Source organism: Armigeres subalbatus, unplaced genomic scaffold, assembly GCF_024139115.2.
Source record: "Armigeres subalbatus isolate Guangzhou_Male unplaced genomic scaffold, GZ_Asu_2 Contig223, whole genome shotgun sequence".
NCBI classification, from domain to species: Eukaryota; Metazoa; Arthropoda; class Insecta; order Diptera; family Culicidae; genus Armigeres; species Armigeres subalbatus.
The window spans coordinates 1,410-73,498 of NW_026942958.1; the positions used below are offsets into that span (position 1 = coordinate 1,410).

The window sequence follows — 72,089 nt, forward strand, 5'->3', positions numbered from 1 at the left end:
TAACGCAGATCATGATGTCGCTGCAGAGAAAATGGCGTTAAGACCGGACCAGGTATCTGGAAGCGATCATAATAGCACGGTCGGTTACGGGGAAGCTTCCGTCGTCGGGGAACTTCCCGTTGGGGTAGGATAGATCCGCCGCCGGGGACTATATGAGTAAACCGCGATCGAGCTGAGAGCTTAATGGCTCAAGAATACAGAAGATTGCTGTATTCTTGAGCCATTAAGCTCCCATTGAAAATTATGCTGGTAGCCAAACGGCTCAATGTTAAGAAAAGTTCCGTTCGTGGGAGCTTCCGCTATCGGGAAGCTTCTAGTCGGAGTAGGCTAGATCTACCGCCGGGGACTATGCCCAGTAGTTCGTAACGCGTTGAATAATCGGCTTTGGGTAGTCGAAGCGCCAGTGAACCGGACGCTATGCTCCACCCGGAATCTCTGGACCGACTTTGGCATCCAACCGGTTTCCTGTTGAGGTGAGAAAGTGCCTCGGACTATCTAGGTGAGGCATTAGTGTTGGACACGCAATAAACTTCCACGGGTCGTCGGTTTTCGGGGAAGCTCTCGCCGCCGGGGGACTTCCCGTCGGAGAAGGATAGATTCGCCGCTGGGGACTATCTGAGTTGCGAGCGAGCACGTCGAGAGCTAAATTGCTCAAAGATGCAGTGGTGCTGAATGGCATGAGGAAGAGAGTCAGTGAGCGAGAGAAGCGCAAACCGAATAAAAAATGCTTCAATGAGAAAAATGTAGCGAACTAGCTGTGCTTGCTAGAGGCTGCACACGTGAAGTGCATGAGCACAGCCCCCCTTCGAAGTATTGATATCCAGTAAGTCCCGGGGGGAACAAGGTATGAGAAGAGAAGGTAACTCAAGTAACCTTCTGTTATTTGGGTGGGTTTAGTGGGTCCGGCATTACGCGTCAACCCCACTCCCTGAGTGATAATTTCATCCCTCTAAAAAAAAAAAACAGACACACACCCTCGACCTCGCCCGAGTGTTCGGTATGCGCAGGTTTCGAGGAAAACGTGTTGCTCGTGTGCCCACGTTTTCGCACAATGCGTGACCACATGCTTGCCACATGCGGTCTGGACACTACCCCAGACAACCTAGTTCAGAGGATGTGTAAAGATGAAGTTGGCTGGAACGCCGCTTTATCAGCTATCGTCCAAATCGTCTCGGAGCTACACAGAAGGTGGCGCGTGGACTCAAGGATGGCTAGTTCAGGGTTCGGAGTCGGCTTCATGGGTCATACTGGTGTCTTGTTATCGAACTCGATCCTTTTATCGAACAAGTGGCCGCGCGAAGAACAACATGGTATCGTCGCTTTCGCGGCATCGGTTCACCGGGCGGGTTCCGAGCCCGAGAACGGAAAGGGGTCCTCGTCAAGGCTGGGGCAGGCGTAGGCACCGCGTCGGCAAGTCCCTCTGTGTGTTGGCAAATAGACCCTATCGCAGAGAGGTCAATTTGGGGTGCACGCGGCATCATCATTCTTGATGCCAGTCGTGCAGAGGGAAGCAGGCGCGAAGTCGACCCTTCCCACCTTCTGAGGACAAAGGGCGTGGAGCTGGCAATGCGCTGGCACGATACCATGGTGTTCTTCTAAAAAAGCGAGTCACGATGTTCGGTGCTGCAAGGACACGCAGCTAACCTCGAGGGTGCGTTGTGCACTGGCCCCCCTTTGAAGCATTACTTTATGGTTGTACCGAAGGCACGATGGGCTTGGCGGCAATGGAAACGGTTTGCAGTGTTAAGCTAAATGCCATAACACCGAGTAGGACAGAAAAACAAATCAATACAGACCCACTATTGAGAAACTAAACACAGTGTACACACTGAGTTGCATCTATGTATTGATATACCTTTTGTCAATTTTTCTACTAATGTGCAGAACCAAACCTGCAATAAGACATTTGAATTGCATAATTTACTTTTCAATCCCGAGCAGAATTCAAAGACCACTTTTTAGGTTTAAAAAGACTTCCTGAAATACTTATCAAGTCGTTTCAGAAAAAATACCCCTAAAAATCCCACAAATATTTACAATTTCCATTCGAATCGCTGTTTGACTTCGAAATCCCCAGATCTCAGTTCAATAGCAATTTACAGAATTTGAAATCGAAATATCTGTAAGCCAAGTATCTGTAAGTAAGTAACATCAAGTCAATCAGTGGGAATAAATGGGGTAATACGATCATGCCTTCTTTATCCGTAAATCAGAGCTTGTTTATTTGAAAACCGCTCCAACTTAATCGTACAAAAGTCGATGTATTAACAGTTAAACACTCCAGCAAATCCATTCCACAGTTCTTCCCGCTTTTACGGAGCCACAAAAACAGCAAGCAAGGTGCATTTAAGTGCCTAGCGCAAAATCTCCAAATTATACACCCGACTATAGTTTCCATTAGCATGCTGTTTTAACCTATTCTCGGCATATTTTGCGCTAATCACAAAACAAAGCGAAGAGAATCATTGGAATAACAAAGCTGAAAACCTTCCGTTCGGCGAAGAGAAAACGGTTCGATTAAGTGCTGCGGCGCGGGCCTCTAATGGCTTCATTCGACCACCATCCATCCGTTCCATGATCTCGAGCTGGCGGGCAAAGCGCGCGCGCGCGAATATCGGCTTGGTATTAACACGCTTTGGCCTCTCTGGCGAAATACGCCACGGTTAATGCAGAAGCTTGCAACACCCTCTGATCAGCATCACGCTCTGGTCGGGCGGAACGTGGAATTCGGTTTTTAATCGATTCTTAGTTTGTTTTATTTGTGCAACAATCGGGGTCAATTTGAAAAATAAAACCTTCTCGCCAGATCACCATCACACACTCCGATAGCACCAACTTGAAGGTTTTTTTTTACTCAGCTCATGCTTACGAGGTGTCTTGCCGTAAAAAAATGATGCAACGGCTCAGAAGCCTACGTAAAAATAAATACTGTAAAATGGAGTAGGAAATGCAAGAGTGGTGGCGCATGTGCTACGTCATGATAGATACAATCTAAATAACTGAATCAACTAATGGTATATGAATAACTATTAATTATCGTTTATCAGATAAATGCCGATACGAAATCTCACTTAAGCCCCTCGTAGTCAAATCAAATACGCTAGCTTAATCAACAACCGATTGAGCTGAAACTTTCAGATTGATTTTCTCACCCAAAGCCAAAGTTCTTGAGGATTGCGGGCTTGGTAGTCATATGGCTACTGCTTCTGCCTCATACGCAGGAGGTCGTGGGTTCAATCCCAGGTCCGTTCCATTCTCCTACTTTGTATCTTTCTCTTTATTTCTCATGTTCTAGCAATAGCTAGAACGGGAAATGGACTTCCATACCGTTTCCATTACTATTCCTATACCTTCAACTTGAGTATTCTAACAGTAATCTGCTAGAATTGGAAATGAACTTATAGAGCTCGTTTCCTACATCCAATTAAAAATTCCATCAGTTACCTTCTCCTATCTATCACATTGGCAGCTCGTTAACCAAGACGGACCTCTGCCTCTCCAACCTAACCCAGAAATTCCAACAAATTCCGCATGAACTCGTGGCAAGTGCAGAGGTATATTCGGCTTGCAGTGGGCGAATGATTGCATCATCATTTCCTCCCCCTTCCCTATATTGACTTGCATTCTGACGTGGCAGGCGCCAGTATGACCTAACAAATGAGATCACCAGTACTTGTACATTGAAGATGTGTGCTAGTCCCAAGCAAACATCTGTTGGTTCCCTGTGCAAGAACAGCTGATCTGGTCATAATGGAGTAGCAACTACGAGCAGTCAATCAAGCTCAAGCTCAAGCTCAAGCTCAAAGCCAAAGTTCTTGAGGATCCCCGGTAGAATTCGACCGCATATTTTTTCTTCCGAAACTGGGTTACAAACAAACACACACACCATTAGCCTCGAGGACAGTGGAACTGTTTTCCAGTGAACCCAGCAACTTTCAGGAACTCTCATAACCGGGTAAATTAAACTTTCATTCTGGGTTTCTTTGTTAATGCGGCCAGAACAATAATAATAAGATACTTTATTCACAAATCACGAAATAATTTCGATTCCAGACTCTGTTTCTTTGAGATAAGATCGACCTTAACCCTTTTTCCCATGATAGCTGTAGAGCTCCATCAAATTCTGCACCTTCTAATTTTTATCGAATTGTTTCAAAAACAGCTTTATGGTCTCCTTGGATAGCTTATATAATCAATTTTGTGTAAAAATAGTGAAAGTATTGAAAACAATCATGTAACTATTGATTTACAATCAAAAACTTTTTCTTTTCGTTTTCCACTAATTTCATGTACCTATGCCAAATAGCTTTTGTTCTAGTATTTTTCTTAAAAGAGGGAAGGAAAAGGTTAAGAATTAGTTTATGATGGGTTTTACCTGGTTTACCTACAATCGCTGACTTAGCCTGAAATTTTTCGAATTTGTTTGAAGGCTATGGCTTAATGCCACTAGGCAGGTGACCAACCAAGTGTGGAAAGTTATTAAATTTCGTCGTCTCACTGAAGCAGTTTCCTCGATATATATGCTTCTAGACTTTCATTTGAGGCAACTTCAAGTTGGTATGTAGCTGTGAAGATATGGTTATGCAAACCTAAATTAGCAACTATTGGTTTTTAACGAAATTATACAAGACGTTTGGAGCCGGTTCATTTAAATGGTGTGATGTAAAGAGGATTGCCACTGTGACGTCTCATTAGTCTGTTGTGGTAATGAGTGAAAACGAACGATTGGCTTGGTTTGGGCAGCTTATTAGATAAATTGACTGAAGGTAACCTTTATTAGCATTGGGTTATTTTGAGGCTTCAGCTGATGTAATAATTTTAATATCTAGACTGTAATTCCTTAGAATTACGAGGTTAGATCAGTGCTCCTGCAATCAAATGGTTCACGATGAACTAAAATCTCTAGGAGTAAAAATGCAAAAATGTACGTTTACCGATACTAATTTCCATACAAAAATCAAACGCGATGCGGAAAGCAAGGAAGCAACCAATCCAGTCCAAATTGTGCACAGTTTTTTTAGACCGCAAATGGTTTCGAAAAACCATAGATTTGAAAAAAAGGACCACGATGCCCTGCCTCACCGGTTATAGAATTTGAAAGCTTCAGAAGTGAACACTACTGTGAAGTCACTTGGAGGGTTGAACAAAAATTCAAGTTCCCCAAAATAACATCATGATTATCAGTTGATTATCATTCAGAACCAGTGTAAGCAGATCCTCTTTGCGTAACTTTACAATCAGGAACTTTGGTGTAAGCTGTTGAAGAACGCGGAAAATAACTCGGGAAATTCGGAAAAACTCACGGAAGAAAAACACGAACGTAACAAACACAAGTATCTATTATCGTATATTAAAAAATGGTTTCTATATACACTACTGCAATGTTTAGAATGCACTCAACGAGCTGCTTTTTGGCCGGGCGGAATTGGTTTACGGTCTACCTTAGCGGATTTCTATAGAGTATTCTCGTATAGATGTTGTGAAGGCATTTTCATCAAGTTAACAATCAATCGATTATGTTCATCATTCGGAGCCACGTGTTTGTTAGAATCAACCAGCCATATGCGGATCCTTTCGAAGGTGTGGGTGGGGTGAATAAACTAATTTGTGGAAATCAATATCAAGGGAAATATTCGAAGGATTTAGATTGGCCGGTATTCACAGCGAACATCTCCAGTTAAACGAGAAAACTAAAATTACACCTTCGTAACATAAGGTCTGATTCATATTTAAATTAGGGCAGCTATGTGCCGCTGTCATTATTTGTTGTCAGTCAGTCAAAGAAATAATAAATAATAAATTATCGCTAGACTGGATAACGCCTTCAATTATAATTTTTACTACTGACGCCAAATTATAAATGAAGCAATTACGCCAAAAATGCTGGTGCCCCAACTTTACCTAAAGTGACCAGACGTCCCGGATTATGCGGGACAGTCCCGGATTCAGTCTACACATGTCCCGCGTTTCCAGGCGTCCTGGAAAACGTCCCGCATTCCATGATGAATCTGTAAAGTCTGGATAATGTATGGAAATCTAGAAAATCTAGATCCGAATAATCAGAAGAAAAAGAATGCTTCAATGAAGATTTGAATAATTGTAATAATCTAGAAATTTTCCGTAAGTAGTAGAAAATCTAGGCATTCTGAAGGAACAACAAAAGTTGAGTCTGAAGCATTATATTAATTTGGAGGGTCTGCTTTCAACTCAAACTGGATAGTTGCAACAGTTTTGCAGTTATAGATCAATAAACTTCAATAAAAGCTGCATTACACTGCATAATCAAATGCACTTTTATTGCTTCTTACGTCGAATGACAACCGTTTAGCACCTAAAATACGTTGAAGTTTTTCTAACGGCATGTTGTTGTGTTGAACGACATGCAAAATATTTAACATATTTGAAGTATCCTCAAATCAGCGAAGATTTAACGACCTGCAAAACGGAAATACCTAGTAGACCAGTGGAGAATGTTTCGCTTTTCGAAGAGATTTTATGACTAGAGCAAGAATCGAACCTAAGCCTCAAAATACACAACACGAGGTTTTGATTGTAAAACATTTCTTATTTCTTCAAATACAGGGGTTAGGCAAAATTAGAGGCCTGAATAAGAGAAACGCGGATAGGAAATATAACTCTGCCAACACTGCATCCAATCTTCTTCATCAAAGAACAACACATGAAAAGAAAGAAATGGTTTATGTAGATAAAATCTCACAATCCGCTATTTCATATGTCCACATTACATAACAATAGAATCCAATAAACAATGTAATTTCATTTCATAATCTATAAATGACTTGCATATATTATATCAAAATACATTCAATTTAGTTTATTTAAAAATGGCATTAAATCGAATTTGGCCGTTTTCAGTATTTGAGCCAACATTTTGGCTGCTTGACAGGTCTCCTGCTCGATTGGCTGCTGTTTTTTGACGGTTCGATTGGCGGCACATACCTATCCGCGTTTCTCTTATTCAGGCCTCTAAGCAAAATGATTGAGATAGGCAAAATTTGACCCAAATTCAAATCCTTATAACTTTTTGAAAAATTGATGAAATTGGACAAAACCGGAAGCATTCGACGGCAAATTTAGTCAAGATTTAGGAACATGTGCGGTCACGAATACTGGCCACCGGACACCGGAGATGTTTCGGATTTTCGGAGGCCATGTCAAAAACACATTTTTTCTGCCGCTCGTATTTTTGTGTGGTTTGAAGTTACATCGATAAACACTATTTTCCTAGAAACTAGATCTTATTGAAAATTGAATGCGGGCGGTTGCGCTAAGATCCGTTGAAAAACATCCGAGATATGGCCATTTCAGTAAACCTGGTTCCGGATACTATGGTCAATTATGTATATCCTTCCAATCACGTATATATTATCCGGTACCATATCAATATTGGTATCAAACTTCAAGATTTTTCATGGAGATGCTTCAGGAAGCATATGCAGGACGATCAGTTGCCCTGACCACTCTGTAGTAGGTTCCAGGTGCCCCGGGGGAAGTGGCCAATTTGAAAAACATTCAGAACCCTATCAATATGGGTATCAAACTTCAAGATTTTTCATGGAGATGCTTCAGGAAGCATATTCAGGACGATCAGTTGCCCTGACCACTCTGTGGTAGGTTCCAGGTGCCCTGGGGAAGTGGCCAATTTGAAAAAACGTTCAGAACCCTAACAATATGGGTATCAAACTTCAAGATTTTACATGGAGATGCTTCAGGAAGCATATTCAGGACGATCAGTTGCCCTGACCACTTTGTGGTAGGTTCCAAGTGCCCCGGGGGAAGTGGCCAATTTGAAAAACGTTCAGAACCCAATCAATATGGGTATCAAACTTCAAGATTTTTCGAGGTGATACTTTTAAATGCATTTTAGAACCAGCAGCTGTCATGACCACTCTGTAGTAGGTTCCAGGTGTCCTGAGGAAGTGGCCAATTTGCAAAATGTTCGAAACCATATAAAAATGAGTATCAAAGGTCAAGATTTTTCATGGAGATGCTTCAGGAAGCATATTCAGGACGATCAGTTGCCCTGACCACTCTGTAGTAGGTTCCAGGTGCCCCGGGGGAAGTGGCCAATTTGAAAAACGTTCAGAACCCAATCAATATGGGTATCAAACTTCAAGATTTGTTGAGGTGATACCTTTAAATGAATTTTAGAACCAGCAGCTGTCATGACCACTCTGTAGTAGGTTCCAGGTGTCCTGGGGAAGTGGGCAATTTGCAAAATGTTCGAAACTATATCAAAATGAGTATCAAAGTTCAAGGTTTTTCATGGAGATGCTTCAGGAAGCATATTCAGGACGATCAGTTTCCCTGGCCACTCTGTACAGTCAAACCTCCATGAGTCGATATTGAAGGGACCATCGACTCATAGAAACATCGAGATGTGGAATGGGAAATCTTTGAAAAACTGTTTGGAGGGACCATCGCAGTAACCCAGAAAATATTTTTTAATATGGCATAATTTGCTTCCATGAGTCGATATCGAGTCATAGAACATCGACTCATGGAGGTTTGACTGTAGTAGGTTCCAGGTGCCCCGGGGGAAGTGGGCAATTTGAAAAACGTTCAGAACCATACCAATATGGGTATCAAACCTCAAGATTTTTCGAGGTGATACTTTTAAATTTTAGAACCAGCAGCTGTCATGACTACTCTGTAGTAGGTTTCAGGTGTCCTTGGGAAGTGGCCAATTTGCAAAATGTTCGAAACCATATCAAAATGAGCATCAAAGTTCAAGGTCTTTCATGGAGATGCTTTTGGACTCTCCTGTCGAATAGAGTTCGCCGCAGCACGAAGTTGACCATCTACAAAACGCTCATTAGACTGGTCTGCCTCTATGGCCACGAAAGTTGGATGTTGCTGGCGAAGGACCAACGCGCCCTTGGAGTTTCCGAATGGAAGGTGTTGCGGACCATCTATGGTGGGGTGCAGATGGAAGACAATGGAGGTGGTGGTGGAGGTCAATGAACCACGAGTCGTGACCGCATCGCGCCTCTTCTTCTTGTACCGGTCGGATCATTATCGAGCACCATCTCAATCGGGTTGTCGTCTGACATTCTGGCTACATGCCCGGCTCACCGTAACCGCCAAAATTGTACCAGTTACAACTCGTGGTTCATTTGCCTCCACCACCACCTCCATTGGCTTCCATCTGCACCCCACCATAAATAGTCCGCAACACCTTCCATTCGGAAACTCCAAGGGCGCGTTGGTCCTTCGCTAGCAACATCTAACTTTCGTGGCCATAGAGGCCGACCAGTCTAATGAGCGTTTTATAGATGGTCAACTTCGTGCGGCGGCGAACTCTATTCGACAGGAGAGTCCAAAAGCATCTCCATGAAAAACCTTGAACTTTGATAATGAGTGTTAAGTATTTGATATGGTTTCGAACATTTTGCAAATTGGTCACTTCCCCGAAACACCTGGAACCTACTACAGAGTGGTCATGTCAGCTGCTGGTTCTAAAATGCATTTAAAAGTATCACCTCGAAAAATCTTGAAGTTTGGTACCCATATTGATATGGTTCTGAACGTTTTTCAAATTGGCCACTTCCTCCGGGGCACCTGGAACCTACTACGGAGTGGTCAGAGCAACTGATCGTCCTGAATATGCTTCCTGAAGCATCTCCATGAAAAATCTTGAAGTTTGATACCCATATTGATAGGGTTCTGAACGTTTTTCAAATTGCCCACTTCCCCCGGGGCACCTTGAACCCACTACAGAGTGGTCAGAGCAACTGATCATCCTGAATATGCTTCCTGAAGCATCTTCATGAAAAATCTTGAAGTTTGATACCCATATTGATAGGGTTTTGAAGGTTTTTCAAATTGGCCACTTCCCCCGGGGCACCTGGAACCTACTACAGAGTGGTCAGGGCAACTGATCATCCTGAATATGCTTCCTGAAGCACCTTCATGAAAAATCTTGAAGTTTGATACCCATATTGATAGGGTTCTGAGCGTTTTTCAAATTGGCCACTTCCCCCGGGGCACCTGGAACCTACTACAGAGTGGTCAGAGCAACTGATCACCCTGAATATGCTTCTGAAGCATTTTCATGAAAAATCTTGAAGTTTGATACCCATATTGTTAGGGTTCTGAACGTTTTTCAAATTGGCCACTTCCCCCGGGGCACCTGGAACCTACTACAGAGTGGTCAGAGCAACTGATCATCCTGAATATGCTTCCTGAAGCATCTTCATGAAAAATCTTGAAGTTTGATACCCATATTGATAGGGTTTTGAAGGTTTTTCAAATTGGCCACTTCCCCCGGGGCACCTGGAACCTACTACAGAGTGGTCAGAGCAACTGATCATCCTGAATATGCTTCCTGAAGCATGTTCATGAAAAATCTTGAAGTTTGATACCCATATTGATAGGGTTCTGAAGGTTTTTCAAATTGGCCACTTCCCCCGGGGCACCTGGAACCTGCTACAGAGTGGTCAGAGCAACTGATCACCCTGAATATGCTTCCTGAAGCATTTTCATGAAAAATCTTGAAGTTTGATACCCATATTGTTAGGGTTCTGAACGTTTTTCAAATTGGCCACTTCCCCCGGGGCACCTGGAACCTACTACAGAGTGGTCAGGGCAACTGATCATCCTGAATATGCTTCCTGAAGCATTTTCATGAAAAATCTTGAAGTTTGATACCCATATTGATAGGGTTCTGAAGGTTTTTCAAATTGGCCACTTCCCCCGGGGCACCTGGAACCTACTACAGAGCAACTGATCACCCTGAATATGCTTCCTGAAGCATTTTCATGAAAAATCTTGAAGTTTGATACCCATATTGATAGGGTTCTGAACGTTTTTTAAATTGGCCACTTCCCCCGGGGCACCTGGAACCTACTACAGAGTGGTCAGAGCAACTGATCATCCTGAATATGCTTCCTGAAGCATCTTCATGAAAAATCTTGAAGTTTGATACCCATATTGATAGGGTTCTGAAGGTTTTTCAAATTGGCCACTTCCCCCGGGGCACCTGGAACCTACTACAGAGCAACTGATCACCCTGAATATGCTTCCTGAAGCATTTTCATGAAAAATCTTGAAGTTTGATACCCATATTGTTAGGGTTCTGAACGTTTTTTCAAATTGGCCACTTCCCCCGGGGCACCTGGAACCTACTACAGAGTGGTCAGGGCAACTGATCATCCTGAATATGCTTCCTGAAGCATCTTCATGAAAAATCTTGAAGTTTGATACCCATATTGATAGGGTTCTGAGCGTTTTTCAAATTGGCCACTTCCCCCGGGGCACCTGGAACCTACTACAGAGTGGTCAGAGCAACTGATTACCCTGAATATGCTTCTGAAGCATTTTCATGAAAAATCTTGAAGTTTGATACCCATATTGTTAGGGTTCTGAACGTTTTTCAAATTGGCCACTTCCCCCGGGGCACCTGGAACCTACTACAGAGTGGTCAGGGCAACTGATCATCCTGAATATGCTTCCTGAAGCATCTTCATGAAAAATCTTGAAGTTTGATACCCATATTGATAGGGTTCTGAACGTTTTTCAAATTGGCCACTTCCCCCGGGGCATCTGGAACCTACTACAGAGCAACTGATCACCCTGAATATGCTTCCTGAAGCATTTTCATGAAAAATCTTGAAGTTTGATACCCATATTGTTAAGGTTCTGAACGTTTTTTCAAATTGGCCACTTCCCCCGGGGCACCTGGAACCTACTACAGAGTGGTCAGGGCAACTGATCATCCTGAATATGCTTCCTGAAGCATCTTCATGAAAAATCTTGAAGTTTGATACCCATATTGATAGGGTTCTGAGCGTTTTTCAAATTGGCCACTTCCCCCGGGGCACCTGGAACCTACTACAGAGTGGTCAGAGCAACTGATCACCCTGAATATGCTTCTGAAGCATTTTCATGAAAAATCTTGAAGTTTGATACCCATATTGTTAGGGTTCTGAACGTTTTTCAAATTGGCCACTTACCCCGGGGCACCTGGAACCTACTACAGAGTGGTCGAGCAACTGATCATCCTGAATATGCTTCCTGAAGCATCCTCATGAAAAATCTTGAAGTTTGATACCCATATTGATAAGGTTCTGAACGGTTTTTAAATTGGCCACTTTCCCCGGGGCACCTGGAACCTACCACAGAGTGGTCAGGGCAACTGATCGTCCTGAATATGCTTCCTGAAGCATCTCCATGAAAAATCTTGAAGTTTGATACCCATATTGATAGGGTTCTGAACGTTTTTCAAATTGGCCACTTCCCCGGGGCACCTGGAACCTACTACAGAGTGGTCAGGGCAACTGATCGTCCTGAATATGCTTCCTGAAGCATCTCCATGAAAAATCTTGAAGTTTGATACCAATATTGATATGGTACCGGATAATATATACGTGATTGGAAGGATATACATAATTGACCATAGTATCCGGAACCAGGTTTACTGAAATGGCCCGCATTCAATTTTCAATAAGATCTAGTTTCTAGGAAAATAGTGTTTATCGATGTAACTTCAAACCACACAAAAATACGAGCGGCAGAAAAAATGTGTTTTTGACATGGCCTCCGAAAATCCGAAACATCTCCGGTGTCCGGTGGCCAGTATTCGTGACCGCACATGTTCACATGTTAAATCTTGACTAAATTTGCCGTCGAATGCTTCCGGTTTTGTCCAATTTCATCAATTTTTCAAAAAGTTATAAGGATTTGAATTTAGGCCAAATTTTGCCTATCTCAATCATTTTGCCTAACCCCTGTATATTAGCGTATTTGTTTCTGTGAAATCGAGTAGTTGCCATTATACCGATTGTACAGACACAGAGTGTTGTATTGTAGGTTAATCAATCATTCATGTGGCCAACGAGGGCTAACATAAAATATCTCCATCCTGGGCGGCTGCTCGCTTTAGCCTTGAACTGGGCCCAGATCAGATTCCTGTTGACTTCCTTTATTTGATGAGGCTACGTCGTCACAAGCCGCTTACTTGCAGATTTCGTCTCCTGTCTTTTGTAATGTGTGGCTAGAGGTCGCAAATTATTCGATTACTTCGATTAATCGATTCATCGTTGTGATAATCGATTAATTTTGAATCGATTACTACTCAACGATGAATTGATTCAATAATCGTCAAGAATCGAGAGTAATCGATTATCTAAGACGAGTTAAGTAACCTCCGTAGACTGCGTGGTTGGCGACGTGTAGCCATGGATTTTTTTTTTTGCGGAGGGTCCGCAAATCGTCCTCCACCTGATCGATCCACCTTGCCCGCTGTGCACCTCGCCTTCTTGTTCCCGTCGGATCGTTGTCGAGAACCATTTTCATCGGATTACTGTCCAACATTCGAGCTACGTGCCCGGCCCACCGCAGTCTTCCGATTTTCGCGGTGTGAACGATGGATGGTTCTCCCAACAGCTGATGCAACTCGTGGTTCCTTCGCCTCCTAGATGGTACGCAGCACTTTCCTTTCGAAAACTCCCAGTGCGCGTTGGTCCTCCACAAGCATCATCCAGGTCTCATGTCCGTAGAGAACTACCGGTCTAATAAGCGTTTTGTAGATAGTCAGTTTGGTACGGCGGCGAACTCTTCTCGATTGCAGCGTTTTGCGGAGTCCAAAGTACGTACGATTTCCTGCCATGATGCGTCTCCGAATTTCTCCGCTGGTATCGTTATCGGACGTCACCAGTGAGCCCAAGTACACGAATTCTTCAACCACACAACCGGTAGAAACTCGTGATGGGTGACTTACATTGACCTCTCTTGAGCCTCTTCCTATCATGTACTTCGACGTGTTGATGACTAGTCCAATCCGTTTAGCTTCGCTTTTCAGTCTGATGTAGGCTTCCTCCATCCTCTCAATGTCGCCGGCGAAGTCAAATAGCTGGACGGACTTATTGAAAATTGTACCACTCGTGTTAATCCCTGCTCTTTGTATTACCTTTTCCAAAGCGATGTTCAATAGCAGACACGAAAGATCATCACCTTTCCGTAACCCTCTGCGTATTTTGACGCACATCACCCGATCCATCGTCGCCTTAATCAATCGTATCAGTTTATCCGGAAATCAATTTTTGTGCATAAGCTGCCATAGCTGGTCCCGATCGATTGTATCATATGCGGCTTTGAAGTCGATAAATAGATGATGTGTGGGCACGTTGTATTCGCGGCATTTCTGCAATACCTGACGTACGGCGAACACCTGGTATGTGGTAGAGCGTTCACCCATAAATCCCACCTGGCACTGGTGGTACAATTGGTGTTAGTCGGCAGCATAAAATTTAGGAGAGTACCTTGTAGGCGGCGTTCAGCAATGTGATTGCGCGTTAGTTGCTACAATCTAGCTTATCGCCCTTTTTGTAGATGGGACACACAACACCTTCCATCCACTCCTGCGGCAGAACCTCATCCTCCCAAACCCTGGTAATTACCCAGTGCAGCGCTCTAGCCAGTGCCTCACCAACGTGTTTAAACAGTTCTCCTGGTAGTTGGTCAAATGCAGCGCGTTTGTCTACGTGCCGGACGTCAAGCGAAGAAAATTGCGAAGCAGAGCGGAAAAGTTGATCTTCGTCGGCTATGCCTGCGGAACCAAGGCATACAGGTTCCTTAACAAGCGGACTGGGAAAATAACCATCAGTAGAGACGTTAAATTTCTTGAGCTTGCAGGAGGAGCCTAGCGGTAGCCCAATGAAGAGTGCAAAAGCAAGAGGAAATGCTTCAACCGAGCAGAAGGGAGCTGTCTGTTCGGAAGACCTGATGGAGTTTCAGTGCAGCGGTGCAGAAGGAGGAAGCGAAGATAGTGAACAAGTGAGTGTTGATAGTGCGGATGTAGTGAGTAATTGCGATACAGAGCCGCACTTCCATGGATTCTCGGAACTTGACACCACTGTTGAAGAATTCCACGAAGCGGAAAACTCAACAGATAAAGAAGATTTGTATCACGGTGAAGACAACGGCGAATGTGAACAGCCGCCACGTAGATCACAGCGGGAAAATGCAGGTACAATTCCGAAGAGATACAACTACGTCGTGGGCGTAGCTAAGATCGAGGCGCCCAAGCAGCTTCAATGCGGCAATGAAAAGTGTAAATAAGTCGGAGTGGTCAAGAGCAATGGACGAAGAATATCAATCCCTAATGGCAAAAGATACTTGGACACTTGTTCCTGTGTGGCCCCAAATGGCCGGGGCGAATTGTTATGACAGCAGCTCTCCGTGGGTGCGTGTGCACGCCACGGAGGTCTGATCAGAAGGGGCCGAGTCGGCTTGCTGCGCACTGATCGACACGCTGAGGTGTTAATGTATAATCACACGCTGGTGGTAACTTACTCTTTTCTTATCAAATAAGGCAAAAAAAATCCTCTAGCATAGAACGCAATGATTTTTTAAGTTATTTACGCGAGACGAAGATGAACATATTGCTTTTGAGAAACCGATAATTTCCTATGAAAACTAAACTCCAAAATAAACTTGTCTGATCATCGTGGTTTTCAATCGCAGATCAACGAAATGCAAGTTGTATCATTTAAATGTTAAACTAAATTGGTATCTAGTGTTATGGTATTGATCTCACAAGAAACATTTTATATTGTAGCAATAATCTAAATATCTTATACCGTCGTTATAATAAGTCACGGAGTCACCATTGACAAGTATAGTCAGTCTAAGCTAAGCTATTTAGCTACATCCTCGTTTAGATATTCAACTTTTGTTTAATCCTGTCGATCTGTCAACTATTATAAAATTTCAGAAATTCTCTGAGCCTCCCTGGACTAGCAGAAATAATAACGTACTTCCAGAAAAATTTCAACAATTGTATGGAAGAGCAGAAACTATTAGAAACTTCCAGACTTCTTGGAAAATCTCAAAACATAATTGAAACTTTTTGGAATAGAAAGAATTCCTCACAGACTCTGAGGTGCTTTTCGGAATAGAGTTCTTCATTACAATCCCCGAAACCTCCACGATTGTCAGTTTGGCCTCTGATAAACTATCAAAAATCTGATTAAATTTGGTATTTTCTTACCATAGTGCCATATTCATGGGTAGGACAATGCTTCGACTGTCATACCCAGGTATTTTTATGCGTGGGACATGTCCAACTTGTCCCATCCACTCCCGGCGCCACTGATTATGATGATACTCCTAAACTGTATTCCCTATGAACCATCAAACTGCTTGGCATCTATGAGGGCATCGGTGAGTCGCTAAGTACATATGTATATGTCATATCATCATTTCGTATCAGTATGCAGTCTACGAAATACTTCGTTACAAGGCAACGCAACGCAGCAAAAAAAAAGTAATTCGTGGTTCAGAAGACCCAACCCCACACATAAATATGAACATTTTTGACATTTTTCCCATATTTTCTATTAACTGTGCATCAACGTTAGCAACATAATGTGACGTAACAACAATAAAAAAAATCTATGTCAGAAGTGGGGTTCGAACCCACGCTCCCAGATGGGAACCAGAGCTTAAATCTGGCGCCTTAGACCGCTCGGCCATCCTGACTGGAGGAAAACAGAGAGGCTCAAAATCAATAAGGTGATTTGAACTTTATATTTTGGTTAACACCAAAAGTTGAGATCTTTCATTAGGTGTTCCATATAAAAAACGCCCTCGATAGTTGGCCTCGTTTCTTGGTTTCAAATGGCAAAAATAGGGATGTTCTTTCCTGCACAAAGGGTCGCATAATTCTTAAAATTTACATCAGTATGTATTGAATCACTTCCTTTCTGCTATACTTAACGAATGTCTTACTTCAGCACTTCAAACTGCCAAGGCACAATTTGAAGATCAGGCTTGTATCGCTGATGCGGTTCTGAAACGGAAATCATTTTCAAAGTTAATCGATTCTACGATTTTTTGCTGTCAACTTACTAATCATAGCGTAGTGTTGCACATTCTGCACCAGCTCCAAATTGCCGGTAGCCTGTGCTGTCGCCTCAACATCCTGCCCGCTGCCGGGCACCACCATTTCCGGTATCCAAATGGCATCCAGCGAGAACTTGACAACGTGAAACAGTTCGCCGTAATCTTTCTGTACCTGGGAAGCCTGATCGATGAAATCCATCTCGATGGCCACCTTGCAGAGGGACCGCACCTGTCGCTGTCGCTCCACGGAGCATAAGCGCACGACAAGCGCATGTAGAGCATCGACCAGAGCAATGTCCTCGTAAGGGTTGCCTTCCTTCAGACTAAGCAGCTTCCGCTCGTGCTTCCGTCGATTTTTGCTGGAGCGATGAGACTTACTGGAAAGATATGTGTTATAGAAATGTGTAGACATTCGTCCAAGGAAACTTACCCAGAACGTCCCGAGCTGGCCGTCTGCCTCGAAGAGGCAATTGTTGATACTTCCGAATATAGATCACAGTCGTCCAGATTGGTATCGTCATCGTCAGGTTGGGTGTCAAGCTTCTTTTTGGCTTTCTCCTCTCGTACCAACAGAAGTCGAGTTTTGTGTTTCAATAATTCTTCTTTCTCAGTGACCAATTTATGCATAAAATTTTGCAGATATTCTTCCAAGTTCGGACGGATAAGGCTATCTACCAGAGTTCGATCACAGAGGTAAGCCTCCAGCAGTGCTTTATCAAATAGATGGTCTTTCAGGAGAATCTCCACAGCAATTCGATGGTCTTTAAGGTAGTCCTTAGCCAATCTGGAAGCCGCTTCGTATTCTCCACCCTCCTGAAGGGCCGGAATCAATGACTGAACTAGACGGCGGAGTTCATCATCGCTGTAGCCCGCTGTGATTGCCAAATTAAGGCACCTCCTCCAATCTGCTGCATTCCTCGCCGCAGCAATAGCCTGTTGAAAGTCACCGGCCTTTTCGTAGATTAAACTAGCATCCACTTGTTTGTTGTTCTGCCTCAAGTGATCTCCATAACAGGAGCAAATCTTCCGATAGTATTTGTCGTTGCTTTTGTACGCAGCCATTGCCTTACCATACAGTCCGTGAGCGATCGTTAACTGCAGTGCCTCTTGGAACTTTTCTTCGTCATTCTGATATTGAGCAATGTTCCGGATCGCCTTGTCGAAGCGTTTCAAGTGGCAATCGATTTTGTATTTGCGGTAGTTTTCGTCCAAACGCTTCAACTCGTTTAAAAATGGAAGATACTCTTTGGGGTCCTTTTGTGACTTCGTAGCCACGAATAGGACCAATCCAAAATCGTACATTCCTAGGGCCACGTTGTACAGGTCATTGACTTCCACCAAATATAAAAGGTACTTAAGGGCTTCGTCCGCATCGTCGCCTTTTCCTGGTGTTTTTTTGAGATTCCAAATTACTTCCAGGGCTTGTTCTAGCATCCCTTTCTTCACGTAGCAAGTGATTTTCGGAAGCATGTAGTTGATGTTTGTATTGGACGATTCTAACACCGTCAGCAAACGATCGCAGAGAAACTCCGATTTGGTTTCGACCTGATATCCATCGATGGCGCCGTTCAACTCACGACTCAAATAATTACTCCCATACATGGTGCTACAAACATCCTGATTCTGTAGATCACTGATGAATAAGTTCAACCAGTTGACATTTGTGATTTCCTCAAGAAACCGATCCAGATTGGACAGGAACAAACGAGGGTTGTGATCAACGATTAGGTTGAGATTTATCCGCTCTTTACGAAGTATATCGAATGCCTTCAGGTACTCCAAAGCGTCCAAGTGGTTTGCCACTAGGCAAAGCGAAAGAATTCGAGGCGCGATAGCTTCCAGGTTTCCTCGTGGAAGTTGGAAAACGGTACGAGCTGATTTGGGTACCACAACCACAAGCTTAGAGCCACGTTCAACGCGACGTTCACCAACAATCACATTCGTGTGCAAGTCTACAAACTTAAGATCCGCAATTGTGGTAAACAGGAGATAACGCTCCGTTAGGAATATCGATGTGACATCTGTAGCAAGTTTGATACCATCGGCATAAAGATTTTGACGATTTCGCAACGAGAAGAGCTTGGGTGTGCAGTTTGCCACGCGATGTACACGCAACTGTTCGCAAAATTCCGGCAGATTGAGGTTTTTGCTTAAAGAAATTGAAGGCTTAAGTTCTATTTTGTACAACTGGCCCGTGAAAGTTTCTATAAAAGCGGATGATTCATTGATAGACTCGATACAACCAATTCGATCTGTTTCCAATCCGACAGTAAGCGACTCCAATACACTAAACTCTCCTTTGACTAAATCGACTTTGAGAATCTTTAAAAGATTTGAACCTTCGACGAAGAGTAGAATATCATTTGACAACCATTGCCAATGAGAAAAAATCCCTGAGCCTAATTCAAATGGGCTGGCCAGTAATTGAACACCGATAAGGCGCCGAACTGATGTGTCCGTGAAGTCAGGTTTGAAAAAGCTAACCCTGTTATTGAAGTCAACAACAGCGAAACAGTTCGAATTCAATGGTTCCTCTGCATTTCGTAGGAAACTCACAGAGTTGACAAACTTGTCAACTTTTAGGGTGAATCCGCACATTGGTGGCGGGGTTACTACGCCTCGGAAATTAGTCAGCAACACCGTAGCTCCGTCGATAACTGTCACAAGCGACTGATCTGTGTTCTGTAATCCAGTAGAATGATCCACCGAAAAATCCCATCGTGATACCTCATATTTACCATTCTCCAATAAAACATGCAGCGTTCGTCCTTCAGAATATTTCAAATCCCATTGAACTTCTAGGATTTCCTGATCAAATTCTTGGTATTGTTTGATATACCAATGGTAGTTGCAGATAATGAAAAAGTACAAACAATTTAATCCGCTGCTTGTCTTACGCGTTCTAATCACCAGAACTTCCGAGTCGTGACTCCAATAGATGCCTTTGACTTCTTCCTCTCCCTGCCTAAATGGCAGATCTATCTCTCTATGCTTCAATCCATTCTTCTCGAACAGTGCCACGACGTATTTATCTTTCAGCACCTGAGGAATCGCGATCCACAGCCCGGATGGCTTCCACCCCATTGGTACTTCTAAACCGTAACATTTCTCCGATGTAAATTGCAGCGCACCTTCTTTGCTGAACACTTTGAAAGCTCGCCCAAAGGGACCCAGGAAGCCAACCACAAAGTATTCCCCATCCGCTCGCCAGCTTATCTCAACTTTTGGATCGATCTTGCTCACATCGACCGCAACTTCCGCTTCCTCTTTCTTCTTGCGTGCCGCACCCTTTCCTTCCGATCCGTGAAACTGTGTCTCCTTCTTACCCCATCCAACACTCATAAACTCCCGATCGCCGAAGGTATCATCCTTGAGGCATACTTCGTTAATCGGATCGTAGGCGCTATTCATCGTGACTACGTTCAAATTACTGCAAAAATAAAATTATGTTACCATTATTATTTACTTTCATTACGAATCTAATAAAAAAATGATGACTTCTTCCTAAAATTTATAAGTTTACTTTTTTTAAATATCTATGTGTTACTTGCTTAATTATCAAATTATTTCAGTTAAATTAGAAAACAATAAAATCTTACCTATCAACAAACACCACCACCTCTTGATCAGGACTCCAACTCATCGCCTCCAGTCCACCATCGCAAAAAGTCACCACTTCCGCTTCCTCTGTTGGCCGCCCCAAGTTCAATACCAACACCTCACCCGCACACGTAGCCAAGCAAAGCTCATCGTTCAGTGCCAAATGTTCAACGGCGACCACCACTTTTCCCGGGAGAAGCGCTATTTCTTCCAGATTTAACGGATTTGTCCGGTCCAGCCGGTACACAGTCGCTCCGATGGCGACATACACCAGATTGTTGCTGTTGGAATCCACTACCATCAGGCTGCGCTGGTGATTCGGTGATGACGGGAGCCCCTCAAAGCAGACGCTCTGAAGAGCTACACGATATAGATTCTTCATCGCAAAATTTGTATACTGATTTACGATGTAGCAGTAACGAAAATTCGATGACAATTTGAATTAAAAATTAAATGTGATTAAATTATTTAAGCACGCACGTTGTTTTGTTTCCCGGTTTCAAATTCAGTTCAGAGGGTTCAGAAACGGTCGAAAACAAAATATTATTTGTTTTGACGTCGAATCAACCCAGCAAACAAAATGTGAGTCGTGAGGCATTCGTTAGGCACTAGTGAGTGACTGAGAAAAAAAACAAACGTTTGATTGAAGCGTTTGAACCTTGTTGTTATTTTTCCACCAATGCGCCAGACGTTAGTATTCGCGAGAAAAAAAAACATGTCGTCGGTGAAATTGTTGCCTCTGGCTAAAAATAAGTTTTGTTTTAGGAAATAGTGATCGAATTGTCGTGAATTGTGTCGGAAAAGTGTTTTAATAAGCTTATCAATAAATTATATATCGAACTTCGTACTTGTCGGTGGCGAAAATAGTCGAAAAGTCTTGTTCGTGATCGCGACTCGTAAGTCGTAACAAAAGACGTGCGGTTCCGTTCCGGTCGGAAGGAAGTTTTTTCAGCCTTCTTCCACTTGCGCTTCAACTCCAGTGAACCAGCGACCCAGCACCACATCGAATTTAGTTTATTATGTGCAGAACAGTGTGTGTATGTGGCGCGGTTTATTTGAAGACTGCTGCTGGCGGCTCTGAGTGCTGTGGAATCGTTGAGACGTGATAACCAGTGTGCCAAAGACAGAATGGACGGTGAGACGGTAGTGCTCCAGTAACCAGAAGAAAAATAAGCACCAATCGTGGTGGAAATTTTCCAGCATAGTTAGCGGTTTTCAATTTTCCAGAAGTTTTTCGGGTGCCAGGCTGAGCAGTCGTTATTGGGAATTGATTGGGATCGAAACTCCCAAAACCCACCCTCCATGTTTATAGCTGCAGTTCAGTTTAAAACGGCTAGTCGATGAGGGTAATTCGTAAATTGGAATGAGTGAAATTCGGTTACAATCAGTGAAATTCGTGGAAAATAAATTAGAAAAAAATATGAGATATGTGTATATAACATAAAGTGAAATTCAGATCGTTGTGAACCCAGTGAATGCAAAATAATCAGGTCGAATGCAAAAGAAAAAAATCATGGTGAAAATTTCTGTCCGTTTGGGAAAGGCGGTATACAAAGCCGTTGTAATAGCGCATGCTTACTTTAATGATAGCGTCAGGCCACAAAGAATGCCGGTACTAAGTCCGGATTGATCGTATTGCGCATAATTATCGGCCACAAAGAATGCCGGTACTAAGTCCGGATTGATCGTATTGCGCATAATTAATCTGACAAATATACATGTGTGAAATGCAAAAAGGCGCCGCTGTGCTTATCAGAAGGATAAGTTCCTACAGTGGAGTATGGAATCACCGCCGAGGATACCCTGATCGCGACCCTTCGTTGCCACCGCCGGCAAGTTTTGCAGCTATCGCCGAACGGTAAGTAAAAGTCTCCCGCTTGGGATGTTTACGGATTGTTAATATAGCGTGCCGCTGCCGTAGATGAGGACATCCAGAAGAAATGAACGAATGAATTAATATAAATTAATTTTCGTTTCCATTTTACGTACAAAATATCAGAAGTCAGTGATGAAAGCGCTTGATGTGTTTCGCAGGGCCACGACTATATCATAATCAATTTTTCAGTACAATATTTTTTGGAAAACAGATCTATTAGAACTATCAGTGCACTACTGAGATCCATCATCGCACTGGTTGTATATGATTATGCGTCCGCTATGGCTACGGTCGTCCAAATGTTCTTTTGTGGTGCTTGTTGTACACAACAAAAACTAGGGAATTGTTTCTTTGTTTCTCGTAGTTTTCAAGGTTCAGTAATTATTTCAACATTTTTAAAGGATTTGTACATTGAATATATTAAAATGTATTACATGTACATAAGATATTCATATATAATCTATTTTTTGGTTCACAACATCATCTACTTTTGTATCTCCATAAGTCTGTGTCGTCGATACAATTCCTTGTTTTCTCATCGGACGCTGGATCATCATTCCAGAAGTTTCCGCATATTGCCCAAGTTGACATTGGTTAATTTGTAAACGCTATGGATGCATGTCATCACTTTCCTCCAAGTTACTCATCCACCGACCAATTCCACAAAGAATCATCGGTAACTTATATCCTGCCGGATTACCTTAGCCGGAATGAAGCGGTACGAAAAGCTTCAGCATTTGGTGGCGCTTCAAAGCCGCTGAAAAAATGAATAAAAAATGTTTAGTAGTTTAGTATGTGGATGTCAAAAATAGGAATATGTACAGTACAGTCTGGATTCTGTGATTTCGAAAGAAATCTTGGTATTATTTTCGGAATTGACTGGAACTGAAATGCAGATATTTTTGAATGGACTACTTTCAAAACAATACTCATACCTTGATTCCGAGGCCAATGATTTGCTGAATTGGCGCTTGTACGTCTCCTCACCCTCTTCCTCCAGGGTGCGCATATAGTCGGCGACGTGTTGCCCGAAGTTATGAGCGTGGTGAACTTCAGCGATGTATCCTGGGAAACGCTTGGCGGAGTGCGGGATGTTGATGCCACCATCGTCGGCATCCTTCATGGCACCAAAGACGCGGACTCCAGTGGTGGTGCGGGCGAGGGTAACATCTAAGTAGCACCGGAACGCTCCTGGTCCGTCATAGACTAGTTCGACCAAATATTCTTCCCCAGTAAAAATCCAGTGTACAGAGTATCCACACGAAGCTTTTGCAGAATGCGACGGGTAACCAGCAATCCGACGTTTTCAGCTGATGCATTTCATCACTTTCTTCCAGGTTACCACCGCCGGAATGATATTGAGTAAAGCGGTACGAAAAGCTTCAGCATTCGATGGCGCTTCAAAGCCGCTGAAAAAATGAATTAAAAAGTTTAGTAGGTTTGTCCGAAATAGGAATAGGTACAGTACAGTCCAGATTTTGTAATTCTTGGTATTCAGAAATGAATTCTCCTGAAATTTTTATTAGTATCCATGTGGGATTCTGATGGATATATTCCCTGTATTCCGAAATTAATCCTTCTGGGATACAGATAAAAAATTTCCGCGATTCTGGTATATGAACCCTTCTGAAATTTCGAAGGTTTTTTTCAGGGTTCCGGTGGATATCCTTCATAGATTTCGATGTGAAACTTTTTTGGGATTCTTAAGGTACTTCTTCTTCGTCTTCTTCTTCTTGGCATTACATCCCCCACTGGGACATTGCCGCCTCGCAGCTTAGTGTTCATTAAGCACTTCCACAGTTATTAACTGCGAGGTTTCTAAGCAAAGTTACCATTTTTGCATTCGTATTGGTTTGTTTACATATTCGCTAGTTCTAATGGACAATGCACTATCCAACAATACTAGCGCGATATTAACATAATGTAAACACTATTAGCAGATGACAATTCCTGTTTACATTATGCTAATTTCGCGCTAGTATTGTCGGATAGTGAATTGTCCGCTAGAACTAGCGAATATGTAAACGGGCCATATATCATGAGGCCAGCATGATGACACTTTTATGCCCAGGGAAGTCGAGACAATTTTCAACCCGAAAATTTCCTAGACCGGACCGGGAATAGAATCCAGCCATCCTTAGCATGGTGTTGCTTTGTAGCCGTTCATCTAATCGCACGGCTAAGGAGGGTCCCGGATTCTTAAGGTAACCGTCCCGAAATTCCGAAAATAATTTTACATGGTTCCTTTTTAAGCAAACTTAATTAAATAATTTAACATTGTTACTTTGTTTTACCTACCTCATCATTATAATATCTGAGCACCATTCATTGGGTTCAGTTTAAAAAGACAAAAAATGACTGGAAGATCCGAAGGAGGAACTTCCAGAGGAATCCCTGGAAAAACTTTCGGAGGAATTCTTGCGGATGAATTCCTGGAGGAACTTCCGGATGAATTCCTGAAGGAACTTCCATAGAAATTCCTGCAGGAATTTCCGGAGGAATTCTGGAGGAAATCTTCAGGAATTCCAAAGAAGTTTCTCCAGGAATATCTCCGCAAGTTCTTTCAAGAATTCCTCAGGAAGTTCCTACCGGAATTTGCTGGAGGAACTTCCGGAGAAATTGTTGCAGGAACTTCCGGAAGGATTATGGGAGGATCTTTCGGAGGGATACTGGAAGGAACTTCCGGAGGAATTCTGAGAGGTACTTCCGGAGGAACTCCTGAAAAGACTTCCGGAGGAATTTTTGAAAGAACTTGCAATGAAATTCCTGAAGGAACTTCTTTGGAACTCGTGGAAAACTTCTTGAGGATTTCCTGAAGGATTTTCTGGAGGAACTTCCGGAGGATTTGCTGGAGGATTTTTCGGTGGAGTTCCTGGAGGATCTTCTGGAGGAATCCCTGAAGGATATTCTGAAGGAACTTCCGTAGGATTTCTAGGAGGAACTTCCTCCGGAAGCCCCTCCAGGAGATCCTCCGAAAGCTCCTGCAAGAATTTCTCTATAAGTTGAGAAGCTGCTTCAGGAATCCCTCCGGAAGCTCCTCCAGGAATTCTTTTGATAGTTCCTCCAAAAATTCCTGCGGAAGCTCATCCAGGAATCCCTGTGGAAATTCTTCCAGCAAATCTTACGGAAGTTCTTTCAGGAATTTTTCCAGGAGATCATTCAGAAATTCCTCCGTAAGTTTCTCCAGGAGTTCCAAAGAAGTTCCTTCACGAATTCCTCCGCAAGTTATTCAAGAATACCTCTACAAATTCCTTCAGAAGTTCCTCCAAGAATTCCTCATGAAGCTTCTCCAAGAGTTTCTCCAGCAAATCCTCCGAAAGTTCCTCCAGGAATTCCTCCAGAAGATCCTTCAGGAAGTCCTCCGGAAGTTTCTCCAGAAGTTCCAAAGGAGTTCCTCCAGGAATTCCTCCGCAAATTCTTCCAAGAATTCCTCTAGGAATTCCTCCGAAAGTTCCTCGAAGAGCTCCTATATAAGTTCCTCCAGGAATTCCTCCGAAAGTTTCTCCAGGAGTTCCAAAGAAGTTCCTCCACGAATTCCTCCGTTAGTTTTTTCCAGGAGTTCCAAAGAAGTTCCTCCACGAATTCCTCCGCAAGTTCTTCAAGAATTCCTCCGGAAGCCCCTTCAGGAATTCCTTCGATAGTTCTTCCAGCAATACCTACGGATGTCCTTCAGAAGATCCTTCAGGAATTCCTCCGTAAGTTTCTCCATGAGTTCCAAATAAGTTCCTCCACGAATTCCTCCAGAAGTTCTTCCAGGAATACATCCGGAAGTTCTACCAGGAATTCGTCCGGAAGTTCCAAGAGGTATTCCACAAGAAGTTCCTTCAGGACTTCCTCCGTAATTTTCGGAGCTGTTCCTGGAGGAGTTCTTGAAAGAACTTGCGGAGGAATTTCTGGAGGAACTCATTTGGAAGTCCTGGAGAAACTTCCGGAGGAATTCCTGAAGGATCTTCTGGAGGAACTTTCGGAGGATTTGCTGGAGAAGCTTCCGGACGAAGTCTTGGAGGAACTTCCGGAGGATTTCTTGAAGAACTTGCGGTGGAATTCATGGAGAAACTTCTTTGAAACTCCTGGATAAACTTACGGAGGAATTCTTGAATGATTTTCTGGAGGAATTCCTGAAGGAACTTCCGTAAGATTGGCTGGAAGAGCTTCCGCAGGAATTCTTGGAGGATCTTCCGGAGGAATTCCTGGAGGAACTTCTGGAGGAATTCCTGGAGGAACATCCGGAGGAATTCCTGGAGGAACATCCGGAGGAATTCCTGGAGGAACATCCGGAGGAATTCCTGGAGGAACATCCGGAGGAATTCCTGGAGGAACATCCGGAGGAATTCCTGGAGGAACATCCGGAGGAATTCCTGGAGGAACTTCCGGAGGAATTCCTGGAGGAACTTCCGGAGGAATTCCTGGAGGAACTTCCGGAGGAATTCCTGGAGGAACTTCCGGAGGAATTCCTGGAGGAACTTCCGGAGGAATTCCTGGAGGAACTTCCGGGGGAATTCCTGGAGGAACTTCCGGAGGAATTCCTGGAGGAACTTCCGGAGGAATTCCTGGAGGAACTTCCGGAGGAATTCCTGGAGGAACTTCCGGAGGAATTCCTGGAGGAACTTCCGGAGGAATTCCTGGAGGAACTTCCGGAGGAATTCCTGGAGGAACTTCCGGAGGAATTCCTGGAGGAACTTCCGGAGGAATTCCTGGAGGAACTTCCGGAGGAATTCCTGGAGGAACTTCCGGAGGAATTCCTGGAGGAACTTCCGGAGGAATTCCTGGAGGAACTTCCGGAGGAATTCCTGGAGGAACTTCCGGAGGAATTCCTGGAGGAACTTCCGGAGAAATTCTTGGAGGAACTTCCGGAGGAATTCCTGGAGTAACTTCCGGAGGAATTTCTGGAGGAACTTCCGGAGATATCGTTGAAGGAACTTCCGGAGGAATTCCTCTGGAAGACAGGGATTTTTTCTCGGCTTCGCAGTCTCTATGCAATTAATCTGGAAGTTCTTCCAGGAATTCCTCCGGAAGTTCCTCCAGGAATTCCTCCGGAAGTTCCTCCAGGAATTCCTCCGGATGTTCCTCCAGGAATTCCTCCGGAAGTTCCTCCAGGAATTCCTCCGGATGTTCCTCCAGGAATTCCTCCAGAAGTTCCTCCTGGAATTCCTCCGGAAGATCCTCCAAGAATCCGCAAGTTCTTTCAAGAACTCCTCCAGGAACTCCTCCGAAAATTACGGAGGAAGTCCTGAAGGAACTTCTTGTGGAATACCTCTTGGAATTTCCGGACGAATTCCTGGTAGAACTTCCGGATGTATTCCTGGAAGAACTTCTGGAGGAATTCGTGGAGGAACTTATTTGGAACTCATGGAGAAACTTACGGAGGAATTCCTGAAGGATCTTCTGAAAGACATCCGTAGGTATTGCTGGAAGAACTATCGTAGAAATTCCTGAAGGAGCTTCCGGAACAATTCTTGGCGGAACTTCCGGAGGAATTCTTGAAGAACTTGCGGAGGAATTCGTGGAGGAACTTCTTTGGAACTCCTGGAAAAAACTAACGGAGGAATTCGTGGAGGAACTTCTTTAGAACTCCTGGCGAAACTTTCGGAGGAATTCCTGGAGGAACTTATATAGGAGCTCTTCGAGGAACTTACGGAGGAATTCCTGGAGGAATTCTTGAAAGAAGTTGCGGAAGAATTCCTGGAGGAACTCCTTTGGAACTCCTGGAGAAACCTCCGGAGGAATTCCTGAAGGATCTTCTGGTGGAACCTCCGGAGCATTTGTTGCAGGAACTTTCGTAGGAATTCCTGGAGAAGCTTCTGGAGGAATTCTTGGAGGAAGGAATTGAGCATGAGCATGATGACCGTGCATTTCGTAGTTGCTACTCCGTGATCGACCAGAACAATCGCAATTGCACAGGGAATCAATGGATGGAAGCATGGGACTTGCTTTCCAACCTCAATGTGCACAGTCCGAGAGCTCTTGTATTTTGGGTGGTCGATAACAGCGCTGGGCACGTCCTCACGGTCATATCGGGCATGGGAAGGAATTGATGATGCAGTTTCTCGCCAACTGCAAGCCGAGAACACCTCTGCACTCGCCACGAGTTCCTGCGGAATTTTATTGGAATCGGGGGGTTAGGTTCTATTGCAGAGGTTCGTCATGGTTAACGGGTTGCCAATCTGATATGAAAGGGTGGTGTATATTCTAATTGGTTGCCGGAAACGAGCTTTTTTGCTCATTTCAAATTCTAACAGCTAGAACTAATCAAGTTGTGCAGGTATAGGGATAGAAGATGGAAACGGTATGCAAGCCCATTTCCAGTTCTAGCGATTGCTAGAACATGAGAAATATATGAAAAGATACAAAGTAGAAGGAATGGAACGGGTCTGATTGAACCCATGACCTCCTGCGCATGAGGCAGAAGCGGTAGCTATATGACCACCAAGCCCGGAGGAACTTCCGAAGGAATTCTTGAAGAACTTGCGGAAGAAAATCGTGGAGGAACTTCTTTGGAACTCCTGGAGAAACTTACGGAGAAATTCCTGAAGGATCTTCTGGACGAATTCCCGAAGGAACTTCCGTAAGATTTGCTGGAGGAACTATCGAAGGAATTCCATGAGGAGCTTCCTGAGGAATTCTTGGCGGAACTTCCGGAGGAGTTCCTGGAGAAACCTACGGAAGAATTTTCGGGGTAAAGTCCGGAGGAATTTCAGCAAGAACTTCCGGAGGAATTCCTGAAGCAACTTTTGAAGGAATTCCAGGAAGAACTTCCAAAGGAATTCCTGGAAGAACTTCCGGAGGAATTCCTGGAGGAACTTGCAGAGGACTTCGAGGAGGAATTTCTTTGGAATTCCTGGTAAAACTTACGGAGAAATTCCTGAAGGATCTTCTGTAGAAATTCCTGGAGAAACTTCCGTAGGATTTGCTGAAGGAACTTTCGGAGGAATTCCTGGAGGAATTCTTGAAAGAACTTGCGGAGGAATTCCTGGAGGAACTCCTTTGGAACTCCTGAAGAAACCTCCGGAGGAATTCCTGAAAGATATTTTCAAGGAATTCCTGGAAGAACTTTCAGAGGATTTGCTGGAGGAACTTTCGGAGAAACACCTGGAGGAACTTCCGGAGGAACTTCTGGAGGAATTCTTGGAGGAAAGTCCGGAGGAATTCCCGGAAGTATTTCCGGAGGAATTCCTGGCGCAACTTTTGGAGGAATTCCTGGAAGAACTTCCTGAGGAATTCCTGAAAGAACTTCTGGAGGAATTCCTGAAAGAACTTCCGGAGGAATTCCTGGAGGAACTTCCGGAGGACTTTGAGGAGGAACTTCTTTGGAATTCCTGGAAAAACTTACGGAAGAATTCCTGAAGGATCTTCGGGAAGAACTTCCGTAGGATTTGTCTGAGGAACTTTCGGAGGAATTCCTAGAGGAATTCTTGGAAGAATTTGCGGAGGAATTCCTGGAGGAACTCCTTTGGAACTTCTGGAGAAACTTCCGGAGGACTTCCTGAAGGATCTTCTGGAGGAATTCCCGGAGGAACTTTCGGAGGATTTGCAGGAGAAACTCTTGGAGAAGCTTCATGAGGAATTCTTGGAGGAACTTCTGAAGGAATTTGTAGAGGTATTCTTGAATAACTTGCGGAGGAATTCGTGAAGGAACTTCTTTGGAACTCCTGGAGAAACTTACGGAGGAATTTCTGAATGATCTCCTGGAAAAATTCCTGAAAGAACTTCCGTAAGATTTGCTGGAAGAATTTCCACAGGGATTCCTGGATGAGCTTCCGCAGGAATTTTTGGAGGAACTACCAAAGGAATTCCTGGAGGAGCTTCCGGAGGGATTCCTGAAGCAGCTTCTCAACTTATAGAGAAATTCTTGCAGGAGCTTTCGGAGGATCTCCTGGAGGGGCTTCCGGAGGAAGTTCCTCCTAGAAATCCTACGGAAGTTCCTTCAGAATATCCTTCAGGGATTCCTCCAGAAGATCCTCCAGGAACTCCACCGGAAAATCCTCCAGCAAATCCTCCGGAAGTTCCTCCAGAAAATCCTTCAGGAAATCCTCAAGAAGTTTTCCACGAGTTCCACTTTCAAAGAAGTTCCTTCAGGAATTTCATTGCAAGTTCTTTCAAAAATTCCTCCGGAAGTCCGCCAGGAATTCCTCCGGAAGTCTTTTCAGGAGTTCCTCCGGAAGTACCTCTCAGAATTCCTCCGGAAGTTCCTTCCAGTATCCCTCCGAAAGATCCTCCCATAATCCTTCCGGAAGTTCCTGCAACAATTTCTCCGGAAGTTCCTCCAGCAAATTCCGGTAGGAACTTCCGGAGGAATTCTTGAAAGAACTTGCGGAGATATTCCTGGAGAAACTTCTTTGGAATTCCTGGAGATTTTCTCCAGAAGTTGCTCCGGGAATACCTCCGGAGGAATTTCCGAAGGAATTCCAAGAGGAACTTCCGAAGGAAATCCTAGAGGAGGAAAGAAAGAACTTGCGGAGGAATTCTTGGAGGAACTCCTTTGGAACTCTTGGAGAAACTTCCGGAGGAATTCTTGAAGAACCTTCTGGAGGAAATTCCGGAGGATTTGCTGGAGGAACTTTCTGAGAAATTCCCGGAGAAGCTTCCGGACGAATTCTTGGAGGCACTTCCGGAGGAATTCTTGAAGAACTTGCGGAGGAATTCATGGAGCAACTTCTTTGGAACTCCTGGAGAAACTTACGGAGGAATACCTGAATGATCTTCTGGAGGAATTCCTGAAGGAACTTCCATAAGATTTGCTGGAAGAGCTTCCAGAGGAATTCCTGGATGAGCTTACGCAGGAATTCCTGGAGGAATTTCCGAAGGAATTCCTAAATGAACTTCCGAAGGAATTCCTAGTGAAACTTTCGAACGAATTCATAGAGGAACCTTCGAAGGAATTCCTAATGGAACGTCCGAAGGAACTCCTAAAGGAACTTCCAAAGGAATTCCAAGAGGAGCTTCTGAAGGTTTTCCTAGGGGAACTCCCGAAAGAATTCCTTGAGGAATTTCCGAAGGAATTTCTAGAGGAACTTCCGAAGGAATTTGTAGTAGAACTTCCGAAGGAATTTCTAGAAGAACTTCCGAAGGAATTTCTAGAAAAACTTCCGTAGGAATTCCTGGAGGAACTTCCGGTGAAATTCCTGGAGGAACTTCCGAAGGAATTCCTGGAGCAACTTCCGAAGGAATTCCTAGAGAAACTTTCGAAGGAACTTCCGGAGGATTTGCTGGAGGAACCTTCGGAGGAATTCTTGAAGAACTTGCGGTGGAATTCATGGAGGAACTTCTTTGAAACTCCTGGATAAACTTACGGAGGAATTCTGGAATGATCTTCTGGAGGAATTCCTGAAGGAACTTCCGTAAGATTTGCTGGAGGATCTTCCGAAGAAATTCCTGGAGGAACTTCCGGAGAAATTGTCGAAATAACTTGCGGAGATATTCCTGGAGGAACTTCCGAAGAAATTGTCGAAATAACTTGCGGATATATTCCTGGAGAAACTTCTTTGGAATTCCTGGAGATTTCCTCCAGAAGTTGCTCCAGTAATTCCTCCGGAGGAACTTCCGAAGGAATTCCTAGAGGAACTTCCGAAGGAATTCCTAGAGAAACCTTCGAAGGAATTCCTAGAGGAATTTCCGAAGGATTTGCTGGACGAACTTTCGCAGGAATTCTTGGAGGAACTTTCGAATGCATTCCTGGAGGAACTTATGGAAGAGCTCTTCGAGGACCTTACGAAGGAATTCCTGTAGGAGTTCTTGAAAGAACTTGCGGAGGAATTCTTGGAGGAACTCTTTTGGAACTCTTAGAGAAACTTCCGGAGGAATTCCTGAAGGATCTTCTGGAGGAACTTCCGGAGGATTTGCTGGAGGAACTTTCTGAGGAATTCGTGGAGGAACTTCTTAGGAACTCCTGGAGAAACTTACGGAGGAATCCCTGAATGATCTTCTGGAGGAATTCCTGAAGGAACTTCCGTATGATTTGCTGGAAGAGCTTCCAGAGGAATTCCTGGATGAGCTTCCGCAGGAATTCTCGGAGGAATTCCTGGAAGAACTTCTCGTGGAATACCTCTAGAAACTCCCGGAGGAATTCCTGAAAGAACTTTCGAAGGAATTCCTGGAGGAACTTTCGAAGGAATTCCTGGAGGAATTTCCGGAGGAATTCCTGGACGAATTTCCGGAGGAATTCCTGGAGGAATTTCCGGAGGAATTCCTGAAGGAATTTCCGAAGGAACTTCCGAAAGAATTCCTAGAGGAACTTCCGCAGGAATTCCTATAGGAACTTCCGAAGGAATTCATAGAGGAACTTCCGAAGGAATTCCTAGAGGAACTTCCGAAGGAATTCCTAGGGAACTTCCGAAGGAGTTCCTAGAGGAATTTCCGAAGGAATTCCTAGAGGAACTTTCGAATGAATTTCTGGAGGAACTTCCGAAGGAATTCCTAAATGAACTTCTGAAGGAATTCCTAGAGAAACTTTCGAACGAATTCATAGAGGAACCTCCGAAGGAATTCCTAATGGAACGTCCGAAGGAACTCCTAAAGGAACTTCCTAAGGAATTCCTAGAGGAACTTCCGAAGCTTTTCCTAGAGGAACTTTCGAAAGAATTCCTTGAGGAATTTCCGAAGGAATTCCTAGAGGAACTTCCGAAGAAATTTGTAGAAGAACTTCTGAAGGAATTTCTAGAAGAACTTCTGAAGGAATTTCTAGAAGAACTTCCGAAGGAATTTCTAGAAAAACTTCCGTAGGAATTCCTGGAGGAATATTCGGAGAAATTCCTGGAGGAACTTCCGGAGGAATTCCTGGAGCAACTTCCGGAGGAATTCCTGGAGGAGTTCTTGAAATAATTTGCGATGCAATTTCTGGAGGAACTACTTTGGAACTCCTGGAGGAATTCCTGAAAGATCTTCTGGAGGAATTCCTGGAGTACCTTCCATAGGATTTGCTGGAGTAACTTTCGGTAGAATTCCTGGAGGATTTTTCGGATGAATTCCTGGACGAGCTTTCGGATGAATTCCTGGAGGAATTCTTGAAAGATCTTGCGAAAGAACTTCTTTTGAACTCCTGGAGAAACTTCTGGAGGAATCACTGAAGGATCTTCTGGAAGAGCTTCGTAGGAACTTTCGGAGAAATTCCAGGAGGATCGTCTAGAGGTATTCCAGAGGAACTTCTGGAGGGTTTCCTGGAGGAGCTTCCGTAGGAAATCCTGGAGGTGCTTCCGAAGGAATCTCTGGAGGAACTTCCTGAGGAATTTCTGGAGGAAATTCCTTCAAGAAATTCCTCCGGAAGCTCCTCGAGAAATTTCTTCAGAAGATCCTACAGAAATTCTTCCGTACGTTCCTTCTGGAATTCCTCCGAAAGTTCCTCCAGTAAATCCTACGGAAGTTTTTCCTGGAATTCCTCCATTAGATCCTTCAGGAATTTCTCCGGTAGTTTCTCCATGAATTCCTCTGCAAGTTCCTCCAAGAATTCCTCCGAAGATTCCTCCAGCAAATCCTCCGGAAGTATCTCCAGGAATTCCTCGGAAAGTTATCCTAGGAATTTCTCCGGAAGTTCTTTCAGGAATTCCTCCGGAAGTACCTCTCGGAATTCCTCCGAAAGTTCCTCCTGGAATTCCTCAGGAAGTTCCTCCCAGTATCCCTCCGGAAGTTCCTCCCAGAATCCCTCCGGAAGTTCCTCTCAGAATCCCTCCAGAAGTTCCTCCCGGAATTTGCTGGGGAAACTTTCGGAAGAATTCCTGAAAGAACTTCCGGACGAAGTCTTGGAGGAACTTCCAGATGAATTCGTGGAAGAATTCTTGAAAGAACTGGCAGAAGAATTCCTGGAGGAACTACCTTTGCAAGTTTAAGAAATACCTGAAAAAACATGCGGCAGATAAGTGAACGTACCAAAATCCGAATTTTGGTGAAATCAGTGCTGCTACACGCTAACAAAACATGGTACGAATCAGTGGAGAACACTAAACGGCAGCAGGTGTTTATCAACAGATGCCCGCAATACATAATTCGTGCCTGGCTCACAACTGGATCTCAAACAACGAGCTTCATTGTCGTCACTAGAGGCAGATAGCAACTGAAATTCGGGAACGGAAGTGGACTAAGTCCGCCACAGGGGACTGAAATGAAATCTGAAATCTCTAAACATTAGACTGGAACCCAGCTGGACATCGTAGCAGAGGCAAACCCAGAGGCTCATGGCGACGAAGCCTCCATAAAGAAATTATAGAAATCAACCGAAATCTAACTTGGCAACGAATTAAGGCGATAGCTGGCCGGCATCGACCAGGATGGAGATCTTTCAAGTCGGCCCTTTGTACCACTCGGTGTGTACAGGACCCATAAGTAAGTAAATAAATGAATGAAAAGAATAGAATAACTTCATAAAATCCACCTTATTTATATATGCAGACTAACTGTACTAAATGCCATCTAACAATCGAGCAGTAAATAATGCGACGTGGGTCTCTCGTGAGCCTTCTTGATGCTCGGCTGGAATAAACGGAGCGCTGACATTGCTGGCCATCACCTTCTAAGTGGCGAGATCCAACTATGTATTACCAGAATTTAACGGCAGGAGGATAGGGTCGCATAGCGATTCAATACACATCGACATGCTGTGCAGGAATCGTTCGTTGAAGAACTAGCAACTCGGGCCAGAGATACGAAAATACGATTCCCGCCAACGGCACAGATCACGCATGTCTAAATTTTATGATATGATAGCCTCACAGCTGGATTCAAGAGCGTAAATAGAGGTAAGTCGGCCACATATTACGAAACAGCGGAGTGCCTTATAATGGAGTGCTTTTATTGACGACCATCAGAATTGTTAATTTTGTAATTTTTTTCTTTCTTTCGTTTCAGATCACATTCTTCATGCTACCAACAAGACGAATCTGTAAGGGATACCAGATTCAGGATCAATTTGTCAGTAATGACCATGTTGATTACCAGGGCAGTTCAAGTAGGAAAATTTTATTTTTGAACTCTACGCAATAATTTCAAATATCTCTTTTTTTCTACAGAGTGATATTGAACTGAAACGTCGTTGCCAAAAATAGTGTAGGATGAACACGGTGAAGAAGCGCTTATCCTCCAGGATTACATTCCATCCAACCAGTTGAACATAATTAAATGTCGAGTCAGGTACGAGACACTGAAGACGGCCTTACAGTTGAGGTCAAAATACGTATCTATGATAATTACAACGTGGTGGAATTAAATGAAATAGTAGTAACTCGTTATATGCTAGGTGTTCCATTTTTGTTACTATTTTGATTATTAGTCTGTCTGTGTCTGGAATGTCTTCACTTTTCGAGTTAAGTACGAGAACAGAAAACGGCCTTACTGTTGAGGACGAAATACGTATCGGTAAAATTAAAATCAAGCGATGGAATGATATGGGATGGACGGTAGTAACTTCTGTTGGGACAGGCACAATACATTACTAAATAAGTGATTCGAATATTATTATTTTAACAAAGACAATAACAAAAAAATATTTAAAAAAAAACAAGTAGTAGAACTTAGAATTTTACAAGGAAATTAAATATAAATAATGTGTTTATTCATCAAAAACTAAAAAATCAACATATTATAAAAATTATTTTTTTTAATGTTAATAAATGGTAAAATCGATACAAACGTGATAGTAGTTCTTTATTTTCTTATATTATTATCTTTATTAATAAGATAAATAACGGTTCCGTATTTTTACCATCGGTGCAGAAAAATGGACATATACCAATCGAAATGCTGCAGTTCAAACTGTGAAGAGTACCAAATTGATTCGGTCCGCTGTTGAAAAAAGTTACCTTAGGCTCGACCCCGATCTGTTCAACTCTGCGTGCACGCGGCATAGAAAAAATATGTATCGGAGAAAAGCGGACGCACAACTGCGTTATTTTAACGTTGCGTGCACGTGACGTTGAAAAGACGCTACGTGAGCCACGGACCTTAATAGTTGCAGTTAATAAAAGAGTGAATGGAAAAATAATAGAATTTGCATGGAATACATATTATAAACTGTCGTTATAATATCATATTCATTAATATTACGATACTTTATTCAATAACAGGGGTAAAGGGTGCTTCATACTATCCATACAATCGGGAAGCATATGAAAATATTGTTATGAGCTACTCACTGTAACTATCAGTACATACATTACTGAGATCATTACTGATGAGATGAGTAGATAGTGTGAAGTACGCGCATAGTAAAATTGTTGTTTTTAGGGGACATTTGCTGGTCTAATTTGTTTTCCCATGACTTTCGTCAACTTCACTGTTAGGGTCTTTCTAAAATTACGTAACGCTAAATTTGGTGATTTTGGACCCCCACCCTCCCCCTCGTAACACTTTTTGTATGAAAGGTTTATTTTTTTGTATGGATCGTAACACTCGGCTTGACCCCCTCCCTCCTCCTACAGCGTTACTTAATTTGTGAAAGGCCCCTTATGAGTTACAAACATTGAAGTACAGAAATATATTTCCTCATTTCGAAATAAATTACCTACTTACCCAAGATGACTTTCTCACTAATGCAGAAGGATCTCCGGATGCTCCCTTCCGTTATACATTACTCTGAAGTATATGTGAAATACTTCCTGTATGACAATGACCAATGACAACATCCGCTTTTATCGCCAGGCCAGCAATTGTTCAAAACATAGATAATAAATACATCTTTCTGATCGATTACTTCTGAAGGTTGACCTGTCGAAGTGATGCCCGAATTTACATCTTGCCTTCTGCGATTCGCTCCAGTTAAAAACAAACGGGGTGCAACGTAAAAATTGGTTTCCCGGGCAGCGACATCGCTGGAAAAATCGTACGTCGTGTCGGGTGGTCCCGTACCGCATTCAACTAGTCATTCTCTTTTAGACGGAACAAGGACTAGGAAAATTCGCTCACATAAAGGAAGTCGGTCGGCTCCAGGTAAACCTCCTCTCGACGGGATTCTTCCTCAGGGGAGATGTATAAGTTAGACACCGATGTAAATCCAAAGGACGTAGAGAGCTCATTTTAGCGAGTTGCAGTCGTGGCGAGAACTCTTCCGGCAAGTGTGATCCGTTTGCTAGTAGAAGTTTGATATTTGCGCATCGGAATAACTGTTGCTTTTGGTTTCCGAATCAGGTTTCAGTTGAACCGTGAAAGTATCCGTCGATCGATGAGATGAGGTGCAATTTCTATCTGATGAACAAACGACTAATTCCGATGCCGTCGAAGTTTTTGACCCTGGAAGGCGTAAAGTTTATTAAAATGGAAGAGTATACAACTGATGAATTCTCTTACCTTGTGAGTAGTATGTCTGTTCAATCCTTTTAATTTAATTTTTATTATCTATGGTGTTGTAACAGTTCACTTTTTGCGATTTGTGGATAGAGCTGATCGAGCTTATTTTTTGGATTGTTTATCGCGAACTGTCATTGAGGAGACTTGCCGTTGGATTAGTGAACACAAATTATGTGCTGTATACAACTCACTACTACATGCACTATTTTGGTCGACTCACTGAAATGGTCCAATGCACCGAGTTCATCATTGACGTTTGAGCGGTGCGCTGTTTACTTAGAATGAATACTTTTTCATTCATCGAGTTCATGCAAGTGTTCATTTTTAGTAAACAGCGCCCGTCTCAAACGTCAATGTGTTCATTCGGTGCATTGGACCATGACTCACGTTAGGGTAAGGTTACACTAGTGTTACCCTAACGCAGACGTTTGAAATCAGCAAACGCCTAACACGATGTTGCAATATAGCGTAATTTTAGTCGAGGTTTACCCTAACGTGAATCATTTTCTTAGGCTCATGAGGTAACATGTTACCCTAAAGTTCGGGTCATGTTAGGCTCATTCTCCTTACTGGGAAGTGTCAGAAAGTGAGTACACGCAAAACTGAAAGTATGTTCTTTTGTGGATATATTTATTAAGGCTTTGGTCCTTGCTTTGGTCCGTTTGGTCCGAATCGTGAATAATTAATTAATAATTATTAACCCTTAAATGCGCAAGGTTGTTTTAAAACAACAAACCGAAAATACGTTTAATGTTTATGATTTCAATGGTTATTTACATTAAAAATATTTACGACGATTTCTAAAAAAATCGCCTTGCGCCTTTAAGGGTTAAAATCAATTAAACATAAATACAGTATCCCCCCGCTTTAGGGCTCATTCACAAATTACATAACGCAAAAAATACAGATTTGAACCCCCACCCACCCCTCCGTTACTTGTTTGTAACATTTCCTCTATACCCACTCACTCCTATCTGTGACGCATGTCTTACTAAAATTTTACAAAAATGATAATACCAATTTTAGTGAACTGTCAAATTTTAATTTAATTGGTAATTTCGTTTTTTATATTATTTTATTATCATAAATGTTACCCGTAACAGAACTAAGCAAACCCACCCACCCACTAGACGAACCGTAAAATTTTGTAACGCAATATTGTGTACCCACCCACCCCTTTATGCGTTATGTAATTTGTGAATGAGCCCTTATCCAGACCTCGCTAATCCGACGACTCGTTAGTCCGGATCTCGCCAATTCGGAATTTTCCGGATTAAAAAGTTTCAACCTGGGTGCTGCGGATAGAGCCGCTTTTCTGCGCTCAAGCTAGTAGAGGGATATTTTGAAATCGCTCCCATAAACAAAATTATTTTGCAGTAACTTGGCTGTCAAACATTTCCCGCTCTTCGAATTTCTCTTTCCACGCTGCATGAAGGCGCACAAATGCGCTAGACTCTACATGACTTTACGATTGTTTACATACATTAATGCTCCAATCAGCTACTGAATCTCGTGAAATATCGTAACGAGTGCTTTTTAGTTGCATTCCTACTAATTTTCCACTCGAAATATATAGTAAGAATATTAGTTACAAAAAATACAAAACTCAAACAAAGTTTATTTCTATTTTTTCCCCAAATAATAACAATACTTCTCAATATTAGATCAGAAACGAACATAACCACAATCTTCAATGTTTGGCTCCGGCACAATAGAAAATTTTGGCTTCAGTTTGACAACCAAATCGATTCTATCCGCACCACCCAGGTTTCAACGGGGTGCTGCGGACTCGGCTGCGGATAGAGCCGCTTTTCTGCGCTCAAGCTAGTAGAGGGATATTTTGAAATCGCTCCCATAAACAAAATTATTTTGCAGTAACTTGGCTGTCAAACATTTCCCGCTCTTCGAATTTCTCTTTCCACGCTGCATGAAGGCGCACAAATGCGCTAGACTCTACATGACTTTACGATTGTTTACATACATTAATGCTCCAATCAGCTACTGAATCTCGTGAAATATCGTAACGAGTGCTTTTTAGTTGCATTCCTACTAATTTTCCACTCGAAATATATAGTAAGAATATTAGTTACAAAGAATACAAAATTCAAACAAAGTTTATTTCTATTTTTTCCCCAAATAATAACAATACTTCTCAATATTAGATCAGAAACGAACATAACCACAATCTTCAATGTTTGGCTCCGGCACAATAGAAAATTTTGGCTTCAGTTTGACAACCAAATCGATTCTATCCGCACCACCCAGGGTTTCAACATCCATTTAAACACATTATGCTGTCAGGTTTCAAATTTGTGCTGTGCTTTTGTTTTGGTTCATTTGTATGGATTTGACAGTCGGATTAAGAGCACCTCCACGGGAGTCCTCATCGCTATTCTTATAATAGCGCTCCTTCCCGAGTGCTATTTAAGGATAGCGCCCCATCTTCCCACCGGTGGTTTCTATTTTAGATATAGCGACTTTATAAACATATTGAGTTCTCACCGGGCGTTGCTAAAAATAGTCATCTTCTTCTTCAATGGCTCTACATTCCAACTGGAACTGGGCTAGCTGCACAACTTAGTATTTTATTAGCATTTCCTTAGTTATTAATTGAAAGTTTTTCTATGCCCGCTTTTTCATGAGTATGGTATTTTGTGTAACAAGCACAATGGATACACTATGCCCATGAAGCCCACTCGAAAAAATACTTGGCCGAATCGGGAATAGAACTCACCATCTCCGGAAGGCCAACTGGGATTAATCCTATGCTTTTGCTCGCAAAGCTAACTGAAGACCCGCCATAGTACTTAAATATCAAGACAAAATTTTCAAAACGACTTATCTGCTTTTGTAAACAAAGATTCAAACGACGATTTGACGAATCTGATAGCTCTCCCACGCAAACCAACACCATCAACAGGTAGCGGAATCCTTCACCTGCCTACTGATAGTGTTGGTTTGCGTGGGAGAGCTATCAGATTCGTCAAATCGTCGTTTGAATCTTTGTTTACAAAAGCAGATAAGTCGTTTTGAAAATTTTGTCTTGATATAATATATCAAGCATTTTTTTCATTTTTTAAAGTTATTCCTTCTGGATTTCCTTCCTTCTGGATGTTTTTTTGTTTTTTTTTTATTAGCGAGACTTTTAACCCTAGGCTGACTCGTCTCGTTCCTGGAAATTCAACTCGAAACTACTTCCGAAAGAATCCGGCGAATTCTCTTGCAAAGTTTTTTGAAACCACAAAAAAGATTATAGGACAATTCCAATAAAAAATATAAAAGATTCTGGAAGAAACCCTAAAACTATTCTGGGGGAACTGCTAAAGATTATTAAAAGAAGTCAATGATTGATGGGAGAACTCCCGGAGAAATCTTCCAGGGATCCTAGATGAATTTTCAAAGCAAATCATGTAGGGGAACTGCTCCTGGATTTCATCTCATGGCTCCGATATTCACCCAAAAACAAAGCTATAGAAAGGTATTAGATTTATTTCTCTTTATTTCGCATGTTTACAAAAAGCAGCCCCAAAATTGGTGCCGTTTTTCTTTGTTCTGCGATGAGATGAAAATATGTTCAGTGATCTTCATGATCGGAACAGTTCCTGTATGACGAACGACAGAAAAAAGAAACTTGCGGTAGATTTTCTGGAGGAACTCCTTGAAAAACATACTGAACAATTATTAAAATCTTAGGGATTCCTGGAAGACCTCCTCCTTGAACAACTTGCAACAAAACGAACAAAACAGTAGGATTTTCTTTCACGGAAAATCCATGGATATTGTGGGCTCTACCGGACGCCGGTGTATCGCTCCTCATTATCTCCTAATCTGTTGCTGTAAATACTTTTATTTGCCTTGATATTTAATAACACCCGCCGAAATTTTTCTGAAAAGATAAACAATTTTTATCAATACTAAAGTCACCTCCACAGGAGTCCCCATCTGGGGCCCTATCGCTATTTCCGGGCCCTGTATAGGGACCCACTTCTACACCGGAGGTATCTAAACGGAATGTAAAATAAGAACGCAACTCAAAATTAGCCGTGAGTTTCCAAATTTAGCGCCCCATACTGCGGGTTGCTAAATTTCCATACAGGGTTGCTATTTTGTGAAACGTCACTTTGGTATCGATCAAAATTGCAGAAAATCTGTTTTTCTGTTTTCAGAACAATTTCGATGGAATTAAATAGTTATTAAATAGCAAGGGAAATATCCATTTTTTATCTAGTGCCCCAGTTCAACTCCGCGAAGAAGTAATTGAAGTAATAGAGCTATAATAAGGAGCGATGCGCACCGGCTCCCGCTAGAGCCCGAAATATTCATGGATTGTTCGCTGAAGGAAATTCTACTGTTTTTATTTTGCAAGGTCTTCCAGGAATCTCTCAGAATGTTCCTTTAGTAATTATTTAGTATGATCTTCAACTAGTTCCTCCAGAAAATCTTCCGCAAGTTTCTCTTTTTTGTCGTTTATTCAATTATGACTTGTTTTTGAAATTCATGTAGGCAGATTTCTTCAGGAGTTCCCAGCAGTTCTCCCAGAATAGTTTTAGGATTTCTTCCAGAATCTTTCGAGATATTTTATTGGAATCGCCCAATAATAATATCTTTGATAATTTCAATTGGAAAGCTAGTTTTTCAGGGGAATTCTTTACTTTCGGTGTTGTCACATTTTTTTCCGGGACATCCTTCAGAGAAAAAAAAACTGTGGAGGCATTCCTGTAGGATGGTGTCAAGAGATTCCTGTAGGAAAACTAGTATGAATTTCAGGAGGGTTTATTTTGACTGCAAGTATAAATCCCCGAAAAAAAATTCCAGGAGAAAGGAAGTCCAGAAGGTATAACGGTTAAAAAATTTACTACGACGGATCTCCAGCTACCCTTGCGAGCAAAAGCGTAGAATTGCTCTCCGGAGATAGCGAGTTCTATTCCCGATTCGGTCAAGGATGTTTTCGAGTGGGCTCTTTGGGCATAGTTGTCACACAAAATACATACTCTTGCAATGGCGGGCACGAAAATCTTTCAATTAATAACTGAGGAAATGCTAATAGAACTAAGTTAAGCAGCTAGCCAAATTCCAGTTGGAATGTAGAGCCATTGAAGAAGATGACTACTTTTAGCAACGCCCGATGAGAACTCAATATGTTTACAAAGTCGCTATTCCTAAAACAGAAACCACCGGTGGAAAGATGGGGTGCTATCCTAAAATAGCATTCGGAATGGAGCGCTATAATAAGAATAGCGATGAGGACTCCCGTGGAGGTATACTGTATTATTTTATTTATTCAGACTAAGGGCGAAGTGGCCTGTGCGGTATAAGAGTCTTCTCCATTCGGCTCGATCTATGATGGCTACACGTCGCCAACCACGCAGTCTACGTTGGGTCCGCAAGTCATCTTCCACCAGATCGATCCACCTTGCCCGCTGCGCACCTCGCCTTCTTGTGCCCGTTGGATCGTTGTCGAGAACCATTTTCACCGGGTTACTGTCCAACATTCTGGCTACGTACCCGGCCCACCGCAGTCGTCCGATTTTCGCGGTGTGAACGATGGATGGTTCTCCCAGCAGCTCATGCAACTCGTGGTTCATTCGCATTGTGGCAAAAAATACCATATTGATAGTTTAAATTAAATGCACAACACCAATTGATTTGTACAGACTACATACTGCATTAAATTCAAACGAACTATGTAGTAATTTTTACCATGGTTGCTCAATAAACAAACAATTGTCAAAAATACCATTAGACATAGTTAATTTGACCAAAATAAATTGTTGAAGAAACAAACATTTTTTGCATTTAAAATGATAATTGTGTAGTAAATTTCACTGCATTTGTTTGTTTTTTTCATGGACTTTTCTACTAAGCAATAATTAATGCAACAATAAATCAATTATGTATAAAACATATTGTATTTATTATTATAAACGTTTACAGAAATATCCCGTTCAAAATGGAACTTTTCGCTCAGCTGTTTCCCATAGCTGTGCATCAGCTTCCTCCATTTCGCGGCGGAAAAAATATCTGCCTGGACCATTCCACCAATGACCACAAGATATTGCTCCATTACATCATTTCCTGCATTGAAAAGCTCATTTGAATTCATCAAAAAACTAGCACCGAAACAATCTTACCTTCGAAAATAAAATGAACTGATGAATCCAGTTCCAATTATCGGTCATAATTCTTGGAGCTTCGACTTTTTATTACGGGCTGCAAAAAAAAACAACGTTTTGCGATATATTTTTTTTACCCATGGAATATATACAAATCACGAACCACGAAGCGCTGCTTCCACAACTATATCTTGACGACAGCACTCACTTTGAAATAAAATTTATCGAATAACAAAAGAATTAAGATTGTTAACTTCTAAAGCGGAAAAGATGACGTGTTTTGTTGGAAAAAAGTAGAACGAGTAAACAGGAACAGGTATTGTTATTTTTACCAAGCTCATGGTTAAATATACAGTACAGTGATCGTTCGCTAATCCGCGCCAGAAAATATCGATCCCGCCAAACACGGAAACAAAACGTCAACGAGTTTTTGACATCACATTCTGACGTTTAGCTGCTTTTTAATTGGGTTTCGCCCCAATTAGCGAACCCCCAACTAAAAACGCCCCAACTAGAAAAAACCCCAATTAGCGAACGCTCACTGTAGTAGCATAGTGTTTGAAAATAATGTTGTTATTTTGACAATACAAGGAATTGTTATTTTTACTACGCGATCATAGTTGACTTTACTGCATTCTTGATTTCAGTGTAGATGGTACGCAGTATAGATAGTGGAATATATAGATGAGCGAAGATAAATCCTCTGTCTCCAAACGAACTGTCAAACGTGTCTCCAAACGAGCATGACATCACGATTTCAATGGAAACGTTAAGCGCTGTGACGTCATATGCGCGTGTGCATGGGCAAAAAAATCAACTCAGCCATGCTTTCGCTCATCTATAGATTCTACTATCTATAGTACGCAGCACTTTCCTTTCGAAAACTCCAAGGGCCCATACACAAATTACATAACGCTTTAGGGGGTGGAAGGGTACCTGCCAGAGCGTTACGGCCCATACAAATTTCAGAACCCTTCCATACAAAAAACTTTACGATGGGGTGGGTGGGGGTTGAAAATGGTCAAATTTCGCGTTATGTAATTTGTGAATGAACCCCAAGTGCGCGTTGCTCCTCCACGAGCATTGTCCAGGTCTCGTGTCCATGTACCGCTTTATACACTGTATCACAGAGAACAGACATGGAGGCTCGAACAATATTTCTTGCAAAACATGTGTAAACAAACACACCGAACCTCAAAGCCATCGACATTGCAACTCACAATCTCATTTTGACAACACGATGGCGCTGGCATGCTCTTGCATGCATAACGACACTAGCGCACAGTGGCATAACGGCGACATTGCAAAGTAATTTCAAAATGAACAGTAAAAAGTTATCACAACATGGCGAGTCTGTTCTCTGTGACTGTATTCACCGACCGCAACTGTTACTGCGAAAAACCATCGTCCAATCTGTCACTCTCTGTCCACTCAGTGTGCACCGCCGAGCTACCCATAGCACCACCACAGACAAACAGACGTAACACTAGAGAAATTTCCATCGACCATGACTTCAACGATCAATTTGAATTTGGTCGATTGCGCGTTTCACAACTAGTGGCGCTAGCGTCGTAATCCTTCGAGTTTGACATTTCACTCCAGCGCCTTCTGGTGACAATGTCATACAAAACATTGTTTCGTGCAACATGCTCGCAAGATGGTGGTAGAGGAGTTGGACGATGGATTTTTTTGAAAAATGTTCAAACTTAATTTACAATGTTATGAAAACTCATATGCGAATATGTACGTTATGTAGAAGATATTGATTTGGAAAATGTATTGGAGGTAACCACTTTCCCTTCGATGGGACTCGAACCCATGACCCTACAGTACGCTAGACTGGTGCTTTAACCAACTAAGCTACGAAGGACCTCCGTCGGCCTTCGCAACCTAGCGGCTACTGAACGAGCTCGAGATTCCCAAATTGGACGCATAGTCAAATCACTCGCAATCCATTTATCAAGCCAATACTTCCACATGTGTATTGTACACGTCCACATTAGAGGAGCGTGAGTATTTAGAATGTCTGGCGGCTATACACATTCTTCATCAGCAACGGTACTGATCAAGTGATCAATCTTCCACATAACGTACATATTCACATATGAGTTTTCATAACATTGTAAATTAACGTCCAAGTCGGGTGGTTTAATCCCCGGAAATAGGCAATTACCTTTGATTGAACTGAACTTGAGTTGCGTGGTCTTGCCTACGCAATGCGGTCGGGTCTGAAGAAGCTTGACGACCGACTGGCAAATAGCTTACACAACCTCACTTGATCAGTACCGTTGCTGATGAAGAATGTGTATAGCCACCAGACATTCTAAATACTCACGCTCCTCTAATGTGGACGTGTACAATACACATGTGGAAGTATTGGCTTGATAAATGGATTGCGAGTGATTTGACTATGCGTCCAATTTGGGAATCTCGAGGTCGTTCAGTAGCCGCTAGGTTGCGAAGGCCGACGGAGGTCCTTCGTAGCTTAGTTGGTTAAAGCACCAGTCTAGCGTACTGTAGGGTCATGGGTTCGAGTCCCATCGAAGGGAAAGTGGTTACCTCAATACATTTTCCAAATCAATATCTTCCACATAACGTACATATTCACATATGAGTTTTCATAACATTGTAAATTAACGTCCAAGTCGGGTGGTTTAATCCCCGGAAATAGGCAATTATCTTTGATTGAACTGAATGTTCAAACTGTTACGTCTGTTTGTCTGTGGCACCACAGACAAACAGAGACTTATATGTGCTATATTAACATATACATTGAAACACGGTACATCTCTCCCTTTTTTAAGTAAAGTGAAGCATCTCGTTAAATTTTATGATTCATCAAGTTTGAAGTTTATTTAAAATGATTGGCAACACGTTTATTTACACTAAGCTTTACCCATAACAAAACCTTCGAACTTTCCCGGTTTCTTCACCATTCTCTGCGCCCTGGCTGACTCTACTACTCTCTCGCTACCAACACCATCTTCTCCTACACCGAAATCAATTCGCCATTATATTTTATGTGCGTTAATCATATAGAAAAGATCCAACTGGCTTTAGTTATTTGCAGCATTTCAATTTTATTTGCCAATATTAATATTCAATATCTAAACTAATGCTATATAAAAACAATGCATTTGTAATCTACTAAAATTGTTAAGAAATTTTATGTGCGTCGACAGATAGTTGTGATAAATATTATGACCCGCACATAAAATTTAAGAGTATCAGTTTTCCGCGAGCGGTAATGGCCGTTAGCTTGCCAGTGGGCTAGTCTCTGATTTGACGTTTCTGGATGTCAACTGCACCCACCATTCGAGCATTTCAGACAATGTGGTATCCAGTTTTCCGCGAGCGGTAATGGCCGCCACCTTGTCTGCGGGTTAGTCTCTGATTTGACATTTCTGGAGGTCAACCGCACCCACCGTTCGAGCATTTTGATCAATGTGGTATATTAAAAGGCTTGAATTCACTTAATCAGCACCTTCTTTTAAGCCACATTGATCAGAATGCTCGGAGTGGTGGGTGCAGTTGACCTCCAGAAATGTCAAATCAGAGACTAACCCGCAGGCAAGCTGGCGGCCATTACCGCTCGCGGAAAACTGGATATAAGAAGGCTTGAATTCACTGAATCAGCACCTTCTTATATACCTCATTGATCAGAATGCTCAGAGCGGTGGGTGCAGTTGACCTCCACAATCGTCAAATCTGAGACTGACCCGCAGGCAGCTGGCGGCCATTACCGCTCGCGGAAAACTGGATACAATAATGCTGTCCAATGAGCAGCTCGAAGTAGCTCGAAGTTGTTCCCGTCCTGCTCGTTCTTTTTTGTCAACAAACGGGCATGAGCGTGACAGGAACAACTTCGAGCTACTTCGAGCTGCTCATTGGACAGCACTAATGAAAAGCTCATTTTCCCTATCACTTAAAAATGGCTGTCTGGTGACGACTCGATCAAACACGTTCATCTGCTAACAAAACAAGGTAAGCGAATTAAATTATCCATAAATCTTATCTTAGCATGTCCTTTCTACTTCAAATTTTATCTTCAAATCTATTGAATTGACGTGTACTGCATGAAGAACAATGAACGCGTATATAAAAAATATGAAGATAGTGCCAATTTACCGCTTCAGTGCTACCCGAGAAAACGCCATTGAAACGGCAAATCGAGGCGAAAATTTTCATTTGCTTCGTACATGCGCACCGATATGGCAGTTGGGTGCAGTTGAAGTGATGGGCTTACCAAAGAAATTTCAGCCGGTGACTTGAATACAAGTAGTCGATCCACCAATCTGTGACAAAAGTTTTATATGATGAATTTGGTAGCCATAATTCGTCACAGGTGGTTTTCGAATGATCCTGACATAAATCTCGAGGAATCGTTTATCATCAGAAGCGAGTGTGCGATACATATCGTATCACGGTACCACCCTATACAACTTTCAACTGTTTAATTCACGAATAAATGTTTTCTTTGTTATTGTTGTTTAAATTTCGTTTAATTTCCAGACGATGAAAATCAAAAATAAATGTTTTACTCTCGACTTTTCGTTCTAGAGAAATAAAATACAAAAATAACCGGATTTGAAAGAAGATGTGCTGTCCAAATATTATTGTGTCCGTCCGTGTCCGTCGCCGTTCCGTTGTATTGCGTTTGGGGCTCAAGAATCATGTCTCGATCACGCATTTCTTCCAATTCTAGCCTGTTTCCTTTTTGAATCGAGGGCACGGTGGTTTGTATTTCCCGTCCAAGCATCATCTTACTTGGTGAAACTCCGGTCGTCTCTTGTGGTGTGGCATGGTACATGAGAAGGTAGTTCATTAGATCACTCTCCCAATCTGTTCCTTGAATCGTACTTATCTTGATCCTACGACCGATGTTTCTCATTTGTCTTTCCACCACTCCTTTTTGTTGTGGCCAATACGGCGTGGAATGATTCAAATGAATACCGTAACTGGTGCAAAACTGCTTGTTCCGTTGACTTAAACTGTGGACCATTATCCGCTTATTACTGAACGTGGTACACCAAATAACGAGAACATTCTCAAAAGCGCGCTAATGACTCTTTGGGAGGTGGCGGATTTCATAGCTTCAACTTGGATAAATCTGCTTGTATAACACACGAATACGAGTAGAGACTTTCCGGACGGTAAAACCTCCTTAAAATCCATTACCAGATCCTGCCATGGTAGGGTGGGGATACGACGAATAATCGGATTTGGGCTATCGGGTATGGACGTCATCTGACAGGGTTTACATTTTTTTACTACCTGCTCAGCTAATTTGTCCATGCCCGGATTCCTGCAATACCTTGATGTCCACTGTGTGCCAACTGTATAACCTTTTCTCTTAGAGATGACGGAATCACTATTCTATCTCCACGGAGAATCAAATCACCGTACGTACTCAAATCATTTTTGATTGTTGAAGCTCCGTATTGTACTGAAACGTCTCTCCAATCGCCGGTTTCAATGGCACTTTTTCTGGCACTGGTTTCATTTCTTTTTCCAACCATTTCACGACATCATTCTCTGTATCATGTCTCTTTCACACTCAGTCTTCAAAACGAATCGGCCAGGTTTTTGTCCCCTGGTTCGTATCTAACGTCAAAATCTAAAGATTGGAGTCTAAGCATCCATCTCTCTATCCTGGCCGATAGTTTGGACTGTACACGGTTGAATAGGTATTGCAAAGGCTTGCAATCGGTAATAAGAGTGAAACGACGCCCGTATAAGTACATATAAAACTTCTCCATAGCCCACACCATCGCATAGCACTCTTTTTCCGTATGACAGTATTTTTTCTCGTGAACAGATACACTCTTAGAGGCACAATAGATTGCCCGTGATACACCATGTTTGACCTGTACAAGAATGGCTCCCATACCAACTGGGCTTGGATCCGTGATAAGCAGTGTTTCGTCGTCAGGATTGAAATATCCAAGATATTCGACTTTCCCCAGAGTTGCCTTAATTTCACAAAGTTCGCGATCATGACGATCCTGTTAAATGAACGGTTTATCCTTGACAAGAAGTTCTCTCATCTCCTCTGTGATGAAAACTAAGTTGGGAATGAATTTACCTACAAAGTTTACCGTTCCCATCAAAGATTTCAATTCTGTTAAACAGCTAGGTGGTTGTAAATTCAGGATAGCTTGTATCTTGTCTTTCGTAGGTTTGATGCCCTCTACCGAAATTATGTGTCCTACAAAAGTAACCTCCTTGACCCCAAAGACAGACTTCTCCTCGTTAACCTTCATTTTCATCTATTTAATCCGCGTCATAGCTTCCTTCAATCTAAAACAAACAAAAATAGCTGTATTCATACTTCTATACTTCTATTTGAGTGCCTTGATAGCAAACCTTCCGTCATGTTGTTCGTCAGTACTACCGTGACTTAGAATGTTATCTATGAATGAATACGATTAGTCCCTCAATTCCGCGAAACAGGTTATCAATTTCACGTTGAAATAACTCCGGTGCCGACTTGATTCCGAACATCAACCGACAACACTGGTAAACTATCTTCCTACTATCTGGCTCTAGTTCAAAATGATAGTATGCGGACTCGAGATCAATTTTTGACTGTTTGGCTACTTTGGGTATCGAGCCTATCGCGGAATCTATGTTAGGCATGGGGTAGTGTTCCCTAACAACTGCTTGGTTGGCAACTCGCATGTCAACACATAATCGTATCTTGCCGTTACTTTTCCGCACGGGTACTAGTGGTGAAACCCATGAAAGCGGGCCTTCAGCCTTCAGCTCGATTATTGCTTAATCAATGAGATCACGGATAACCTGTTATCAGTAACACATTTAATTATTACCCAATACAAATGAAAGAAAAACATGTATAACTCACCTCTTCTACCTCAGTTTCCATAGCTATCGGAAGTCTTTTTGGTTCCTGAATCACCGATCTGACCGATTCATCGACTTGAATTCTCAGGGCAATCCCTGAAACTCCTTACTTCCTGTATCCGAAGTTCCATCAGCGATCATGTTGACCTTGTATCCGATGCGCAAAACTCCTAGCGCAAATGCAGTCTTGTCTTGCTCAAAAGATTGATTTGTCCCTTCAGTGCAACGAGAAAATGAGCCCAGACCGCATTCTCATCCTTTGGTGTTCTGATCTCCGCTTCGAATGCCGTACTAAACACGATCTTATCGTTCGAAGCGAAAGCCTCCAATTTGAGTGTTTTATCTGCTTTCCGTTCGTTCACGATTCTAGCTCTGCTTTGCTGGAGTTTTCGATATGTATCCTCTTGGATAATATTCGCCGAGGACCCGGAATCGACTACCGACGAAACTGGTATGCCTCCAAAAAAAAAACTCCAGAATCTCCGAAGGACCCTCATCACTTTCAAAAAATGCACCATTTTCTGTTTCTTCAGTTTTACACCCAACCACCGAGTACACCCTCGTACACCCTCTTCTTCTCCGGGGCCCTCCTTAGCCGTGCGGTAAGATGCGCGGCTACAAAGCAAGACCATGCTGAGGGTGGCTGGGTTCGATTCCCGGTGCCGGTCTAGGCAAATTTCGGATTGGAAATTGTCTCGACTTCCCTGGGCATAGAAGTATCATCGTGCTAGCCTCATGATATACGAATGCTAAAATGGTAACCTGGCTTAGAAACCTCGCAGTTAATAACTGTGGAAGTGCTTAATGAACACTAAGCTGCGAGGCGGCTCTGTCCCAGTGTAGGGATGTATTGCCAATAAGAAGAAGAAGACCCTCTTCTTTGGTTCGTTGTATTCAAAAGAGTAATCCGTTTTTCTTTTCCGGCGACAGAATTTGAAATGTCCCTTATTCCCGCAATTGAAACAGCTGGCATTGCTAGCCGGGCACTTGGAAATATCTTTCGCGATATGGCCGCCTCTACTGCGGTTACTACCAATTAATTCTGTCTAGTCCTGCCCAGGTAACCATTAAGCACTTTAATAAGCCTTATTTCAACCATATAACAACATTTCAGTGCCTAAAAGCAGTATATATAATTTTCAAGTGCTAATTAGCAGTATAAACTTCATGCAGGAAAAGAAGCCATATATCGGTATATAACGCTTCGATATAAGCCCTGTGGATTCAAGCCGAATAAGGGAAGTATAATTACCAATTTAGAGCTACTATCTATGACGTTTGGGTAGAAACAATAACAACAGCATCCAGAATTTTATAACCTGTCTCTTTTACTCGCATTACAAATATGTTTTTGTAAATCTGTCGTGTATGCTTGTCAATTGTGTATAATAGGCAATGATAATAATATCTGCATCACATTGCATACAAAATGCCAGTCTGTCAGATAAATGTTTCATGAGCAGTAAACTTATTCTACGGCAATATAGGTATTTATTTATTAATATTCACCTGAAGGATACTCTTCAGATGGGTTTATTGAATACAAAAAAGTCCCGTCTATAAATAACTGCAGATTGCTTTCTCGCCCTCGATACAGAGGCAGATGAAATCCTTCTGTTTTTTATCCCTTCCCAGCAATACATACAAACAGATCCGTGATGGATCAGATGGTAAATTGGGATCAACCTGAACCAAAAGTATGAAACACCAGTTCAAGCGTTCAAGCCTGGAGTTAAATATAATTAGCAAAAAACATTGAATCCCCAAAGGGAAGAAAAGAGAAAGAACGAATTAGAATGTAAATAAATATTTTCCATCTCTTTTTTTTCGTTCCGTTCCAACTCGTCTAAAAATTTTGACATTTTGGCATTGGCGTGGAAAAATAGGTAGGGGCAAGCACTATATCAGCCAAATAATTCGCCAAAAGTGGCTTTTGAGCAGCACTGATGCATAATTTAAGTCTTATTAGCACTGTGAATTCGGTAATAACCGGATTCGTTAAGGGATTGCTGTGAGGGATTTTGAAAACATTGACTGGCCTGCCCTCGGTAGTCTATTGGAGTTTTTTCACAATAGGGCAATTTTTGGTTTCGACCTGATGCAACCCGCATCGGAGGCAAATTTGTACCTAGGTTGAATACATTCTGTAAAGTTATGGCGGGCTGTCTACAATTAAAGCATATCCCTTCCCTAGGAGGCCGTAGTATCAATCCACGAGTGTTTCCTCCTCTACCTTTGAAGTTCTAGGCTCCTCTGGCTTTTTCTCTCAATTCTAGGTTTCCTTGGAATTTCTCTCGACGGTTTCCTCGAAGGGTGTTCATCTTCGAGGCTTCTTTCTGCGACCGATAAAAATTTCGCGATTTGTATAATTTCTTCGACATTTCGACCGGGGCTTGGACATTTATGAGAATCTCTGCTGATCTCTATTCACCTGAGTCTTATTTCGCGGCGGCGGTGCTGATCCTGCGTGTTTGGGGCGTATTTGTACCAATAGGTAGCGTCAACTGCCTCCAAACCTCTTCAGATCGCTAAATTATTCACGTTAGACGCGACCGCGTGACTTGGTCCGATCGTAAATTTCGTACACGATTTCAAATTTCTTCCTTCCAAATCGGCTTCGTAAGGGAGTTGAACATTTTCAACATTTCCGTCAAATAATCCGAAAACGTTCTTTTGGGCCTTGTTTCCAAGTTGCTTTAATCTCGGTCACGTGATCGTGATCGGGACTAAGAAACTCACGTTTGAGTTCCGTAACGAGCTCATTCAATTCAGAAGTCTTCGTTTTCCATGCCAGACATGAACCACGATTTGGCCTGGTCTTTAAAGAGATATATCGCGGACGAAACAACTCGCGCTTAGACACGTGTTCTGATTTGGCGTAGAATTCTACCTCTTTGACGAATCTCATCAAATTTTGACGTTATCGCGCCGTCGTATCGAATATTCCATTCGGAAATCACCGACTTTTGGTTGCGCGATGATGTGTTTCTCTTGTCTAACGACCGGAATATCTGACGATGAGGCGGAACTTTCAGGGTCGGACTCAGTTACTGAATCGGACGTCTCAGCCTGCGGAATTGCAGACTTCGATGGTTTATTGAGCGAAAATTTGCGGATCATTTTTCCGAACGATTCATAACCGGGATGGAGTCTTGAAGAGGCCTCCCAAAAGAATACTTGGAAACGCGAATGGATACAACGTGGTGATCATGCTCGGAAGTGATTCAGGTTTGTATTTGAAGATTGTTTATACGATTTTAATTCTCGGCGATTTGACGAAGTTGGAAGACTTAATCCACCCTAGGCCCCTCATTATCCTGATCTTCTTCGGACGATTGGAACTCTTTTCTCCAATTGTTTGTTTTTCTCGAACCTTTCTGTTCATTTTTTGCGAATTCTTTTTCGATTCACACTCGACCCGTAAGTCTGAAACCGAGCGAGAAATTTCTTCCATAACGCTTTCTCACCGCATGCAATGGAGAAGAGAAAATGGGTGTTCATTAGTCCTCGTATTGTGGAGGAGCTTATCGAAATCTAAGATCTTCGTCCGTCTCAGCATATTCTTGAGCGCGCGAACTCTGGCAAATAATGCACCAGTCGTGATTTCAGACTGTCTTTAAAACCTTCAAAATGTCTTCATTATCTAAATAACTTCTAATTTGCTCTAAGTTTTGTCAATCACTTTGATTTCCGCATCTATGGTAACATCACACCTAAGAAATCCACATCCACGGCCTTTGCTCTTTTCATCTTTCAATCAGTCCCTAGGCCTCCTCTGAATGGAAGATCGGTCTCTGCGGGTCATATTGCACTGCTCTGATAGTCTCATATTCAATCTCGTGTTTCTCGAGATGGTGAACCATTAATCGCTTGTATTGAACCTCAAATTCAAATCCATGTTGCTCAAACAACTGCTTCGTTGGAAGAACGAAAATTAAAAAGGAAGTGTTTTCTTCCTCCGCTAGGGAAGCGAAAAATGATTTAAGTAACTAATTATTTTAGCTGGGCGCAATTTGTAGCCTCTCGCTGCTCAGAAGGAAATGAGGAAGGAAGTTGTCACGCACTGGGTCGTAATTTAATTAGCACCGTTATATTGCACCACCTAGCACTTACCTTGGTAGGAGCATCTATTGTCGCGTCACGTCACGGAGAGAAAAGCCAGAGTTCACGGACGAAAGGAAGAAAATTCAGAAATGGTCGTTTTCAGGGCGGACTACCACAGACCGAGGCTTGATACCCGTTTTGGGCACGAATCGAAAGAAAATTATATATATCCAGGGGTGCGTTCTTAAATGAAATGGCTATACGCAATAACTATCTTAACATTATTGGTTTATTTGGCCATGCCTTTCTATGGTGAGAGGGACAAGTACTTCGTATGGTTTGATGTTTCACGTTGGCTAGCATGCTGCTGGAGGGCCTCCGACGGAATCTGGGTTGCGGCTGCCACTCACGAACCGATCGAGGTACGACGGTCGCTGAACGAAGGCGGAATGGGGCCACTACCGTGCGGCGGCGTTCGTATCTAGGAGCTCTGCCTGGTTGAACGTTGGGGAGGCCACTCACGGACCGATCGATGGGGCTACGGTCGCTGGACGAAGGCGATTGGGCCACTACCGTGCGGCGGCGTCGTATCTAGGAGCTCTGCCTGGTTGAACGTTGGAGAGGCCACTCGTACCGATCGATGGGGCTACGGTCGCTGGACGAAGGCGGAATGGGCCACTACCGTGCGCGGATTTCCTTTATTCGTGCACCACCCACGTCGCTCCGAACCCCGGAAAAGAAATGGCGTCGTGCCAGTCCGCGTGGTTACCAGGTCCTGGATTCGCAACGTCATCGCTTTCCGCCAGCGAATTTAGCTTCAGACCGTCCGTCGAGCTTTGTACGAGTTTCTACAAGGTTGGTCGTCACTGGTCGTCGTTGTCGCTGGGGGCGAAAGGAGTCCTCGGGAATTGCACGAGACCGAAAATAAAGAAAAGGCCCGAAACAGACGGACCTGTCCCACAGGATTAGTACCACATAGTCACTCTCTCACCATCCCTATACTTCACCATTTTCTATTTTAACAATAGCATAGACAATTACCTTTTCTTGTGTTTATTCACCGGCTATCGTGCGGTTGATATTTTTTTCTTTTTGTTCACTTCAACTATACAATTTATACAAAGAAAACAATGAACTAACTATTTTTCTACTTTCGTATTTACGCAAGCCTTACTATCCACTGGCTGTTAAATTGTTCCCAATTTCGCTAGAAATGCACTTCTGGTAATATATTTATAAATTTTAAACAAATGAAATCTGATCGGCGCACTTCTGCCGTCGGTGGCAGTCGATACGGAAGAGAACGACCAGGACCAATCTTTAGCCTTTACACCCTCTTTCGCTGGTTCTTGAGTATTTGAGAAGAGCCGAAGTTTGGCTTCGCACTTCTCAAAGTTGGCAACAACTTCATAGCGTGGTGACAATTAGGTCAACTCCGTGGGTAACGGTATGAGCTCTATCTCACCCACGGAGGGAAAAGTGTGGAGGGAGCTCATGAACTGGTGATAAAGAATTACAGGAGTACATAAAATCTTTTGCTTCGAACAGCTGGGATCGCCACCAGTGGGGCTGTCCTACTACATTGATTTGGAACGGACTGAGGCGTTGGGTGCTTACTGGCGTGGGGGTCGAGATATGGGGATGCTTGTGGAGGAGCTAACAAGCTACAAATTGGAACCAACGTTACAAGATTCGTCTGCTATATAAGGGTTAAAGCTCTTTCTTTGGATACAACTAGTGTGTTTTCTGGTCCGATTCAACCGTTGTTTTTGATATACTTTGACAAAGTATTTGAAAGATGAACATCGCTACATCTTTACCATCAAATTAATCACAATAACGATAGGAATATTCATGAAACGTTATCAGACTTCTGATAAAGTACGATCTCAACTTTATGATATATTTTGACAACGAAATTTACTAAAAGCGGGCTTGGTAGTCAAAGCTCTGCTTCTGCCTCATAAGCAGGAGTCGTGGGTTCAATCCCGGTCCGTTCCATTCCTCTTCTTTTTCTCTTTTATTTATCATGTTCTCAATCGCTAGAACTGGAAATGAACTTCCATCCGTTTCCATTACTATTCCTATACCTTCAACTTGGTATTCTATCAGTAATCTGCTAGAATTGAAATGAACTATAGAGCTCGTTTCCAACTCAATTAGAAAATCCATCAGTTACCTTCTCCTATCTATCACATTGGCAGCTCGTTAAAGACGGACCTCTGCCTCTCAACCTAACCCAGAAATTCAACAAATTCCGCATGAACTCGTGGCAAGTGCAGGGTATATTCGGCTTGCAGTGGGCGAGTGATCATCTCATTCCTCCCTTCCCTACATTGACTTGCATTCTGACGTGGCAGGCGCAAGTATGACCTAACACATGAGATCACCAGTACTTGTACATTGAAGAGTGTGCTAGTCCCAAGCAAACATCTGTTGGTTTCCTATGCAAGAACAGCTGATCTGGTCATAATGGAAGTAACTACGAAGATCAATCAAGCTCAATAAGCTCAAGCTATTTTGACAACGATTTTACTGTCGAACATCGCACTTCTACATTACGTTTTAGCCCATCGATTTATATCGTTGGATACCAAAACACCGATGGATATTTTGCGTTTGTTTACATCTCAAAATTATGATTTAGAAATTTTCTAAAATGAACGGATGTTGAATGAAACGACACTCAGTTTCAATTCTAAAAGCCGTAATATAGTTCCAATTTACTAACCAATTAGCAGCTGTCATTTTATGTACGCAGAAGTAGGATGAATGTGAGAATGGTGTTAAGTGGAAATAATCCCCTATATGCAAGTAATATGATGAAAATTTCAAGTCTTAGCATTTACATGCTAGCTGCTTAAATCATCATTTCATTTTGGGCTAGTGGTTAAGTTCTTTGGGCAAATTTATAACATCATCTTCTTCAGGTTCGATTCCCGATTAAGCAAATAAATAAACAAAAATGTAGAAGCAAACCTCTGAAGAATCTATTTTTGTTTTGTTGGAAATTTTACAGGTCGTAAAGTAGAACTGTAAAAATAAATAACTTTTGTTGGTATCAATTGATATCGATATTTTGGAAAAGATCGATAACAATTTTCCGTGTTTAACTTTTGATTAATTTAAAATTCTTCATGAAATGGCATCGATCGCTATAGAGATCCAAGTAAAAATAAGAAGAAGACACACGACGTGTTAACTTTGACAGATCCAACTCACATAGGAGATCATTTTAAAATGCTTATAATAAATTCTAGACAAATTGTAATTAAAATCTGATTGATGTCAGTGCGGAAAAAGTTCCGAATTACATATCTGGAAGCTTATCTCAATTTTTGATTTTTCCAAAAACGTATCTATCATACAGCTCGGAACTTTTTCCGTATCATACATCAATCAATTTTAGTACATTTTTATGCAATTTTTAGCATTAAACAATCTCCTTGATTAAATGATAAAACCTTTAACGATCTATATGAAGAATTTTAAAGAAAATTGAAGAAATGGTTGGTCAGGAGGCTCTTGTTAACAAATAGAAAACATATTATTGTTGGTGGCAATATAGTTGCCACTGCCTTATAAAGGTTAAAAGGATGCATCAAGTATCTTCCAAATCACCCTTGAAGCTTTTGTGTCCGTTCTCGATAAGAAAGTATTGTTACACGGAAGAAATAAACTACCCAATAGTGAGTTTAATTCACCCAACCTCGAACATCCGTACGGGAAGCCAAAATTGAGTAAGTATGGTCGAAAGGTTTCCTTTACTCCCATGTTAAAAAGTACCAACGGAAAATTTAGTGACCCAAATTTAAGTTTAATTCACTCAATTTCGACCTCAGGTAATAAAACTCAAAATTGGCTTCCGTATTGAACTGGCGTCGTTGGATTGTTTGGCTCTTTTGTTTTGACAACAAAAGAAAGAGTGATGAAAGAAGAAAAAAATAACTCAAAAGTAAGTTTAAAATACTCAATTTTGGGTACTTTTTTTCTCCGTGTGATAACTGGCAGCCTCGTTACTCTCTTGAGATTACACGTCAAACATCCGGCAGTTCATCCTCAATCGCATGCTTTCACCCGCTTGATCATTGAGTATTTATTTATTTATTTATTCAGACTAAGGCGGCCTGTGCGGTATATAGAGGCTTCTCCAGTCTGATCATTGAAGTATCCACATTCAGATTCACCATGGTGAGACAAAGCAACTAAGCCGCAGTGAGACAAGAATTTTGGCCGATTCACGGCAAAAGAGCCGTTTCTTCCGTTTGAGAAAATGTCATCGCTGTTTTCGTTTCAACCAAAGCCAATTGAGCAGAATGGGACACTGCCATCTACGAGAGGGCGTTTCTGATAACCGGCTGGATTACTCTGGCCTTTTCACAAACCTATCCATCGACGGCCCACCTGAGGTTTACATCATTGTATGTTTCACCAAGCGAATCCATTTGGAGCTCGTTACGGACCTTTCAACAGCATCCCTAGTAGCACAGTTCAGATCTATTTAGTTGCAGCTACTCAAATGTGACTGGATTTGTTCGCGTAGAGTCACAGTGACTGATATGAGACAAGAGTGCTACTCAGGATGTTTATTTCTGCTCTCCGGAAGTTCATTGGGCACCATGGAATCCCAAGCGGATACACTCCGACCGGTCAGCAGGCGATTAATCAGAACTATCAAAACATGGAATCAGTGGCTTTTCATCCCTGTTCCCAACTTTGGAGGTTGTGGGAAGCAGCTGTTTGATCCGCAAAGGCTGCTAAAGAAGGTAATCGTCAGTAACTTCCATGAAAACTCTCCACCCTGCTCGTACAAATCGCCGCAGCCCTAAACTCAAGACCCTGCCCATTATCGGATGACCCCACCGATATCAATGCCTTGACAGCAGCTCATTTCTTGATCGGTCCATGAACGATCACACACTTTCACAACGACAGCAGATATTCTAACGGTACTAGCAGCGCTGGGTCAAGAGTACCTTACCGGACTTCAGCAGGCGAACAATGCCCATCAACGCCCACAACGTGGGAGAGTAAACTCAACGTTGAACCATCCCCAAAAGTGCCTTTTAAGAGGGAGACAGCAATGATTGGACTCACGATCAATACCAGCAAAACAAAGTACATGGTCGCTGGCAAAACGTGGTTCAATTATAGTTGTGTAGCGAAGCAGTGAGATTTGATGTGGTAGAAGAATTTGTGTATCTTGGAACATGTGACGTGCGATAATGATGTTATCCGCGAGGTGAAAATGAGGTCCCGTAGGTCCTGCAAATTGGCTGTATACATGAGGAAAGGCTGATTCGAGAGAAGTGTTTGAGGCTAAGGTGCTGCGACAATACTCGGCGTAAACAGGAGAACGTATCTGGCGCGTCGCATGAATTACGAAGTTAACACAAATTTGGATATTATAACTACGGTGGGTGGTTGATTGCCGGAAGAACATCAAGCGAAGATAATATTTAAGAAGAGCCCAGAACAGGCCGCAGGCTTCTGTGGAAGGCCGCGTCACGATGCTTTTGCAGTCGAAGAGACCTGAGGCCGCTCTATGTTCAGGCGACTGGAAGCGATTGGCCCAGGATCATTGTTGAGTGGAGAGGATACTCCATTCGGCGTAGCTTCATCGAAGAGCTGTAACCCATCAAGTAAGTGCCTCTTATCAAGGCTAGTTCATAACAAAGTATGGTATTGAGGTACTCGCTCCTGCTCGGAAGGAGTGAAGTGAGGTGAAATGATTATCTCCTGTACTTAGCTTGCACTGATTGAGTAGTTTAATGAGCTAAAATTTCGATTTTACTATCACTGAATCAACGCCATTTCTAGCATTGAACGTTTTGACCTTATTGATTGGAAATCAGCGCAAAGTGCTTGAACAACTGATGACGTCTTCTTCTGACCAAAAAAATATGAATGACACTAACAAGTTAGGGAAAGAAGTTGTGGGATAGTGATGAATTTGTAGGTTAGGGGCCGTACATATATTATGTAAGCACCTAGAGGGAAGTCGGTCAATCTTACGCTCCATATAAATAAAAATCATTTGTATGAAAAAATCTTACAAGGGGTGAAGGGGTCAGAAAACCCAGAAAATTGCTTACGTAATAAGTGTACGACCCTTAGAATAATACATCTTTATTAAATTCCATCGTTTTTTCAATCAAACCGTCATCGTTTATTCAAAACTTTAAATATACTTTTATCCCACATGTTGGGGACGATGAATTTCTTTTCCTATATGGTTGCAAAGTGGTCGTTGTTGTTGTGCTGCTTCTTTGTCGTTTTGGGCTACATTTCCACGATAGGCCAGGGCATTCGAACATATCTTGCCTGTAAAAGAAATCGATTAAGTACATAGTTAAATGACTTTACTATTTATAAAAGTTTTAGTTTTCATGTTTTGTTCTACTTCCTCTTAACTTTTGCCCTTAGATTTTTGCCTTTCTCGTATAACAAAGTTGACCGATAGGCTCCGATCATTTCACTCCGAAAACGAACTTTTATAGAAGGCTGTTCTATACCAATCGAATCAGCTCAGTGAATTGAGAAAATACCTGTACGTCCGTGCGCGCGCGTTTGTGTGTGTGTGTATGTTGAAGTGTGACAATCCATACAGATTAATGGATCGTTGTTTTGTTTTTCTGTTGATTGCGCTATTCAAATTAAATCATGAAAAAATGTTCCTTAGGTCCTTTTGAGATTAAGCGAAATTGTTCTCCCTATTCACACTTTGTATGAATCTGAAATATTTGTATGGATTGTCACATTTGAGCAAACACCCTACCTCCCTTAGCATTACGTAATAGGAGAAGAAGAAAAAGAAGTTGCGCTGCTATTGCTTATAATAATAATTAGTTTCTAAGATTCTGGCTCTGTAATACATAATGCAGTCTCGAGCCTATTATATGGAACTAATAAAACACAATGATAATGTAAACTCGTAGTCTGAATACTCGAAACTTACCTTCTGTTACCAGTATTTCCGAATGCGGTTGCCCATCGTGGATCGTATCCGAATCTATTGTACATATGTACAAGTAGTTCAGCGCATCAATGGGGGAACCATAGTTTGCCCGTGAATTCCATAACCGTATCCGTTACCATCGCTCCGATCTTTGCTATAGTACCCTTGTGGGATCGGTAGATAAGGACTATGTTCGACCGGGAGTGCTCGGGCTGAATATGATCGCCGTTCCATTGTCGAGGATTAAACGGATTGTAATAGTTGAAATTCGTCATGGGTTGCCACTGATTACTATTGGGTATATAGTTTCGTCGGTTATAATCCTGTAAACTAGTAGAATATTACATTATATGAAAGTGAAATGAAATGTACGGTAAAGCTGATTGTTTAATAATTGGCAACTAAAATGAACATGCATTGTGTATCGAAGTTTAAGTCCGGCTTTTGAGAGCTTCGGGCCAAATTATACACCTCGGTTAACTCTTAAGCGGGGCTTACCCATACGTTTAATCTTGGTCTAAGGCCTAAGCGGAGATAGAAATTGGCCCTTATGCTTAAATAGGTTTAAGCGTATGGTTAAGCACCGCCTAAGAATTGAGGGAGGTGAAGAAGTTGGCCCATGGGTAATTTTTCCATATCCCTTGGGCGTTAAACCCGGTTTATTTTATTTATTTGTTACCACCGTCTCGAAGGTATTAAAGACTGTTCTACAGACTGCACCTTAACCTAGAGCCTTAATCCTATTTTTGAACACATTTTTGACAAATTAAAATCAAAACATCACTAACTTTTGAACAAACGTAGACATTGATCATACACGGTTCTGCGGTGTCTAACGAATAATAGCTCTCGTTCTCGCAGTTGTTGAGAAGGAGCATAAATAGCTACGTTATCTAATAATTCAATGCAGTCGAGATTTCCGCTCAACAAGTCATAGATGAAATAACGTTTACAGACTTGCGAACAACGTTGCAGAAGGTGCTGCAACTCTTCAGACAACCACGGCTGCTTGAATGAGAACAATCGAACACAGATAAGTGTTGATTCAAAAATTCACGAAAATTGATACGTCGCATGACACGGTTTGATTTGGATCGATCAGTGGCCACTTCCCCAGGGCACCTGATCCGGGGATATGGCGCACACACAGACAGAGTTAGAGTGCCAGTAATGAACTGGTACATATTGTAAAATTATGAAATTTGATACGTCGCATGGCATTGTTTGGTTCGGATCGATAAGTGGCCACTTTACCAAGGCACCTGGTCCGGGGCATGGCCGAATGGACACAGACAGAATATAAATGAAACCAGCAGTGAACTGGTATTGTAAAGTCATGAAGTTTGATACGTCACGACATGTTTGATTCGGATCGATAAGTGTCCACTTCTCCAGGGCACCTGATCCGGGGACATGGCCAGGTGGACACAGACAGAAAATATACGAAATTGCCAGCAGTGAACTGGTATTGTAAAATGTGGTAAAATCATGATGTTTGATACGCAGGGCTGGTAGCAAGTCACTTTTTAGTGACTTGGTCACTATTCCTAGTCACTAAAAAGTCACTATTGCATCCAAAAGTCACTAAGAAGTTCCCTGGTTCCAAGGTTTTAGTTGGCTGAAACCACTTCGTGGTCTAGTCAATGTTGGCAAATATTCATGCCCACCTTCTCCAGAATTGATCCGTTAAGAACTAAGTAAGCTTCCAGCTGTCGCGTAACGCTGATCCCTCCACCACAAACGCCATTCTTGGTTGAACAATTCCTGTTGCCATGAAGAAGAAAGTGGTTCGGTGGAGGAGCTTCTTGCTGCGTTGTGTATTGGGATGTACGTCAGAGGACGTGAATTGCTACAGCTTCGCTTCAACACTATGTCTCCAAGGCTTCAACATTTGGATGTCGTGGGTGTTCGGCTATACCGCTATTGCTGCTTTGACCGGACCATTCGCTCCCAGCACCCTCCATGTGTGGAGCAGATGGTGGGTTGAAATGCCAGATCGTTCTTGCATTTGTGAACGTTACTGTACAATTTCATGAATACCCTGAATCTGCCCAGTCAAGACATTTTTGGCACCCTTGAAACAGGTTCCCGATAAAACGCAGCAGGAGATCCTCTACGATTTACAAATCTTCGAATCGCCATAACGAAAGAGTGTGTCGAGAGGCTGTGGACGATCTCCAGATCACTGCTCGTATGGTGAGGCATGAAATAGCGCCACCCAGCGTTTCACCAAGCTCCGACCTTGTTTCACCATGATTGGTCCAAAATAATCTAAACCGGTGTAGTTAAATGGACGAATGTGGGGGGTGTGAGGCGGACCCCGGAAGAGGCGCATCATTGGGCAAATGTGGAACGGCTTTGACATTTACAACGGCTAATTTTACAACGTTGACTATCTTTGGAGATTCGCTTGATGACTTGACGCAGTTGCGGAATTCTGAAGCGTTGACGATTTCGTTGAAAACTGTGTCGTTGTGCATGGCAAGAACCGTCTGTAGCTTCACACAACGAGGCGTGTCAGGAGGTGCTCTTTCGGTAAAATTACTGGGTATTTGGTTTCAAATGGAAAAATGTGCTAGGAAATTCTGCTATTCATCCTTATCTCCAGCATCATCCATGAAAGGTGACTCCTGAATTATCTTACTGGTCTTTTCCAGAAGCTTTGGCGTTTCGTTGGGTTGTGTCAAGTTATACTTCAAAACATTATATTCATCTGGGTAGGTGTCAGATTGATGATGGGCATTTCTCTCTTGTAACGTCCGAGAAACAACGTGGAACAAACTTCTTCCAAGTGCACCAACAGCCGTGTCCAGTCACATCCTATACAGCTCCGTGTGATTTCGTCATCCCAATCTGTACAGACCTCCAAATATGCTGCATCAGAATTTTCCGTGGACAAGAAAATGAGCTATGAAACCATACGGATCGAACAGCGACATCAACAGTCTCAGCACTTGTCGCTTAGTTGGTACGCTGCTGTATCAAGAGTTTCTTCATATCATCTTTCACATTTCTTCGAAGATAAACACATCTTTGTAGGGTTTCCACATCATTCCTAGGACACTCGAAGTCAGCTGAACTTTCTAGATCGAGCGATTTATCTTGGGAACTCTCTGTTTCTCCCAGCTGTATATTAGAACATCGAAACGTTCGACGTGAAGTTGAATTTCGAAGCCACCCAGGGCGTGAACGTGCTTGACTTCATTTACCACCTGTATGCTTCATCCACTGTGTCCACGCTATCACGTAGTGCGCGTGATAATCGCTTCTGCTGTTTTCGGAAACAGTGACTCGAACTCTCGGGCATTTTTATTCTCGATGAATTCAGCGATGCTAGGGGAGCATGGCAAAAGTTGCTACGTCCATTACGTAGATTTGTACTGGTTCTCCTTGACGTTCGCGAAACACAAATCGTTGCGACTGCCTATCTTCCGAAGCAATACGAATCTGGTGGAACATTTCGCGGATGTCTACGTCAACATATCTGATCCTTTAAGAAGCAGGTCATTGAGAGACCCTTTCACCCTTGCAGCAGCGTCCCATAAGGCGGACTTTTGAAGGTTTCTTTGGGTTTCTAACTCCTGATGGTAAATACCACATCCTATTCGATCCGCCAACAACTCGTATTCTGTAATTTTGTGCGCATATCCTTTTGTTTTCGTACTCTCGAATTAGTTGTATCACCCTCGCTTTCAGCTCTTGGTCTTTTTCAGCCGTTTCTCCATGATTCCAGCCTGCATGGCGAGTGGATATCTGGAAGAATTGGTTGATCATATTCAAAGCAACCCACTTTCGAACCCACACTGTATTGCTACGTGTTGTTTTCTCCATGATGCTACGTGCTCTGCTGTCATCTACGGACTCAATTGGGTTTCTACCGCTGCTTCCTCAACTGCAAGTATTGCTTCATTAAGTCATGTAACTCTCGGTTCCCTATTTTCTCCTCCACCATATGCACATAGAGCTGTTTGATCGGAACGGACTCCACCTGCTTCATAGACGCACCACCTAATCGTGTCTTCACTGCCACTGGCTCATTAGCCCTTCTTTCACGAACTTTGAGTGGAGTTAACAGTTATATGTTCGATCCTTGGATGATCCTTGGGGTCGCATTAGAGTAACTTATCGTGGAAGACCTCGCATATGACTATATATTTTGCAGCTCTTCACGAGGTTGGGTGAATTAAACTCACTATTGGGTAGTTTATTTCTTCTGTAGGGAATGACAGCTTTGGCAGGTTTGTTCTATTATTGTCAGGGGTTTTTTATGAACGATTATGTAAAATTTGGCAAACATTTCAAATTTCATAAAATTCGGTCGACAAAACCCCCTGAATAATAGAAAAAACCTAAATCATCTGTTCCTAATATCGTATGATAAAACATAATGATATCTACAAAAAATCCATTATCCTTTATTTGAAAATATAGTCAATCAAAGGGTTTTCACATGTTTTGCTTTATATTACGTGAAAAGTGCTGTGGAAAAAATCCATGTAAGTTTTCACGCAACCTTTACAACAAACTTTTAAGTGCTTTGGTAATTTTGAAGCAACTTTTGTAAGTAGCCATTTTCGTAGATCGAAGTGTCTTATCATACGCTTTGTGACTTGGAAGGTTCATAGTAAAAATATTTATAAATTACTAATACATGATATTAAAATACTATTGACGCATCGATTACCAACGAGTCCACTAAAACAAGTTTAACTACAGATAAAAACAACCAATATTTCAATTCAATATTAATCTTGTAATATGGATGACCTTAACTTTCAAACAATGCGATTCTTTCGCATTATTCCCCATTGATTTTCTGACGTATGCGCCTAAACTTTCACTTGAAAGCGCGTTCATGCGCATCTCATGGTTACTTGACAAACCGAAGAACTCTGAATATACTTACTTTTCCATTCAGTAAATCCATTCGAGTTGCTCACTTGGTTGCTCAGTCCATTATTGTCATTATTTGAGAATAGAAGCCTTGGGGCTGGGCCGATGGGCTAATCCTTTGGATGGATCATTATTTTGCCCAAGGTGTCTCCTATGACACACATAAATGAACAGTATAACTGCAATCATCGTTTAGAGCTGGGTCCCTTTGGCGTTTTTGAACAATATTGCAGAAATCCCGAGACCTTCTTATCGATCGAGCACTGACTTTCACTGTTAACGACGATCCCCTCAAAGCTTGTGCTTACGACCTTGCTCGTATTCTGGGTCGATACTTCGAATTTGCACAGAACTACGGTTTCTTCAGTATTCCATAAAAGGCACGTTATAATAGAGCAATATACATTTGACAGTGAAGACGGGCTCACATGCTCCTCAGATGACAGTGTGATCTTATTCCACAGCCACTGTGAATATAAATGGCATGCCCTAGTTATGTGCCGGAATTGGAAAGCAGTGCGGCATATTATGCCAATTAGCACCTTGACGGAATCATAACAACAAATTTCTTCTATATCGACCATGCTTTAGAAATCTATACTGAATGGGTATAATAACAACCTATTCATTTCATTTTAACCCATGTTTATAATTTTAAAAGTTAAATGTGTGTTGAATCTGGACAATGGACATTGAATTCAGAGTGAGTTTTAATACTGTAGCGGAGTACAAGTAGGGCCCTCCTAAGCCGGCAGTGAGATGAGCGCTTCAAAAGCAGGAACCTGCTGATGGTGGCTGGGTTCGATTACCGGTGCCGGACTAGGCAATTTTCGGTTGAATGTCTCGACTTCCCTGGGCATAAGTATCATCGTGATGGTCTCATGATATACGAATGCAGAAATGGTGACTTAAAAATCTCGCAGTTCATAACTGTGAAGTGCTTAATAAACACTAAGCTGCGAGGTGGAAATGTCTCAGTGGGAATGTAATGCCAATGAAGAAGAATGAGACTGGTACAATAAATATTATTGCATAATGGGGAACAATTGAAAAACTCTATTGTCAGATTTTCTGGATATGATACACTGCGCGGCGTTTGTAATGTTCCCAAATGGGTACTGCACAAAACTTCGCACGGAATGACTGTCGAAAGGTAGCCGCGCCAAACGATACACCGCAATGCTATTCACCCAAGAATCAAGAACAGGGTGCATAAAGCGCGCTGGTACCTTTCATGAAGGGTTCGCCGCGTGCAATTTTGAAAATCAGGCAATAATAACTCAAACACTGCTATTTTTACCAAGGATATATGGCTCACAACACCGTCTGTTTACCATGTTAGGGAAATTGAGCATCGTTCGAGAGCTAGCGAGCGATTCTAAGAAAACTGTTCACCATGCTCCACCGAAAATTTAGAGGGTGGTGTCAGAACGTGCTCACAGCCTTAAAAACAAGCAACGAATAATCAACGAGAGAATATGGACCGGAACAATCGGCGAAGACTACAGCGACGAAAAAAGATTAGCGATTGGAAGGTCGTTTCGTGGAACTTCATATCTCTCAATTTCATTGGAGCACAAGCAAACTCACCAATGTGCTGCAGGACCGTGGATCCAGCATCGGAGCGCTGCCCCATCGTGGACCATATTACAATAAAATTATGTTACAAACATACAAAAATAAATACTCAGCGCATTAGCATTATCTTTGAGCAATTCGCACAAATTCATAGGTGTACAAACCAAGACTGTTGTATGAGAGTAGCATCACTGACATCCGTTACCACAGATATTGATTTGGGACTAATCACTATCTCTTAGATGGAAGCATTGCACTCTCCAATAGTCGAGATCTGTCCTGACCACGTCCTTGCGAATGCTGAGGAAGGGAGGATGGTTAGTTGGACACCTACTTGAGCGGAGAACTCTACGATCTCTTATAGGTGCCACGGGAGGCTTTGAGATTGTGTGGAAGGTTATAACAGTAGGCCGTTTTGGTAGAACGTGTAACAGAAAGAACTAAGATAGAAATACAAAGGAGGAAAGGGACGAGCCTGGAATTGACCCACAACCTCCTGCTTATAAGGCAGAAGTGGTAGCCATTAGACCACCGAGCTCGTCATATACAAAATAAAACTCAGCATTCAACAAATTAAAATAACTGATTTGGGCAGCCAGAATTATTTGTCCATGTGCCAGCAACATAAAATCTTTGTCTGAGAATTTCTATATTTATAAATTGCCTATCTTCAGGCTTAGACAGTCCCCACCAGTGCGTAAATAAAGCCAAATACAACTTCCATCGGACGCGAACTCGCCGTCGTTGGTAAACGGGTTTGGGAAATGTAAACGCAACCTTCGGTAATAGCGTGTTGGCAAATTTGGCGACCCGCTCCAACCGTTGCCAAACCATCACACGGAAATATGAGTAACGCATAAATAAAAAGTGCCGCCTTCTGAAAAATTGTTCGGTTATTTATCATCAAAACCATTGTGATGGAGGTCAGTTTGATTTGATTTCAACTGATTGGCGCGCTGTGCATGAAAATAAATAAGCTGATAGGTTAGATATCTCGAAATCTGGAATTTTTAGAATATTGGCGTTTTCTAAAGTTGTTATCGTGGTCAAAACCATCGCGGCGAAAACAAGTTTAATTTGATATTGGATAAAATAATGAATTTTTAGAATATTGCCGCCTTCTAGAAGTTATTCCAGGTGGTCAAAGCCATTATGACCAACGCAGGTTTAGATTAAGATATACCGCTTGGTGGCGCTAGTGTATAAAAATAACTCTGGTTGATATTTCAAAAACTGAAATTTTAAAATATTGCCGTATTCCTAAAGTTTTCGGTGTGGTCAAACCGTCATGATGCAAAGCAAGTTTAGTTTTAAAACACAATCGCTTCGCGGCGCTAGTGTATAAGAAATATTGATATTAAATATCTCAAAATCTGGAATTTTCAGAATATTGCCGTATTCTACAAAGTTACTTGCCATAAGACGAGTTCTTACAATTCCATTTAATTCCACCACTTGGTTGTACATTTGAGAAGGTACTATTTCGACTTCTACAAAAGTATCTTCAGTCTTGTACTTGACTCGATTCGACTCAACTCGAGTGTCAGCGATGTGCGGTTTCAACTAAATTTCTGGTTTTGACTACCCTTTTAAAACTTACATAATAACCAACCTAACAGATAATTGGGATAACTTTGTAGAAGATGCCACTTTCTAACTCTGAGGATTTAGAAATATTTAACCTAACAGGTTATTTCTCATACACACGCCGCTATGCGTATGAATTCCAAACTAAACTAGTCTCCATCATAAATGTTATGGCTCGAACAACTATGTAGAAGACAAAATCTTTCTAAGTCTTATAGATCTCGAGATATCCACCCACTAAATTATTGCATATAAGCTAGCCACCTAGCAGATGTGTGTCTAGCTAATCTGATAATCACAAAATGCATTACCACATACTTATATTACAAAAGTTGGGCGTTCTGAAAGATTTGAAAATAAATAATTTTTCCTGATTTTATTTATTTCCGTGTTGGCCTCAATAGCAACCGGATATTCACCACCGGTGAACATGATTGCATAACAACCTTGTTAAAAAACCGGTGCGAGAACAATTGCATGAATAAAATATAGACGCATTTCGTTCCTATACTAGACACTCATTTGGATACACATCGGTGGGGATCGTCTTAAACATAGAACATTCAGGAATGGAACATTCACAAATCCACTCAAACATTTGTCACTTATAGGTAAAATAAAATAAACCGCAACAAGATATCAAGATCTGTATGGGCGACTTGTGCGAAGTTGGATCCGACAACGAACTATAGGCGCATTATGGGACCATGGTCTCGAAGAAATGAGCGAATATGGAGAGCTGTTCGCAGAATTCTGTGGTAATAACGGCATAATGATCGGAGGATCGCTCTTTCTTCATCGACCGTTTACAAGATCACGTGGGTCTCCCGTGATGGCTTTACAGAAAATCAATTCGACCACATCTGCATCAGCCGAAAATGGAAACGGAGCCTTCTTGATATACGCAATAAACGTCTGATTATCACCTTCTCATCGGTGAAATACCTACGCATTACGCGGATTCTCGATAGGGAGAGGTTGGACGACGGTTCAACACACGCCGACTGGAAGATGCCACGGTGAAACGGTCCTTCGTTGAAGAACTGGAGACGCATGCGCAGATATTCCGGAAGGTAGCAGCGTGGAAGACCAATGGACCGCCATCAAGAATGCTTCATCGCCACCAGCGAGAATAATCTGGGCAACTGCGCGCGAAGAATGGATCACCGATGAGACCGCGATAGAGGATCAAAACCAGAGGAGCAAAGTCTTGGCCCGTCAACGATACTGGGCCCTGGAGAAGGAAGTAAAACGCCCATGTCGACGAGACAAGCGAGCGTGGGCGGACTCTCTGGTCGACGAAGGAGAGAGAGAGCCGCAGCAACCGAGGACATTCACCTCCACGATATATCACGAGCTTAAGCGGGGCGAAGATGAATGCAACGATGCCTGATGAAGATGCGAATGGCCAGTTATTGACCGACCCAACTGACCAGCTGAAACGCTGGTTAGAGCTCTTCGAACCTTTTTCAGAGTTCCAGCGAAGCCATCACCACCTCGAATGATCTGCCTATCTGTCAATATAAGCTCCATCACTGCAGAGATTCAAACAGCCATCAAAGCATGAAATCGAATAAAGCCCCAGGGGTCGATCGCATATCAGCCGATATGCTCAGCAAACATCAGCTCGTCGTAATATCTAGGACACCGCAACTTTCGCGGTCGACTGGACTCGGCGGCAGCCAAGAATCAAAGTTCTTTAACCTGGTATTCATTGACTACGAAAAGCTTCGACCGTCTCAATCCTGAGAATATGTGCGCCCAGAGACGCAAGGGGTTCCTGAAAAAATCATCGGCCCCATCGAGGCACAGCAAGCCTTCTCGTGTAGAGTGCTGCTACAGGTTTTGTCCGCCCTATCCGGGTCGTAGCTGGTGTGAGGCAAGGTTGTATTCTATCACCGTTACTGTCCTCATCGTAATCAGTGAAGATTCTGGTAGTGCGATTGACCGTGAACCAAACCGCGGGCTGCTATGGCGCCTATAACCATGGAGACACCTAAATGACTTCGAATTGGCTGATGACGTTGCACCCTTGCTCATCGGCGTTCTTATTGCAAGTAACCTCAACGACCTTGCGAGCGCTCCTCTTCGGCGAGTTTAGTCAACAACGTCAACAAACCAAATCGTTGGATGAACACGGTGACCTTCAGTTCCAGCTTCCAATGTCTTGATAGCCAAATGGCGTCAGACGGCGCTACAAGATCGACATAGGTGCACGGATCAAGAAAGCAAGGGCTGCCTTTACGAGTTTAAGAAATATCTGGAAAAACAGGCAGATGGTGATCCCAAAATACAAATTTTTCAACTCTAATGTGAAATCTGTGCTGGCGAAACATGGTGTGTGTCAGTGGAGAACACTCAACGGCTGCCGGTGTTCATGAACAGATGTCTATGGTATATATTCGGACCTGGTGGCCTCCTGGATCGCAAACAACGAGCTCCA

At 42.4% G+C, this 72,089-nt stretch overlaps 2 protein-coding genes, 2 long non-coding RNA genes and 1 other non-coding gene across 6 annotated transcripts; 1 reads left to right on the forward strand and 4 right to left on the reverse strand.

Moving 5' to 3' along the window:
- Nucleotides 1-16,419: 16,419 nt before the first annotated feature.
- Trnal-uaa (transfer RNA leucine (anticodon UAA)) lies at nt 16,420-16,503 on the reverse strand. The gene has a single exon. It is a non-coding gene; the product is annotated as a tRNA-Leu (tRNA).
- A 183-nt stretch (nt 16,504-16,686) lies between these two features.
- LOC134203774 (elongator complex protein 1-like) lies at nt 16,687-20,990 on the reverse strand. The gene is made up of 4 exons (XM_062678630.1): nt 20,466-20,990; nt 17,297-20,296; nt 16,873-17,243; nt 16,687-16,813 (listed from the first exon to the last, which is right to left on the reverse strand). The coding sequence occupies exons 1-4, from the start codon at nt 20,846-20,848 to the stop codon at nt 16,749-16,751; spliced, it is 3,819 nt and encodes a 1,272-aa protein (XP_062534614.1). The 5' UTR covers nt 20,849-20,990; the 3' UTR covers nt 16,687-16,748.
- Nucleotides 20,991-21,388: 398 nt separating this feature from the next.
- LOC134203776 (uncharacterized) lies at nt 21,389-36,283 on the forward strand. The gene is made up of 5 exons (XR_009977699.1): nt 21,389-22,324; nt 34,301-34,654; nt 34,721-35,067; nt 35,177-35,276; nt 35,338-36,283. It is a non-coding gene; the product is annotated as an uncharacterized LOC134203776 (long non-coding RNA).
- LOC134203775 (large ribosomal subunit protein uL18-like) lies at nt 22,845-37,748 on the reverse strand. 2 transcript variants are annotated; one of them, XM_062678631.1, is made up of 5 exons: nt 37,610-37,748; nt 36,836-37,552; nt 23,714-23,751; nt 23,278-23,600; nt 22,845-23,099 (listed from the first exon to the last, which is right to left on the reverse strand). In XM_062678631.1, exons 3-5 carry the CDS (start codon nt 23,729-23,731, stop codon nt 23,039-23,041), a joined length of 402 nt encoding a protein of 133 aa, XP_062534615.1. In that variant the 5' UTR covers nt 23,732-23,751; nt 36,836-37,552; nt 37,610-37,748; the 3' UTR covers nt 22,845-23,038. The 2 variants fall into 2 exon arrangements, with proteins under 2 accessions (XP_062534615.1, XP_062534616.1); XM_062678632.1 differs by lacking the exon at nt 36,836-37,552 and having other exon boundaries at nt 23,278-23,751; nt 37,610-37,738.
- A 5,800-nt stretch (nt 37,749-43,548) lies between these two features.
- On the reverse strand, nt 43,549-44,024 carry LOC134203766 (uncharacterized). Its single transcript, XR_009977697.1, has 3 exons — nt 43,886-44,024; nt 43,741-43,819; nt 43,549-43,684 (listed from the first exon to the last, which is right to left on the reverse strand). It is a non-coding gene; the product is annotated as an uncharacterized LOC134203766 (long non-coding RNA).
- Nucleotides 44,025-72,089: the final 28,065 nt, after the last annotated feature.

What these genes read in the sequence shown, in the direction of transcription:
- LOC134203774 (XM_062678630.1), bottom strand. Translation starts at nt 20,848, where the DNA reads ATGAAGAATCTATATCGTGTAGCTCTTCAGAGCGTCTGCTTTGAGGGG. An exon ending in GCCAGCTCGGGACGTTCTGG is followed by an intron (nt 17,244 to 17,296) that starts GTAAGTTTCCTT and finishes ATATCTTTCCAG; the next exon opens with TAAGTCTCATCGCTCCAGCA. An exon ending in GCAACACTACGCTATGATTA is followed by an intron (nt 16,814 to 16,872) that starts GTAAGTTGACAG and finishes TTTCCGTTTCAG; the next exon opens with AACCGCATCAGCGATACAAG.
- LOC134203775 (XM_062678631.1), bottom strand. An exon ending in TCATTGGCCTCGGAATCAAG is followed by an intron (nt 23,100 to 23,277) that starts GTATGAGTATTG and finishes TCATTTTTTCAG; the next exon opens with CGGCTTTGAAGCGCCACCAA.